Source organism: Rhipicephalus sanguineus, chromosome 8 (genome assembly GCF_013339695.2).
Source record: "Rhipicephalus sanguineus isolate Rsan-2018 chromosome 8, BIME_Rsan_1.4, whole genome shotgun sequence".
NCBI classification, from domain to species: Eukaryota; Metazoa; Arthropoda; class Arachnida; order Ixodida; family Ixodidae; genus Rhipicephalus; species Rhipicephalus sanguineus.
In genome coordinates this window covers 9,912,803-9,973,750 of record NC_051183.1, presented here as the reverse complement: position 1 = coordinate 9,973,750, position 60,948 = coordinate 9,912,803, and the positions used below count along the sequence as shown (strand labels likewise).

General features: G+C 49.7%; 4 protein-coding genes across 6 annotated transcripts in view; 2 read left to right on the top strand and 2 right to left on the bottom strand.

The window, feature by feature from the left end:
* Positions 1–6,694: 6,694 nt before the first annotated feature.
* Positions 6,695–13,005, top strand: LOC119401315 (cyclin-dependent kinase inhibitor 1B). The gene is made up of 2 exons (XM_037668010.2): positions 6,695–7,201; positions 11,656–13,005. Exons 1-2 carry the CDS (start codon positions 6,802–6,804, stop codon positions 11,757–11,759), a joined length of 504 nt encoding a protein of 167 aa, XP_037523938.1. The 5' UTR covers positions 6,695–6,801; the 3' UTR covers positions 11,760–13,005.
* A 1,984-nt stretch (positions 13,006–14,989) lies between these two features.
* Positions 14,990–15,949, top strand: LOC119402539 (uncharacterized). Its single transcript, XM_037669688.1, has one exon. It carries the CDS (start codon positions 14,990–14,992, stop codon positions 15,947–15,949), a length of 960 nt encoding a protein of 319 aa, XP_037525616.1.
* Positions 15,950–21,889: 5,940 nt separating this feature from the next.
* Positions 21,890–32,760, bottom strand: LOC119402595 (uncharacterized). The gene is made up of 3 exons (XM_037669727.2): positions 32,581–32,760; positions 29,866–30,007; positions 21,890–22,350 (listed from the first exon to the last, which is right to left on the bottom strand). Exons 1-3 carry the CDS (start codon positions 32,717–32,719, stop codon positions 22,011–22,013), a joined length of 621 nt encoding a protein of 206 aa, XP_037525655.1. The 5' UTR covers positions 32,720–32,760; the 3' UTR covers positions 21,890–22,010.
* Positions 32,761–51,633: 18,873 nt separating this feature from the next.
* Positions 51,634–60,948, bottom strand: part of LOC119401313 (protein kinase C-binding protein NELL2) — a 104,934-nt gene continuing 95,619 nt past the window's right edge. For 2 of the 3 annotated variants that reach the window (XM_037668008.2, XM_049418740.1), the window contains 3 exons: positions 53,453–54,769; positions 52,792–52,835; positions 51,634–52,686 (listed from right to left, as the gene is read on the bottom strand). In XM_037668008.2, the coding sequence (XP_037523936.1) occupies positions 52,617–52,686; positions 52,792–52,835; positions 53,453–54,769 (1,431 nt within the window). In that variant the 3' untranslated portion in view covers positions 51,634–52,616. The remainder of the gene's footprint in view (positions 52,687–52,791; positions 52,836–53,452; positions 54,770–60,948) is intronic. The other variant, XM_049418739.1, reaches the window with a different exon arrangement.

Below are 60,948 nucleotides of genomic sequence, written 5' to 3'. Positions count from 1 at the left end.
TACTCTTCTGGCCTTTGACGTAGAAGATTAGTAATTTACTTTAAACGCAAGATTATATCACTCCACAGTGCACAGGTTTACTTCTAGCAACGCCACAATACGTGTGATGTATACACAGTGATGTAGCCAGGAGCGACACGCCGGACCCATGCTCCCCCCCCCCTCCGAATTTTTATTTTTCCGCAATGGGTTACAGGGCACAAAATGACACTCGACCACACTTGCCTGCCCGGCCCCCCACTTCAGATCGAGGACGTGCCTTTCCCCCCCCCCCACGAAAGAAATTTCTGCCTACGCCCCTGTGTACACAGTATTGCAAGTTCGTGACTGTGATTGATGCTGCGTCGTCGCTAATAGTGAGGGTTCCGCGCTTGAGGGTTCTGCGGCCTCCACATCTCGATGGCTGATAAATGCGGAAACGCCCATGCACATGGATTCAAGCGCCTCTTAATGAACTCCAGGTGGTCAAAAACTACTTATCGAGGCGAAATAAAGCCTCGTAAAACGCAAAAAAGTCAACACGAGCGATGCAAAAAATCATCATCACGTGATGACGTCACCATTTGACGTCATCCAGGTGTCGTCCAACATCCAATATTTACATCAGCTGAGAAAAGGATGAAGAATATGGCTTTCGCCTTCGAGTCGTCTTACGCGAATGCACATAAGTGTTTATCGCCTACTTAGCAATGTGCGTTTGTTGGATTTACTTTCATTAATCTACTGCGATGAATGCGCATGCGCCCAGGATCTTAATTGTTGTCGAGTCTAGCGTGCGTATGTTTTCAATAACTTTGCAGTACACTGCAGCGCCCGTCCTGTCATGTCTTTCTGTGTCGTTCTTGCAAAAATTAGCGCTGATTAACTTTTATTAAAAAAATAAATGTTTTAATTTGCGAAGAAACAAGAAACTGCTCGAATCCTTCTTCAAGGTCGCGGTCTTGTTATATGTTTATCACTTCGTTCTCCTTTCTTTATCCCGCAAGTGCACGTTAAAGAACCCCAGGTGGGCGAAATTTCCGGAGCCCTCCACTACGGCGTCTCTCATAACCGTGGTTTTGGGACGTTCGACCCCAGATATTATTATTATTTATTTATTTTATCCCGTGTAACGATGGCGTTTTTGTCCAAATTCAGCTCGATAATGAGCTGCTCGTTCGCGCATGGGGCGGCGGGATATTCGTTTTTCTTTTGATGTGTCAGTTAAAAGCATGCTTAGTAGTAATAAAACTGCAGTAACTGAATTAATGTAAATAAATTACGTCTTGCGGTAATGAGTGATGGAATCAATTACTTTTTTTTGGATTTATTAATCTTACGAATCAGTACTTCAACCCCCGTAAAGAGACACGCTAATTTAACTCTCTTGTGGGACCCACGACTCCTCGGCAAAGAGAGTTCACGTGCCTCTATATATAGAGAGAGAACATTATACATGGCAAGCGAGAACTCAAAAAAAAAAAAAAAGAAGAAGTCAAAGGACTTTTCTTTTTTCTCAGAGTGCGCTTGTATTGTCAGTGTCAATGTATATCCGTCTCGTATATGTCTCGCCCTATTTTAACCTTTCAATTTGTGTTGACTGTCGGTCAATGCCGTCGACAGGCGCTCGTATATTTTACGCGGCGTGGGAGATCGGATGAGCTGTCGAAGAACGTGTAGAGACATGCGCGGCAGACGAGGGCGTCACAAGGCCTGGGCGGCGGCCGTTTCCAGGATCTCTCTCCCTCTTTCCACGAATACTTCGGGGTGCTCGGCAAACTCTGCTGCGGCAAGACGAACCGAGCTCGGCAGAATCGTAGCTAAACACACACAGAGATGCACGACCACTCACACCTTCACGAAGCAAAACGCGTTGTACAGCCGGCGTCAAAAGTTTAGGGTGCAATATAGACCTGAGAAAACTGCTTTTCCTAGCAATTTGTGTCTGTATAATCGGTCGAACTGCACAGCACATGTTGCGAGCACGCTTTTAGAACCGGCCGCAAATATAAATTCGCAGCTGCCCGCCGAAGCAGAGAAAATATTCAGCTTTTGCTTGTGTGTCTCGTGGTCTCTCAAATTTTGGCGTCGAGTGTACGTCACTGCTAAAAAAATAAAATAAAATAAAATTACGGGAGCTTACGCGTCAGTACCGCGATACGATCGTAAGACACGTCATAGCTGGGGGGCGTCTGACCACCTTGGGTTCTTTGACGTGCACCTAAATCTAAGTACACGGGTGTTCTTTGCATTTCGCCCCCATCGATGGGAAGCAAACCCCTAGCGGCGCATTCAGTGGCGTAAATCTAGAACGTTCACTACGAGGGGTGCACATCTTGCCATGACGACCACTGTGTCTTTATAAATATAGCATTTTTTTATTATAACATAAAATAAAAATAAAGTACAGAAACGAAATTTAAAAAAAGACGATCATGGGTACACACCTTACGTAATTGAATTGTGCTATTGAGTCTTCTCGGAAGCAGGTCGAACGGCAGACATATCGAACGCAGGCGCACACTACAAAATAAACAGGCGTAACATAATCTCGAATAAAAAAATATTCTTTACAATATGAGTTATGACCACCCAGGAAATGAATGTATTCATTCGACCAGCATAGTCCTCAGCTTTATTGGCTTTCAATATTTTTAGAGAGCCTAAAAATGAAATCGCGGCGCACGCACTGAGAAAATTTTTAATCAGTTTAAACCATCAAATGAAAACTCTATAGCGCTGTTTTTTTGAGTAACGCGTAAAGGTGCGGCTTTTCTTTAACTTCAGCTCTATTTGCATGTTAGAAATAGCCTCCCACGATTTGGCCCTGTAAAGTTTCTTGCAAAAGATTTTGATGTTTACCGGTGATTTTTTTTTTCTTAATAAATCATATTCGAGCGATCGGATATATACTTCATCGTCAATGGCTTCCACGAAATCCACCTAAATAAATCACGGTAGATGACAGGCGATTGCTTATTACCTTGCAATTTCAAAGCTCGACATAGCAAGCATTTGCGGCACGTCGGAAGTATCGCGTGGCATTTGAGAAAGCTCGTGCTACAGTGCGTTTCGAAAGGAGAAGGAGCTCGCACTTTTCAACTTCGTTTCTGCTCTTTAGGAGGGCTTCATATTTCAGAGTTGGTTTGTACAGAATGCGCTGTACTTAGCTGTCAAGCTATTCAAATACGTCGTCTGAAAGATAAATCTCAGGAGGGAGGGGGGGGGGGTGTGTCCGGACCACCTCCCATGATTTCAGAGGTTTTTCTCTTTTCCTTTTACCTTGGAAAGGAGGGACGGGGGGGGGGGGGGGGGGGGGGGCGTGTATGAGTGCTTGTCTGTAAGAGGGGAGAGGGTGGTTTTGTGTGGGATAATTTCTCTAGGGGAGGGGGGGGGGTAATTTTTTGGGGAGAGGTTTTTTTTTTTTTGGAAAGGGTGGGGGGCGGGGGGGTGTATAAATCTCTACATCATTTGCAACAGTGATCGTAGTGCTCGACTGCTGACCCGAAGGTAGCGGTATCGAATGCCGGCCGCGGAGGCCGCACTTTCGATGGAGGCGAAAATGGCCAGTGTACTTATAGTTTAGGTGCACGTTTAAGAGGCCCAGACGGTCGAAATTTCCGGAGGCCCCCACTGTACGGCGTCCCTGGCATCGCGCTTTTGGGATGTTAAGCCCCGTCAGTTACTAGTGATCGCAGTGCCGTCACCCCGAGGTGATCCGCGAATAAAAGCACTGCCCCTGTATCATCTCGAGAGAGGACAGAGCAGGCTTCTCGATACACGAGAACTCGATACTGACTTTTCTTTTACATAAACATACACACCGTCTTCATCGCGGCTCTGTGCGCCCGAAATGCGTAAAATGCGAATGCCTGCATACACTCGCTATGTCGATGCCCGACATTCAACTCAAAAGGTTAAAAGCGTGCAACACGCGAGACGGATATACACAGACGCTGACAATACAAGCGCTCCCCCACAAATGACAAAAAAAAAAAAAATAAATAAAAGGAATCACACGACGAGCATATTTCCGCATGCGCGAAAGAACAGCAGAAGTTTATGCTGAATGTTCATTAAAACAAGATCGTTACACGATATAAAAATAGCAAAGGAAACGGCGATAAACGTGTGACGGGACTGCGACCTTGAAGAATTCATTGACCCTGCCAGCAGCTTGCTTCTTTCGTGCGAGTCTAAAACAAAACATTTCTTTTTAACGTAAAGAGAGCACCCGCCTCATCTTCGCCACCTCAAGGATCTCAAACTCGTGGAATGTATACTGAGCGTTCTCTGTAGTGCGTCATCCTTTTATGTAACACCAATCGTTCCTCCCTCGGGTAGCGTCACGCATGCACCGCCCGCGTCCTGCTATAGTATCGGTGGTTTCCATTTCGGCTTATCTTGTCATACAAACATTTCATCATGTGCAGTTGCATTGAAGCTTCATCTCCCATGGATTCCAACGCGCGTGCTATAGGCGTGCATAATATCTCTTATTTACAGCTGCATGTGCACATAATGAGGGGAAGGGGGGTGCTTGTTCGTGTATAATTCAGCAAGCCAATACTTATTGCTATTCACATGGTTCCGCTGACCACTGAACGTCGATCACAACATCCATGTCCTTTTATTGTAAAGTTGCGGAATTTTGCGTCTTTGTCGTCAACTGCTAATTCTCGCCCCGCCACGGTGGTCAAGTGGTTACGGCGCTCGACTGCTGACCCGAAGGTCGCGGTATCGAATCCCGGCCGCAGCGGCTGCATTTTCGATGGAGGCCAAAATGTTTGAGGCTCGTGTACTTAGATTCAGGTGCACGTTGAAGAACCCCAGGTGGTCGAAATTTCCGGAGCCCTCCAGTACGGCGTCCCTCATAAATCATATTGTGGTTTTGGGGCGTGAACCGCCTCAGATATTATTATTAACTGCTAATTCTCGCGCTTGTAAGTTGCGCTTAATTGCAGCTCATTCTTACGGTACATTTTGTATGCGTTGCTTGTAACTAGTTATGTCTTTAAGTTGTCTTCGGTCAGGCAGTTACAACGCAGTCCTTAACTCGTGCAGCCAAGAACAATATTACACGACATTCGTGTGTATAACGCAGAGTGATGTTTTCATTGAATTTTCACACGAACTTCAACCAGTGCACGCGCACATTGGTTTGTTCGCGTGGTTTGGTTTAAATGGTTTGTGTGTTTTCGTGGTTATCATCTTCTGTATAATTAAGGTGTTGTTTGTCCGGGCAATGAGCACATCCATTTATGCAAGAATGAGCAGTGAGAAGGTTTTTAATTATGTACAGGGCTGTAGTGGGGCGTAGCCATCATGTTATTTCGACGTGCAGAGGGGATCCTACTCCGTTTTATGTACGTTCGCGCGTGCACATATACATGCAAGGCGTAAAAATAATAATAAAATAGTGCATTGAATACCTCGTAAACGAAAGAGAAGAAAGAGACCAGCTATACACTTCCGTGAGCCGAGTTTAGCAGTAGCATGGCGGACAAAAAAAAAAAGCAAAAATGAAAGAACAAAGATGCGAAGGACGGAATTCACGTTGGCGAAGTGCTAACGTTGCAGCTTCCGCATTCAAAGGGAGCGTGTGTTTCAGACAACCCTTGCATGAATAACGACATGTACAAAACCCGGAAGATCTGGTTACGTAGGCTCTCCGCAAAAGAAGACGCGGTTTATTAACCGGCTCTGGCAAGGTTTACCGTACGTGGAACGGATTGGCTGCACCACCGTGTGCAAGACTGGTTGGTTTCGTGAGATATGCATAACTCGCACAGATATCGGTTCAGTATAAGGTTTAAACGTGAAACACAAAACAACCTAATTTTTTACAGGCTCCACTTCAAAACGAGAGTTCTTCACGATACAATATATAGTGGCGGTTCGCAGGGTTCCCCATTAGGGGTGGGGTAAAGTTTCATTTTGCAAAATTTTCAAAGAACTCATTGACAATACATTATACGCTGTGCCTACAGTGTACACAATGTATGCGGAAGCTACGCCTCCAACCAAAGTGGCTATAAATAAACAAAAAGAAACAAAAAAGATGTATGTAAACTGAAATAAACCAATGAAGATATCCCCAAAGTGGTGGTACTTTAATCGCATGAGAACATCCGTTCTCCATATTTCGCAGTCTTTGCGTTTTCTAACCTTTCAAACAAGGAATAAAACAGGTGTCAAATCAATTCGCAGACGCTTCGACGGGTGGAGGTTCTGCGCTGAGTTACATTAGGGGCAATACTTACTTATCTATGGTCTATGAATATGGTAGACGTGGCATGCACGAACACCACCGCTGAATTGCGCAACAACGCAGCCTTGCTCAATGCCATAGGGAATCAAAAACCCGGTGGTGTCGATATAACGCGCACGATATCACCCTCCCTCCCCACTGACTTATTTGTTATGGCACGCCTCTTGGATTAAACGGTGATGCGCACGCGCAGCAATCGCGTTCTCTTCCGACAACCGGAATTCTCTTTGTCGCCGGGATCGTTTCTCGAGTTGTGCTTTAGTTGGAAGTCCTGAACTTGCAAGAACTCGTTGAGAGAGCGCAAAAGCGCCCAAGGCTGTTTCGCAGAGAAACTACTTTTTTTGGAGAGTGGGCAGCTCCTCGCACTGCGACCGTGGCGCCAGAGACGGCAGCGGCGGCCGAGAGAGAAACGAGAGCGCAAAAAGAGAGAGGGGTTCTCCTGTGGCTGCTCTCCGTCAGCGTCGCGCTCCGTCGTTGGTGTTGGAGATATTCGTAGGTAGGCAGTAGTAGGAGACCGAAGGTGCCCGCGCGTTGCGTCACTCCGTTGGACCATGTCAGGCACGGTGGCTGTCAACCTGCGTCAGATGTCCATGTCGCGGACTTTCCTACGTGCGATGCCCGTGTTGCGGTCGGCGGCCACCGCGCGAACGGCCAGGCGATGCCTCTTCGACGAAGTCGACCACGAGCAGCTCCAGCGGGACCTGGAAGAAGAGAAGCGTGCCCGCTTCGCTCGTTTCGCCGAAGCTTACAACTTCGATCTGAGCACGGAGACGCCCCTGCCCGGCCGATTCGAATGGCAGAGCGTCGGAGACCGAGCCGCGGCTGCTGCCAGCCGCGCGTCGGAAGCAGGGGACGCCGTCGTTGCTTCGGAAACAGAGGACGCCGAGCCTGCTGCGATAGCGCAGCGACCCCAGCGACCAGTTTCCAACGCTAGGCAACGCCTCATCTCCGGTGAGTTTGTCGACACCGCGAACGGGGTGGACGCTCGTTGTGAGACAAAAAAATGCGCCCGTTCGACGGCGATCGCGCTGTTGTTGCCGTGTTCGAAGCGGATTTGGCTCTTGGAGTTAGGCTTAGCCGCCCCTACGGCCAGCTTCCACGCATCGCAAATGGCGTAGACGGGACAGCCGAACGTTGGGGCAATCGGCCGCTTTGAGTGGTCTCCGGTGACGTTGTGCTACGTCGCTCGTGATTCAGCTACTGCGCGTGTTGTTGCTCTCGTGCGTAACGTTGCGCCTGTATACCGAATTTATGCGCTTAAATTGCGGTCAAGCCCTCATGAAAAAAAAAGCAATATTACTCTTCCGGAATGGGGCGTGGGTCGGTTGCGAGCTGTTTAAAGCGACAACGGCGTACGAGGGTTGTGTGGAGTGGCGCCGTCTCCCGGAGCTGATTGAAAGCGCCTCGCACAATGTTGCTAGATTGCGCTTCTTGCCTGATCGCGGTCAACTGCGGGGTCTTTGCCCGCGCTCGCGGATGATGCGGCCTAGGAGGCGGCGGTGTCATTTCTTTCGTTTTTCGCTGTTCCGCCGCTCTGTGCGTGGACGCGCGTACACGTTTAATTACTCGAAAGCAATGAATGGTACAGTCGGTAATCAAGTTGACAAAGGATCGTTTGCAGCTTTTCGAACTGACGACTTACTTGTAATCCAATGCGTATTGCTTAGCTATATGGGTGCGTGTTGGGCTTCAAACGACATCGATAACCGCAGTCTTCTAAAAAAAAAAAAAGCTTTACGTTTCGGGTTACGGTAGTTAAAAAAAACGTTTCGGTTTACGGTCGTTAAAAAACCTATTTCCTGCGGTCTTGTGATTTACGGGTAAAGCTCTCCACAATCCGATTTGTGTAAAGATAAGATTTAAGTATTTTCTTACTTTTCACGACATTTGGTGTATTTATTCCCCTTGATAATATCACGCGCCAAATCGGCTTAACAGGCCAGCGCTATATTTACTGGCTAGCATGGCGAGAAAAATAAGTTTGACTTGATTAAGCCACCTCCGTACAATGCTTAAAAGGTGACTCTTACCTTGAGATGGTTAGCCAGAAAAGATGCAAACCGCGACGTTCCCGCCTCATCTCATCGTGGTGTCGTGCATTTTGTCGGCTTATCGGCACGGTGTATTCCAACAGGACTTGCACGCTTACTCAAACCGTGCGCTGCGTTGTGCTTCGAAAGCGGTATTTCCTGCTCGCCGAAAGCACGGATTCGCGACAGTGTCAGACTTGGAAGCTCCGAACGTCAGCAGCTAAACGTTCTGCAGCACCGCTCGTCTTTTCCGCAGTTTTTTGCGACATGATCGGCATCAGAAAGAAACGTCACTCCTGGTCATTCGTCGCGTGCTTCCAATCCTCGTCTTCGTAGTGCCTCCACGACAGCAGTACCGTCGCGTGCGTCCTTTCTGCTCTACGTCATCGCCATCATGTGGCCAACGCTGTGTAAGGAACTTAAGCAAGCGAATTCTTATCGCTAAGAACAGAAACGGTTCACTCCTGAAAACGTGTGTTGATTAGAACATATTTTCACACATGCCCCGCTCAACGCCGCGAGGTAGTAGCGTAATCTTTGAAGTACGGCAAGAGAGGAAAGGTCCCGTAACCGGCTGCCCAATTCGTGGAACTACGGGACCGGAAGAACCGTGCAACACGTGGGCTTCTTGGTTGTGATACATGACGAAACTTGTAGCACACAAAGGACGAATAAAGTGAAGACAGGGCTTCCAAGTAAGCGCCTTCACTTTCTTCCTTCGTGTTCATCTTAGAAGGTTTCACCAAATTGTTCACGACACAGGAGTGGTGGCGTGCGTACATTTTGGAAGATTACAGCACAGGTAAAGAGTTGTGACGGCGCTGAGCGCATGCGCGATCAAGTTTTTTGCGAATCGACGTGAATGATTACAGAGTGGAAGAAGTCGCCCAACACTGTCGATGTTTTTTTTTTTTTTTTTTTCCTGCCTTCAGTGAATCGGCGCTGGCTGTTCTAACCGAAACCAGTGCAGGGACTCGGAAGAAGGGAAGAAAAGTCGATCAAGGGGAGTCCGGGGTGATGCTTCGCCTCGTTGCTGGGTTGTTCGGCAGGGAAACGCCATTTCGTGGAGCTCTGTGGCTCTCGCTTGAAAATCCGGCGGCGTTTGAGGTTGCTCCGATTAGTTGGCATGCACGTGCGACACTCGCAGCACGTCTGCGGAAGTGTGCTACCTTCACAGGCAAACGCAATTTTAAAGTGATCGCCTTTTACTTAGTTGGTGTAAGAGCACCGCGTCGTAGAGTACACAAAGCCTTGGTGAGCCACCATTTGTCTGCTGTCCAGCTCTTATTTTTACCCCGTAGTATAGTTTGAAACATGAAAGGAGATGCGCGAGAATCGCACTGCGAAATGTTCCACGTTGTTGGCGATGAACGCAGTACAGAGAGAGAGGTTAAGTGAAAGGCAGGGAGGTTAACCAGAAGTTTTCGCCGATGCTGAAATTGTAGATTCGATGAATGCGTCTTGTTTAGAGACCCCACATTAAGAAATAACCGGAATGTCACAACCGTGCGTTTTGTGAATCGCCTTTACGGCGTTTTCCTTAAACGGGCGTCGAAGCTTTTGTGTAGTGTCACTGCGACGTTGTGCCGCCTGGCAACCCGCGATTCACGTCAAAAAAATAATTATGACTCGAGGTTATGTTATCTCGGGTGTTGCTTCAATCACTATCAGCATTCTTAAAATCATCTTCCAATTGAATGAATGTTTTTTTTTTTTTCTCTCTTGTTTACGCACAGTAGATTCAGAATATTCAGCATTGGTTTTCACTGTCTTTATCTGAGACACATGTCGGGGGTTTCAAGCATCCTCAGAAGTGATGCCCCTTCAGTCGTGCGAGCACGAAATGAGTGCCAGCTTTAACGCACAGGTTACGCGTCGTTTAGATGTAGGTTATCTTCGTGATGCAGTGGCCACTGTCGCTGAACGTTTAAAGAAGTTCATTATGTTAAGTCCAAGAATGGTTGCAGAAAGCGATAGGAGGAAACGTGTCGTAGGTATGCCGTACATTCATTGCATATCTCACAGGCTAAAGAAGGTGGGAAGTAGCTACGGCGTTAATGTTGTTTTCACGGCTGCCAATAAGCTAGGTAAGATATGTGCCGCTGTGCAGAGGAAGAATGAGCGAGTAAAATACAAGAAGAGGACCGATATTTGTTTCGTAAAACACACCAACAAATTAACTGACTGCCGTACAAATGTGGCGTATAAGATCCCTTTCAGCTGCGGCCGCTTCTACGTAGGACAGAATGGCCGCTGCATTAACCAGAGAGTATTGGAACGATCGCTAACCGGAGGCTCACCTTCTAATCTATTTTTACATTGTCGAGAGTGCAAGTGCACGCCAAAATTCGATGAATGTGCAGTTTTGTGCCGGCATAAGAATGAAGAAACGCTCCTGATGATTGAGGCATGGCATATCGAGAATAGTGGTAGCGCATGCGTGAGCCAACTGTTGATTAACTTGCATAAGGACGAAATCAAATGCCGCAACAGTTATCTTCCACGTAGACCCCACGCGTGCCGGATTGATAGGTTCGCCTGTTGCATGGGCATGCGCAGATAATTGTTCGTGCCTTCTTTCTTTTTCGCCGTCTCTTCAGTTGTTAGTCGGCGTTTGTGGTGTCGTGTGACTTCTTTCTTGTGTCCGTGTTCGCACGCCCTGTCTTTTTAGAAAGCCCCTTTAGTATTAACCGTACATTCGCCGAGCACTGTGCAATATACAACCACGTGATACAACAATATTTATCGTACGTCACCATTTTGCCGCCAATGTCAGTGCTTAGCCTGTGTCAGGGGGGGGGGGTAACCAACGCCGTGCCGCTTCCATTCTTGCTATTTTTCAAGGATCCCTACTAGTAGAACCAGTGACGTCAGCGGCATGCCACTGCGTCAGTGACGTCATACGTGACGTTTCCGTTCGGGTCGCGTGACTGCCGCGTGTGACGGCGACCGGAAGTTCCGCCATGGCGCTCTTGAGGACGTGGAAGCGCGCTGTCAAGCATAGCAGATTTTTGTTCTCGTCCTCGCGTACGTTGTGAAGTTATCGTGAATACCAGATAGAGTTATCTGAAGTTGTGCCGGTGCCACACGGGTACTTTGGATCGCAATCGCGGCCTGTCCGGATCGGATTTCTTGATCGCGATCAGCAGTAGTCGCTTCCACACGGTCCAGACAAACCTGTATCGAGCTTGGCGCTGACGTAAGTCAGATCGCGATGCGCTGATAGCGCTCATCTTGATCCGGATCGAGCCTAATCCATATCAGCAGTTATCGCGATTCGAAGTGCCCGTGTGAGACCGGTATGGCTTGGCTTATTTAAGTGCGCAGGATTGGTGTTTCGCAGCCTCTTATTAGGCGTCCTCTCTCTCTTCGCAGACTATTTCCAGGTGCGCAAGAGACTTCCGCTTGCAGAGAAGAGTGCCCAGCAGCCTCCGGCCAAGATGGCGAGGCTGATGCTGGCGCCAGAGACCGTGCCCTAGCCGAAGGGGGTGCAACCACCGAGCGGCAACATCGCAGCGAACCGCCCGATGAAGAAACCCCGTGCCTTCTTTTTGTGTGTGTGTGTGCCCGCTCGTGGGCGATGATGATGATTATGAATGATCTCAATGGCTGCTGCCCCCCCCCCCTCTTTTTGTTTTAAATCTTCTCCAAGCTCTGAAGGACGTTACACTTTCCAAGGCTGCACCGAAGTCGCGCAAACAGTCGCTTCAGTAGCGCTGTGCCGCGGGTTGCTTTGCCTTTCACAGAAGGAGCACCGCGTGCAACGTCGCCCATTACAAAGAATACCATTGTGACCACTAGAGTTCATCCACACTGGCGACTCGGAGTGTAGCCTCCGCGATTAGCTTCGCGTTGCCGGAGCTCATCGCAGAGGCCACGCTCAGAGAGGTAGCGTCACCAAGGTTGTCGCAGATGTTCTGGCAAACCCAAAGTTACAAAGCGACCGGTCGCGAACAGTCACGAGGAAACGCTTTTGATCGAGAAGTGACTGTTTTTGGCTCTCAATTTTGCCGCGTTGCAACTGCGAAAACGAGCGATTGATTAAAAAAAGATTTGCGACGCTGAGTGCGCTATAACATTGGCGACTAAGTTGGCGACCAAGTCGTCGGTGTGAATGTGCATCCATATGATGACATTCGAGACGAAAAACCGCGCTAGAAGCACAGGCTGACCTGTAAGTTGCCCACCCCTTGATCCCGGTGGGAAGCGGCTCCTAACAGCTCCTTCGAGGTTCGAATATGGCGCACGAAGTGGGCTGACCCGATGCCTCGGAAGTGGCTAGCAGTCGCATCCACGTGTGCGGGCCTTACAGCCACGAATCGCCTGGAAAGGTGTAGCGCCTCCTTCCTTCCTTTCTCCTGGAGTGAACCCCGTACCTGATCAGAGAAACGTCACCGACCACCCGAGTTCCTAACTCCAGCCCAGCCAGTGCAACGTCGTCCTGCCCTTTTCCACGATCTCAGCCACACAGAAAAGGGGAGCGCCGTCTTTCTTTCTTTCCTCCTTTCCTCTTTTTTTTAAACAACAAAAAAAGTATGTAGCATTTTTATTTTGTTTTTACTCGATTTTATTGATGATGCGCCTTTGTTGTTTTTAGAGAGAGATGGTGGCGGCCCACGCACATGTGTGCCTCGGAAGTGTGCAATAGGCGCCGCACTAAGGCGCCCCCACCACGTCGATTGTACAGAGAGCCTCTATTCGCAAATAAAAAAAGAGAGCCGCCTTCACAGCCTTCTTTCTGCCTCACTGACTTGGCCGAGTTGCCACGACTCCGGATGTCTAGTTGGTTGTTCATCACGAGGCGATAATAGCGCACACTTTACGAAGACGGACAGAAGGAGCCTATGTCTTGCGTTCCTTCTGCCTGTCTTCGTAAAAGTGTGCGCTGTTTTTGCCTCACGTCCGGTTGATCCGAGCAGAAACGTCACACCACCGCCGTAAAATTTGCATGAACGGCAAGGCTCTGCGTACGAGTGTCGCTACTTTGCCAGTGTAAACAACGCCGTGCCAATTCACGATGCTCGCCGTTTTGTCAGCATCGCTACTGCCATGGTCGACAGCAACGTACGTCATTGGTGGCGTGAAGTCATGCGTGGCGTTTCAGCTCGGGTCACGTGACCTCTAGCCGTTAGGTACAATAAAGTGGACAGTTGGGCAAGTAGGTATGGATTCAGGATGTTAAACAGCGCAAATAACAAGGGACAGGTTGAAAAGGCTGTCCTGTTCTTGTTAAGCTGCAAATAAATTCTTCCGCTTTAAAATGTCCCCATGACAGTTTTGTAACTTTGCCTTTTCCCGCTCTCCCTCTTCTTCCTCGCTCCGGGCGGTCGCAACACCAAAGCAGTGTTCCGTAGATAACGAAAGTGACATTGGCAGATTGATGACACTGAGGGGCGGCGACTCGCGGGGGAGGAGAGGGAGAGGGGGCTCCCCTTTTGGGGTGCGACTCGTGAGAGTGAGGATTGTACGCGCCAGTTGCAAAAAGAGGACCAAACCGACAGGCTGGGTTTTTCACTTTAACGGTGCCCATCCTTTTTTGTATTCCTCGCGAAGCAGTTTTTAGAGTGCGTTTTGCCTTTGTTACTGTTTATATTAATAAACAGTTTACATTCAACGAAGACGTGCAACGACTGTTTTCATGCGACAGACAGGATATTGGAGAATATGTCAATGTCCCGAATAGTACCTCGTGTATGGACACTGCAGATACAGTCGCGGTATGGGCACCGTGCATACGTTAGGAGCCGCCCCAATCGCGCGCTGCCTCCAGCGCCAAAGCGGCCACGGCAGCAGATTTGGCGGGATATGGGAGCAGACGACGCAGGCAGCTGCGGCAAGCCACTGCGCCGTGCTTTGGTGCTTCGCTTGAGGCGTCTTTCCGTTTTGCTTGCCAGACCTCGTGTGTCCTCAGGCGAACGCGGCAACATAAAATGCATGAGCTGGGGGAAGACAACGGAGGTGATGAGCTCGTTGATCGAAACTGCGCACGCGTAACGCGGGCCGCCTCGCTCACTAAGCAATCACAGCTTATCACGCTCGGCCTAACGCGGCAGCGAACTCAGCGGAAGCTTGAAACTGGCGATACCAGCAATTGCACTGTCACGGCCGCTGAATAAAAAAAAAAAACGCCTTCCATTTGTGTGAACCTGTAGCGCTCAGGAAATATCGATGGATTGTATGCTGGGTGCGCCTCTTGGCATTCCCTACAAAGTGCCTGCTGCATATTCTGTACGGCCCAGGCATCCAATTAGACCCCTCGTTGCTGTAGGGCAATGTAGCATCCATAAATTCTCACTCGCAAAGAAAAAAAATACCCCATCTATTCACAAAGCTCCCTTTGCCGTCGAACGAGTGCGATCCACCGTTCACGCCGATTCCGTTCATATTCTCTGAATGGAAACCTGTAAAAACGCGTGCCCGCAGAATTACTGAAGGTGTTATTGCACCCAACAACGCAACAATTATTCCTGGAGTTTGGCATTCCTTCTGTTGAAAAATAAGCCGGAACAGAGCAACAAGAACGTGCGGCACCCGAGGGAAGAGGAGAAAGCTGAAGTGTGCGAGAGCTCGGGACAAGCGGCGGACCGTTCGCCACGATTGTAGATTAAAGAAGCGTCCCTCTCTTACCGTTCGGGAGCCAGTCATTTCGCAATATTGTTGGTGCCGAAACCCGGGACTGCCCCTCGAGAGACGCCTTCACGTCACGGCCATGGCGAACTCGGAACAGCTGCGTAAGAAGCGTGGTGCACTCAGGGCTGGCGTCACGCCAGCCCTAACACAGTTAACGGACCTGCTACAGCAAACGGATCCCGACCACTCGGAAGTTAGCGTGCAAGTTGACTACCTCAAGGACAGGGAATCAGCGTTATCGACGCTGGACGACGCAATTCTTGCATTAACAGATGAAGAGAACCTTGACCGCGAAGTTGAAACGGCACAGGATTACAGCGACAAGATCAGCTACGCTATAGCGCGCGCCAAGTACTGGCTCCAAGAACGTCAACAGGCTACCAGGACACATGCTCAAGCTTCTGGATCCGGATCAAGCAAATTAGAGCTTCCGAATTCCGTCGACGCTCCGGACCAGGTGAGAGAGCAGCGTCAGCGATCGGTTGTGCTGCCTAGACTACAGATACCTACGTTCGACGGCAACCTGCGTGAATGGCAGCCCTTTTGGGACCATTACGACGCCACGATCCACCAGAATGACGAATTACCGCGCATCGAAAAGTTTAAGTATTTACTCACGTACTTGACCGGCAGCGCGAAGCGGTCCATCGAAGGCATCCGGTTAGCCGAACAGAACTACGACCTCGCAATTAAAACGCTTACGGATCGGTTCGGACGGCGAGATCTTCTGATTAATGAACACGTCGATCATCTTTTGGCGTTAATTCCCGTGAAGAGCTCATCAGATGTTGCCAAACTTCGTACACTCCACGACAACGTGCAGTTCCGAGTGAGCGCATTAGAAGGCCTTGGAGTATCACCGGATCAGTACATCGTGGTGTTGAATCGCGTCATGATGCGCTGCTTGCCAGACGACCTGGCTATTATGCATCGACAAAAGACAAAAGAAGATGACCGCGCAACGAGTGGTACTGAGACCCCGGAAGACCGAATGCGTCGAGCGAAGGACCTTCTAACCTTCCTTCGCATCCAAGTATAAGTGCGGGAGGAAGGTCGCCTGCAGCCACGTCGCTGTTTTCTTGTGGACAGACTCGCTTGTGGCGCTAAACTGGATAAGAAGTACAGCAACCAAATTAGAACCATTTGTAGCACAACGTGTAATCGAAATCCAGCAGCATACCAAACCTTCACAATGGTTTCCTTGCTGTTACAGTGAAACCATTGTGAAGGTTTGGTAACAATTCCAGAGATATGCTCCGTAACGAGTCCACCGCTGGAGAGCAATATCTTGCAGGCGCTCATCGCCAAGGAATATAAGGTGGCTGACGCATGTCAAGCGGATACGTGGCAAGAAGGCGACATAACCGTGCTCATAGGATCTGACGCCTATTGGAAGGTGACAACCGGAAGAATTTATCGCATAAACGAGAGGCTAACAGCGATAGAAACAACATTTGGATGGATGGTACAAGGACCCTTATTGTCTGACATCCAGTTCCCGTCTAGCGCACTGTTCGTCTCGAGCAGCAATTCTTCTGCAACGGACATAGACATATCTTCGATGTGGCGTCTTGATGCCATCGGAATTGATGGAAGCTATTCAGAACCGTTACAGATCGACGTGCACCTCTCCGCATTTGAGCGCTACATAACGAAGCAAGGCAGGCGTTATCAGGTGCCGCTCATGGTCGAAGAGCCAGGGATACCAGCCGGAAACAGTAATCGCCGACTGGCAGAACGTCGACTACAACTTCAGATCAACCGCTTCCGAGAGCAGCCAACGTTACTAGAGAAGTACGACCAGGCCATTACAACATATTTCGATGACGGACATGCTGAAAGGGTACAAGAGGAGCAGCCACTCAGAGATAATGTATATTACATGCCTCATCACGCAGTAGTTCGTCGGGACGCCGTCACAACGAAGCTTCGAGTGGTGTTTGATGCATCATCACATGAAGCAGGTCGTCCTTGCCTTAACGATGTCCTGTCGAAGGGTATAAAAGTTGGTGCCGACGTCATCCCTACTCCTAAAGTTCCGTTGCCACCCCGTAGTTCTCGCTGCTGACATAAAGAAAGCATACCTCCAGCTTTTGATTCGGCCTGAAGACCGCGACTTACTGCGGTTTTTGTGGCTGGAAAGACGGCCAACCAAGGAAGAGCCCATGCCACCAATCACAACTTGGCGGATGACCAGAGTCCCGTTTGGAGCTGCATCAAGCCCATTTCTGTTGGCCGCTACAATTCGTCATCACCTGTTATCCTGTCAGCACCACTATCCAGACACTGTCGCCTTATTGGAACACGCATTCTACGTAGATGATCTTATCGTCGGGCTACCAAGCGCGCAGGCGGCAATGAAAGTATATGAAGAAACAAAGAGAATATTCTACGAGGCAAGCATGGAACTTCGCAAGTGGGCTTCGAATTGTGACGCGTTGAAGGAAAGATTCTTACGTGACAACTGCGCCATCGAAAATGAAGCTGGAGATAATCATATGATGAAGATCTTGGGTGTTCCCTGGGAACGTTCGGGTGATTGCCTTCTCTTGAGCACTCAGCACGCAGCCATCTTCAGTGCCGGAAGGCCGGCTACCAAACGTACCGCACTCAAAACCTTGGCAAGAGTTTACGACCCGCTTGGTTACCTCACTCCATTCACCATAAAGGCGAAGATAGTGTTCCAGAATCTATGGAAGAAAAACCTCGCCTGGGATGCCAGTCTGCCAGAAGACGAACAGGCCGAATGGAATAGGTGGTGTTCCGACTTGTCCGACACGTCTGTCATTATTCCACGGTATATATTCCTACGAGACAACATTGATGCCTTTTCATTTGAGCTGCACGTCTTCGCAGATGCCAGTCCCAGAGCATACGGTGCGTGCGTTTACGTACGAGTGAACTCGCAACCCGACACATTTTTCGCACGACTCCGACTTGCCCCCTTGAAGATGGTATCGCTTCCTCGCCTGGAGATCCTAGCATGCACCATCGCGGTGCGGCTTATACGCTATGTGCAAAGGGTCCCTTTTCTCCAGCACGCCGCTGTTTTCTTGTGGACAGACTCGCTTGTGGCGCTAAACTGGATAAGAAGTACAGCAACCAAATTAGAACCATTTGTAGCACAACGTGTAATCGAAATCCAGCAGCATACCAAACCTTCACAATGGTTTCACTGTAACAGCAAGGAAAATCCCGCCGATGTTATAACTCGAGGACTATCACGCTCTGACCTCACCAAATCATCGAAGTGGTGGAATGGCCCAGCCTGGCTTTCTGACAACACCAGATTTTTCGAAGGTATAGACATCAACCAATCTAACGCAAATATACTGTTAAATGTGCTGGAGCAACCGAAGAATGATCAAAGCTTGTCCACAGGATCTACGTCTGTCTGTTCATCCGCCATTAGTGTTAGCAAAAACGTCGTGCCCCTGGAAAACTACAGCTCTCTAACAAGACTGCTGAGAGTAACTGCATGGATCAAGCGTTTCAGCCGCAACGCAAGACGCTTCCCATCAGCACCTGGACCTCTTAGAGCGGAAGAATTATTTCAAGCTGAACGTTATTGGTTGCTCATATTGCAGGAAGACTCGTTCCCGATTGAAGTTAGTGCGCTCAAGAAAGGCCAGCCGTTGCCTTCAACATCCCCTGTGCTTCGTTTGTGCCCATTTATGGATGAGAACGGCCTAATTCGCGTCGGTGGGCGACTCCAAGAGCTGCATGCTGAACAGGACATTCGTCACCCCATTTTGTTATCAAGCAACCATAAGCTCACCAGCCTGCTTGTTTCAGCAGCACATTTGCGTACGATCCACGGTGGTGCTGAAGCAACTCTCACGGAGCTTCGAGAACGCTTCTGGTTATTAAGAGGGCGCCAAACAGTGAAGAAAATCATTTTTCACTGTAGAATATGCAAACGATGGAAAACGACAGTGGAGACTGCACCAATGGCCCCACTTCCACGCGAGAGAATTACGGAAACCAGCCCCTTCGCGGTCGTTGGACTTGACTACTGTGGGCCGCTGTACGCAAAGTCAACAAGCAGTTCAACAAAGGCTTACATACTTTTGTTTTCGTGTGCCGTTACACGTGCTCTTCACCTGAGCTCACGTCGGACATGACCACCGCCACGACTTTGCTCGCTTTCCGTCGTTTCGTCGCACGCCGCGGAGTTCCCTCAATAGTGTACTCTGACAACGCCCAGACGTTCCGAAGTTGTGCTAAGTCGTTTGGATCTGCGCTACCTGCTCTTCGAGAGTACGCCGCGGAGCTCAAGATACAATGGAGGTTTATCGCAGAACGAGCTCCGTGGTGGGGCGGATGGTGGGAGCGTCTCATTCGTACAACAAAGGGAGCTCTCAAGAAAACGCTTGGACGCTGCAGTCTTAACGTGGAAGCCCTCACAACGATACTGTGCGAGATTGAAGCAGTGATCAACAGCAGACCGCTGACCTACCTCGACAGTGAGCCTAACGAGCTACAGCCCTTAACACCATCGCATTTCTGGATGGGTAAACGCAGCATATCATTACCGCAACAGATCTGCACATCAGAGCCTCATACCTCGGTTGACCTGCAACGAAAGGCTCGTCATCGCCAGCGTGTAACAGCGGAACTTTGGAAGAGATGGAAACGAGCGTACCTGCTATTGCTGCGGTCAGCACACAATCGCCCGACATGCCCGACAACAAAACTGCGAGTTGGTGATGCAGTGCTCTTGCAAGAAGACACTGCACCGGCGACATCATGGAAATTGGGCAGAGTGCTTGAGTTACTGCCAGGGAGAGACAATGTAGTGCGCACTTGCTCTGTTCGTCTCGCCAATGGTTCTGTTGTGAATCGCCCGGTACAAAGGCTCTGCGCGCTCGAAGCCTCTGGTTCACCCTGGCCCGCCATGTTGAAAAATAAGCCGGAACGGAGCAACAAGAACGTGCGGCACCCGAGGGAAGAGGAGAAAGCTGAAGTGTGCGAGAGCTCGGGACAGGATTGAGCGGCGGACCGTTCGCCATGATTGTAGATTAAAGAAGCGTCCCTCTCTTACCGTTCGGGAGCCAGTCATTTCGCAATACCTTCGAACAGCGCAACCGACACAAAACGAACTGCCCGCGAAAATACCTCGCGACGTAACAGCGGGAGCGTGGACGAGCAGGGGTGCAAGCGCGAAGCGATGTTTTATGCTATATAACTCTTTCCTATATAATGCTTATAACGCTATATAACGTTTTATGCTATATAACTCTATAACGATGTTTTATGCTATAACAAGAAAAGTATAGCCATCGTAAAAGGCATAGTTCCTCGATTTCATCCCATTGCGAGCGCGTGAGAGCATCCCGCCAAATCTTCTTGCCGCTAGGGACACCTTCGCTCGGGCAGCGGAGTTACGTCTGCACGAAGCAGGGCATACGAGTGACGTCGACGTACGCGACGTTGTTTTGCGATTAGCATCTTCCGCTGTGCTTGTGGAGATAAACAGACCGAGATAAGGCGCCGCTTTTCACTCTGCTGGCTATGCAGTAAGGGGGCGTGCGCCGGAAGAAGCAGAAAATTCGAACAAAAGCCCTCGGCGAGGTGACGCAACCGAAGCCGGCAGCGAGTTAAGCGGGGTGATAAAATCGACAAATCTGCTGGAGTAGGCTGTAATCGGTTCGCACAAGATATCACTGCGAGGGGCCGTCGTCCCGCAGTGATGCGCCGACGATTAGACAACACCGCTCATGAGACTAAAGAAAAAAAAAAGATGTCAGTGTTTGGCAGGCGCTTGAATACATAAGAGAAAATTTGTTAACAAAGCTCCAACGACATGGTCGTACATGGCCAATCGTGCGAAGTGAGCCGATGACGATGGAACAATGACTCAACGGTGATAAACCAACGTTCCGAGTCCGAGGGAGCTTGAGAGCGGGAACCTCGGGCTCGAGGGGTTGTGGCAATGATGACCGTACCTGACGAGAGGTCGTGGCTTTCTGGCTTCGGGAAGGACTGCGATGCTCGAGTTCCTGGCAGGTGTATAGGCCAAGCGAAGCGGCCTACACCTGCCGGCAGCAATCTACACCGGCTGAGGCAAGCGCAACTCGGGAAACGAGAGCGATCAGGCCAAGTCCGGGTCACCAATTTGTAGAAACAGGCAGACAGACGTCGATGCTGTGAGACCACAAATTTCGTCAGACGTCATTTAGGCAGACGCGCACAAGAACAGGCGCATGCCGTCTCGTGCAATTGGCGCGCCGTCTTCTCCTGGTCGGCTTCTTGTGGCACGCTACTCTACCAAGGGCAGTGTCTCCTCATTCTTCCAGGAATCCCGTGGCCGTGCTCACGTACAGCCGAAGCTGGTCTTCAGGCTCATCGTGGAAGGCTCCCACTGGTCATCTGATGGCTGCTGCACTTTTGGTGTCTTGCCTTAACAATTTTGAATGTCACAGTAATCATTTATAAACGAACATGGTGACTCTCGTAGATCCTACGTGACTTGCTATTGCGAGTACTAAAGTAGGGGATTTGTCCGAGGGGCTCGTTTTTCTGTATTATTCACAACTAATGAAACCGACAGACAATCAATCCAAGGAAAGCATGGGGGACCTTATTTGTGGTTTCTGAACTGTATCGTAATGATTCTCACTTAAATTGAAAGGAATTAAAGTGGGCGAAAAATCACCCTTTCCGTCGGCGGGATCCGAACCCACAACCTTCGAATGTTGTGGGTTCGTATTCGGGGTTCCTTATAATGAGGTTCGGCTGTAAAACCCCGCTGATACGTTCTTTTTCTGCGTTATCTTTTTTTCTTGGCGTTCTAGTTTCGTACGATTTCCCGGCGCCAACATTCACGATGTGGATATCAAGCGAAACTGCGCGATCCTTTAGTGAATTTGGATTGCACGTCTTCTCGGATACTACGTTTCCCCCCCCCCCCTCCAGAAACGTATGAAAGACTCTGTACATGTTCGGATTAGATACTCAGAGCGACACTGTTCTCCACAAAAACTCCATGGTTTACTGCTAAAAACAAGGGAAAGGTGTAAAACAAGAAGAAAGAAGCAAAGTGCATGCATGGGTGATGAGAGAAACGAGAGATGAGAAGAACAGTTCGTCGTCTTCCTTCACGGCTCGCGGTGCGCGTCGCCTCCTTCGGGCTCTCCGAACTCGAGGTCGTGCAGGAGACGCAGCATCTTCATCTTGGCAACGTTTCGCTCCCTGGGCAGCAGCCGCTTGAGCTGCGCCGCCAGGCTGAGGCAGAACAGCTCGTCGGGGTCTCCGGCTCGCTCCTGCAGAGCGGCGCCCTGAGGGTTGTGCGGCAGGATGGCCATCGGCTGCTGATGCTGCTGAGGCGGCGGCACCCAGTTGTTCGCCTCGTCGGCCGCAGAGGCCTCGCAGGGGTCGCCCTCGGGAAGCTCGCTCTTCACGGGTGGCATCGCGGATAGGCGAAGTGCACAGCGCCTTCTAAACGAGGACCACGTGACAGTTTCGCATGGTATGGTAGAGAGAGAGAGAGGGAGAGAGAGAGAAACAGAGTCTTGAAAGGAACACTATAGAGTGAAACGCTATAGGCCATTTTACACCGGTTTCACACGCTCACTTCTGATCGCGATCGGCCCCGATCCCTATCGAAATACACGATCGCGATTGGCTCCCTTACGCAAGCTGCGGAAGGGAGCCAATCACTGTTGAGAAATTCGATCCTGATCTAGCTCGATCGCGATCAGCAGTGCGCTGTGTGACACCGGTATTAGACTGTTAAATTATACTTCGACATCTCTATTGCTGCTAATTCTGCAATCGTGGTTTCATTATTACAAGAGACATTGTGGATCAATGTTTCGTGTCTTTTAATTAATAACTTGAAAAAGGGGTACCAGCGAAAACACTGAAAACACGTACACAAGAAGAAGGCGTTACACACGGACGAACGCTGGACTTTCAACTGTGCTTTGTGTGTGTGTGACGAATTGTACATAGCGGTGCGCGAAGTGATTGAACTCAGTGGAGTTGTTCGCTTTCAGAACCAAGTAGGCATGAGCGTTGGCGCATTTTTTGAAGTGCTGTCCTGTTACTTGGAACGAGTTTAAGGGTAGTGTGTTTTTACAAAAGAAAGGGATATGTATTGGGTCAAGTGTTGCGCCGATTTTATGTAGCATATTCCTGGCCAAAATTGACAACCTCATTCGCGCTTCTTTGGACAACGAACATGTTATCCGTGTGTTTAGGTATGTGGACGACTTGCTGGTTTTTATAAGGCTTTTGCCAGGAGAAAAAGTGGACAGTGTTGCAGAGGGTATTTTATCTGTTTTTAAAGATTGTTCTCGAGGTTTAAGTTTTACCTGCGAACTACCACTCGACAAAGCCATAAGGTTTCTTGACTTACAACTAATGTTTCATGACAATGACCATGTTTGCTGGATCTTTTCGCCCCGAACAAAAAAAAGCACTAATGCCATATGAATCCAACCAGTCGAAGTTGGTCAAGAGGAGCGTCGCGCTTGGTCGCCTCATGGACGCGTTGCAAAAGAGCTGCTCCCATCGCATGGCCTGTAGCCTGAAAGAGCAGGTCGAGAGGTTGATGGGTGCGGGTTTCCCTTTCTCGGTCATTAGGTCTGTTGCGGAAGTTGGGTTGAAAAAAGTGAAGGGGCTTAAAGTTAGGAAGCCTACCGAGAAAATGAAGGATTTTGAAGTGATACCTCACATACATAAGGTTTCTCACAACATAAAGAAAGTGGCTGGAAAGCAAGGAGTCAGCGTGGTTTTTTTCTGCACCATGCAAATTGGCAGGCTTGTGTGCGAGAATAGGCATCGAGGGGAAAAGGAAAGAGGCCTGTCAAGTCAAGCACATGAAACCCTTTGTTGAGTGCAAGACTGGTGTTATTTACTGCATTCCACTAGCATGTGGCAAAGTTTATATTGGGCAAACGGGAAGGTGTATAAATAAGCGGCTGCAAGAACATAATACATCCTTGAACGGGGACTTGGGAAGCAATCTGGCTGTTCATTGCCGCAGTTGCATGAAATGCAAATCCAGTAAGCCGATGTTCGATCGCACGACCATTTTGGGCAGGGGAAAGACAAGATATTCGCGGGAGATTTTAGAAGCATTTCACATTGTGAATCATAAAGATAATTGTGTCAGCGATACGTCCTTGTCTCTGACGTCGAAAGAGCGTGCCTACTTAGCGTAAATAATAAGTTGAAGTGTCACGTGTCGTGAGAAGTGATGGCAATGCGCATGTGTGAGAAGCCTTGTGCGGCAATGCGATTTCCAATAAAGCACAGTTGAAAGTCCAGCGTTCGTCCGTGTGTAACGCCTTCTTCTTGTGTACGTGTTTTCAGTGTTTTCGCTGGTACCCCTTTTTCAAGTTCATAATGCACCAACTGGCCCAACAGCTAGCGCTAATGCTTTTAATTAATAATGTAATTACAATTACTGAGTTTTTACGTCTCAAAACCGCGATACGATTATGAGAAACGCCGTAGTGGTAGAGAAGGACTCCGGTAATTTCGACCACCTGGTGTTCTTTAACCTAAATCTAAGCGCACGGCATTTCGCCGCCATCGCAATGCGGTCGGGATTCGATCTCGCGACCTTCGGGTAAGCACTTTAGACTGATAGGTTATAGTTTGACAAATATACTGCCGTTCATTTCGCAATCGTGGTTTCATTATTAGAAGAGAAATGCGGATCAAAGTTCCGTTTCTTTTCATTGCGCGCCAGAGCGCTAGAACGCGAATGTCTGCAGAGTGGTCAGTTGGACCAGATGGCCAGATTATGGTATACACCAGATTCTTTTGCTCCCGCACCCGCGTTTAGAGCAATGATACATAATCTAATTGAGCCCAGTTATCACCTGTGGCTATAGCATAGGGGCTGCTGGTTTAGTTACGTCACAGCTGTTGGCGAGCGAACACTGGCGGAGAGCATGCGATAGTCGGACGCTGTCGTTGTTCGCTCCACGTGACCAGCCACCCCCCGGCAAATAAAGTTACTGTATATGCTACCCAAAGGTAGCAGTAACTTTACCGGCCAAAGATAATGGCAGAGTTCCTTCATTGAAGGACTCTGGTATGGTTGAACACCCCCCCTTGGGAAAAAATTTTTAAGTGAGGGGACCCGTCACGTTAACTGCACTATATGATATGACGGTGCAACAATTACACGTGCGGCGGCCGAACCGTACGTTACGTGCTCTAAAGTGTCACGGGCTTACCACTAAAGCCTAAAAGAATGAACTCAGAAGGATAGACTGTTGGGCGAGTTGGTAATTCATTCTGGAAACAAATAGCGCGAAAAAACGTGGGACTAGTGGGACTTGTCCCACGTTCATTCTGGAAACAAATAGCGCGAGAAAACGTGGGACTTCTTCTACTAGTCCCACGTTTGTTCGCGCTATTTGTTTCCTAAAAGAATGCTGCGTTCAGACACTGCATTTGTGTAACTAAAGCTTTATCACCATAGTGCAGTTGCACGGCCGCTGGATAGGGCGGCAGTTAGGTGACGTGCCCCCACCACCGTACGAGTGCCTAAGCCGAATGATAATATCTGGGGTTTAACGCCCCAACACCACGCTATGATTTTGAGGGACGCCGTGGTGGAGGGCTCCGGAAATTTCAACCACCTGGGGTTCTTTAACGTGCGCCTATATCTAAGTACACGGGCCTCAAACATTTTCGCCTCCATCGAAAATGCAGCCGCCGCGGCCGGGAAAGTGCCTAAGCCGAACGTCAGTGTGACGTCCTATAATTTAAAGAGGGGTTTTTATTTTTTCGTATTTTGGCCAGACTGTAAGATGCCGCAAAGGCGTATGACGTCATAGCGAGTTGATGTGGAAACTTGAAGGTGGCGCCACGACTTGCATTTTCTTTTTGCACGTTTCCTGGCTCTACCAAGAGTCATCTCGCGTCAAGGGCGGGGCACTTGGTGTTGTGAAAGGGCAGTGTGCTGATACGAGAAAATTCACTTCTCTCTGTTGTGCCCTCTTAACGAGTAGGACCGGGAAGTCCGGACAGAATCTTGCTCGCACTCGACATTCAAAAAGCATTTGACACTATCTCGCACTCCACCATTCTTGAGGGGCTCGAAGACGTCGGGTGTGGAGACAGAATATATAGCTACGTGCAAGACTTCTTGAGCAACCGCAGCGCCTGCGTTGGAATCGGTACGACACGCTCACTCCCGTACGACCTACCGGGACGAGGCACCCCTCAAGGCTCGATACTATCACCGCTACTATTTAATATCGGCCTACGCAAACTAGCACTACAACTGGAGAAACATCATGATCTAGGATGCGCCATATACGCGGATGACATCACGCTCTGGGCCACTCGAGACTCGTACGGCGACCGGCAGGACACCCTCCAAAGGGCCATTGACATTGTCCAGGCCTTTGCGAAAGAAGCAGGCATGAAATGCGCCCCTTCCAAGTCGGCCTACCTACACGTCAGACCCAAGCACACTCAGGTGAATAGAGCACCGGCCCTACAACTATTTCTCGATGGCGAACCCATCAAGAGGACACCAAATATTCGGGTTCTCGGGATGCACGTACAAGAAACGGGCAGCGTCTGCATCGCGCTCTCCAAACTCAAGCGCACGGTACGCAGCATCTCCGCACTCGTCAACAGAATCGCGCGTGGCAAAGAGGGAATGACGGAGGCGGACACCTTGCGATTGGTGCAAGCCTTCGTCATTAGTCGCATAACTTACGCGCTACCCTTTCAAGCCATGCACGCGCCGCACCGAGACTGACCAGGTGGACAAACTGATCCGAATCGCCTGCAAGGCGGCGCTCGGCCTTCCAGAGAGCACCAGCACGGAGCGCCTACTGGAGCTAGGGATGCACAACACCTACGAAGAACTCGCCGCAGCCACGATCATCGCTCAGCGAGAGCGACTCAACGCGACGCCCCAGGGACGTTGTGTGTTGAGACGCCTACACTACCCCCTGGCGCCGCAGTTTTGCGGTTACGAGACTGAAATGCTACCACACGCACTGCGAACACGGCTACATGTAGACCCCATTCCGCGCAACATGCACCCTACATACCACGCAAAAGGAAGACGAGCTAGGGCGACAGCTCTGCTGAGGAGGCACGACGACCCAGACACGTATTTTGCGGACGCAAGTCTGTACCCGCGCACAGCAACACCGAGCCCCGCTTTCGCTGCGGTCGCAACAAATAGGGAGCGCACGGTCGCGGCTGCATCTGCACGCACCTCATCCATTGCAACGGCGGAAGCCGTGGCTGTCGCCCTGGCCATACGAGCCGCCGAAGCCAAGGAACAATCGGCATATATACTTACAGACTCACAGGACGCATGCCGCCTATAGCTGCGGGGAGTCTTGCCAGCCAGTGTCCTACACATCCTGGGACCGACCCTCACACAGGACCACGGAATAACCTGGCGCCCAGCACATGCCGGAGTGGACGGCAACGAACGGGTGGACCGCCTGGCTCGAGGTATGACAGGCCGAGCCGCGGAGCACTCCGCCCCAACGAACGCCCCCACACCCGGCACGCCTCGAGAAATTCTGGAGTTTCAGAGATTCGGACGAAGATCCAAGGCTCCTCCCCATCCCAAGCTCAAACGGGGCCAGGCGAGAGATTGGCGCCGACTACAGACAAACACATTTCCTCACTTGCAAAGACTACACAAGATGTACCGCGACAGACACGAAAATAAATGCCCTTGTTGTGAAGACACCAACACTCCGCCACATCACATACGAATGCCAGATGCGCCCTGCAGGCGCCGTCTCGCCGCTAGTCAAAGACTCACTAACAAACTGGTAGTGGGAGGCGCGACTCTCCGATCTGGACTTGGGAAGCCAGCTGGCAACCTTCGGCCAGGCCCGGCGAGCCGCAGAAGCCAGTGGGGCCCTGGAATAGGGGCTCCACCCATCTGCACCAGGACTACCTGTGCGCATTAATAAAGTTCTTCTTCTTCTTCTTCTTAAGGAGTAGGTTCGCCTGGCGGCACATCCAGCGTGCTATACTCCATCCAGATGGGCATGACGATGAGCGATGTACGTACACAGAGCGCGGACGAAACACCGCCACAAGTCTTAAATAAACTATAATGCATTTCAGTGAGACCAACGCCTCCGGGAAAGTTTTAAAGTGCGTTCATTACGTTAGAAGCGCAGACAGTGATTGTCAATGGACCGGGAACGACTCTAGCTCAATTGAGGGGAGGGGGGGGGGGAAAGTGAGGCTACTCCCCGCCCCCATACCTTTAGATTTCGTACGCGTACGTCATATACGGGGGGTGGGGAGGGGGCTAGGCCATAGGCGTGCGCAGGGTTTTCAGGGGGGGGGGGGGCGAAGGCGAGCGAAGGTTCACCGCAGCGGCCCCCCTCCCTATTAAGTCAATGTATGGGGCAGACTTTGCACCCGCCCTCTTAGGGGACTGGGGGGGGGGGGGGCGTGCGCCTCCTTGGCCCCCCCTTACTCTGCGCACGCCTATGGGCTAGTTCCTCCCCCCTCCCCCCCAAAAAAAAATTTTTTTTTTGATGGAGGGGTTGTTTTACTGAAAAGAAATAATGAAAATAGGTGTTTTTCTTGAATACTGAACGCCTTCAGTAAGTGCCCTCCCCCTTCCCCCCCCCCCCCCCCCCGAAAAAAGTTCCGCGGCTACGGGCCTGTCATACACGCACGCATACAAACACACGCATGACCATATCTAACATGGAGTTAGAACCTCCCCTTGGATGGGCACGCCTCTTCCAGGAAAATGTCGTCTTCAAAACATCATGTACCGGGATATGTCAGAATGGGGAAGCTCAAGGCAGCGCGTGGACATGCATGAATGGCCGCAAAACTCCGTAGTTCTGACTGCCAACGCGTCAGCCGAAAGCCAACTATGTTCGCGTTTCACGCGTTCAAGCGTTGCCGAAAACTGTGATAAGCGCGTCCACCATAGACGCAAGCGACGCGCAGTGCCGCTCTGGAAAGCGTCCCAGAGCGGCCGTGCGAGCTTATGTGGCATTCACACCGGCGACTTACAGAAGTCCGCGACTGGCGACCGAGAGGATACTCACGACGACTGATGTTCACACCGGCGACCGCGACGTGCCCTTCGTCACAAGTGCGACCACGTCTGTGCTTCTGTTTGCGTCTGTTTTGTTGCCAGCGCTATGCATGGCCAGCGCAGCCATTGCCACGTGAAATAACCGTAGCGGTATTGCGACGTCAGGCTCTTGTGCCGCTGATTGGTTTTGTGGCTTTGCGACTCCAGACCACTAATCTCCACTATACTCGCCGACAACTTTTCTTGGCACTGAAGCGAAGGCTACAGAGCCACAATGCACGTATCCTACCGCTAATGAATGTAGTCCCACAATTGCGTCCGTATTTTCTGCGTGAGATATATAAAATGCTCCTTCATTTTCTACCTGTAGCTTTTTGTGACGGAACGCAGCGCACACAAGCGAGATATCTGCATTTCCTTTACTTTACACGTTGTCACTTCGCGTTTTTGCGTGTGTGAAAAAGTCGCGCCTTTTACCCGTACCTTAGACGCTAAGCAGCGTCTGCGTCGAAGTGCAACGCTAGCCATCACACTCCACGGCGTTACGAGACGCGCGCCAAACCGGACTACTTCGCGTAGCAGTACATGTGCAGACGCTCCGCCCTCGTAGCTTTCCCTTCAGTGCCAAGAAAAGTTGTCGGCGAGTATAGGTCAGTGCTCCAGACTCCAGACGCGCAGCTAGTGAGCGACTTCACCGAAACGGTCGCTTTTCTACCAAAGCGACCGTCGCTACCAACTTCGTCGGTCGCCTGTGTGAAAGCGCCCTGCGTTCTTTAATCTGTGTCTGAAAAGTCAAGGAAGCCAACCGTGACGCTTTGCTCAATCGGCTCGGTAGTTCCGCAGCCATCACGAACGCTGTGAGCACGCCATTCCACCGAGAGCGGCTGTGTGAGCCAATGTTGAGATCGCGAATGAGAAAAAGCGTGGACACTCACGTGCGCGGGCGGAGAAACTCGTCGAGGAAGGAGAGCTCCCGGTCTAGCACGTTCCACTGGCCCTTGGCGTCGGAGCGGCGTCGCTTCTTGCGCTTCAGGTACGTGTCACGGATGGTGCGCCAGCGGGTCTGGCATTCCTCCACTGCACAGCGAACAAAACGTCACTTCGTTTGATACCCGAAGCGTGCGACGCTGGACAGCGTCGCGCGCTTGACGCATGCATCTCATGGTCATGTGCTTCTGACGACCGAAGCACTGGGTAACTATATGTTACTTTGCTATGACACTGGCAGCACGAACGACACACGCCGACAAGAGTGGCTTGATATTGGACATAGTGCAAGCAAACACACCAGAGTTGCGAAACACGGTCATATTCGCGATGTGTAGCCAAAGAATGGTAAGCACCGTTTCAGCGCGACTTGCACGAGACCCACCCTCGACGCCGAAGGGGACGCGACTGTGCAAGGAATTCTCACGCCGTATAGATAAAAATATAGGAACCTTAAGGATTCCATAGATGCCTATGTGGCGATTGTATTCTAAAGGCGGCGTTTTCCTGCGTACAAACGCCAAAAGCGGAGAGGCGCTACTACCCAGGCAGCATAACTTCATGAGATGCGCACCGATTATAGTGCAACCAATGCAGAACGCTACGTCTAAAAACGCACTCTGAAGGAACAGACAGTGATGCTATGGGCGTGTTCCAATGCTGGCCAGCATTAAAACTGACAGCTTCAAAGAGTTTTAAGCTCGAGTATAAGAATCCACCTGACGGACACCTGTACGACGTGACGCCAAATCACGTCGACAGAACAAATTTAACGAAAGCACATAAAAGCTTTTGTTTGTGCGTGTGTGTGTGTGTGTGTGTGTTCGAACATGCGAAAAACGCAACGTGGCTTCCACTAAACGCAAAAGAAGACATGGCAAGGTCATTCCATGAGCAGATCGCTTTCATTTTGCTGGCCTTCTGTTCAGCCGCCGTCTTGGACAATAAAGTACGTGGTATCGTTTTTTTTTTTATGTCTGCGCGACGCCGTCCCTTTCGCAGGCTTTGACAGAAAGTTAGCGAAGACGCCCGCTGTCTACCCCCGAACCACAGGCACAAAAAAAACAAAAAAAAAAAAACAGGCGTTGCCTCAACAGTCCTTGCTTGGCCGTCTACGGCAAGTGCTGGAACGCTGTCCTTTAAGTTGGTGTGCTATGCAGCGGCATCTCGTGGAACCAAAAGAAATAAAAGAAACAACCAGATTGCGCGTCATATTTCAATGGCTCATGATTACTTGGCATTTCTTGGCTCTCCTCGTCCGCATTTAACTTTGCGTGGCTGTTATGCGCACACCACCAAAGACTGGAACGCGGTGTGTGTACGGTTCAAGCCAGCTTGCAGGTGCAAACGGACAGTCTGCAAATGATGATGGGCCATTATTTAATGCTTGCTTTGCCAAGCAGAAAACGCCGATGGCCTTTATTACGATTGCTCCGCTACTCCACAATGCGATGGACAAACGCACAGCGCGATCAGCTGTATTACCTACATAAAGTTACATACTAAATTAAGCAAAACTCCGGCGTCGTCCAACAATCGCACAGCCATCAGAGCAAGTCCATCTTAGAAACCCGACTATTCTTTCCAAACGCCGCACTTACATCTTAAAGGAAAAGTGATGGAGGGGGGGGGGGGGGGAACCGTTACATCTTCCTGGTTATGAATGGCGCCACAGTAAACACCTCCCGATTAATTTCGACAACATGGAGTTCTTTAACGCGCATCCAAAGCAAGGCACGCGGGCGGAAATGCACTCCGCCTGTCGGTTGGGAATTGAACCCGCAACCTCATTCTGAGAAGGCCAGTGGCATAGATACTGAACCAACAACGGCTGCTGAAACTCGTAGGAACTGCGAATATATATCGGACAAAAAAGCAATTTCTCTGCACACACAGTCGTCCGCACATGTTGATTCAAGCCTCGTGCGACAACTTTGCCATCGATATGCTTTGTCAGGCGTCTTGGTACGTGCTGATGGCCCGACGATAAGGGAGACGAGGTATTAACTATCAGACGGTAGCAGGCGTGGTGGCACATCGCTATCACGTCTTCGACACATGTTTCAAACAGCTGACCTGACGCTGAAACAAAACTATAGGTACACACGGCGTAGCAGCAGTGGCCCTCCGACGCTGTCGTGGTCCGAACAGCCGAAACGGACACCCGAGCGTGGCGGACTCAAGGTGATACGGAGTTTTCGATTCAAGCCAATGAGATCACGCAGAAATTCGGCTATCGCTGCATAGCAGTTGGGCCAATAACCTCCAGAGAAGCATGGATTCCTGGTTAACGGCATCGCGTTGCTACGAAGAGCAAATTAGCGATTCCAGGACACCGACAGAACACCGACAATAGGGGGTTTTAGAACAGGGTACCCAAAGCTTTGCGTACGCTATCCTTTGCGTTTGCTGCCACAGCGCATGCTAGCGCCACGTTAAGTGACGAAAATAGCGTATCGTGCCCAACGAACGCTATCTCTGCGTGCCTTATATTCTAAAACTGCCTAACGGTGAAGACCTTGGAGGTTCTGCACGTCAAGGAAGCCGGTGCCTTTTCGTCACGCCGTTCCGTGAATCCAGCGGGCACTCGTCCGCGTTCCAAACCGGAGTCCACGCGCAGCCTGCCCGGAGGCCCGCATGTGCGGGAAGAACCTTCGACTCACCGCTGACAGCCAAAGCTGTGGCGATATCCAGCCAGGCGGCCTCCCGGAAGCCGGCCTCCTTGTGAAGTTTCGAGTGCTGGTCCCAGAGCTGCTTGTGCTTCTTGACCTCGTGGACGAGCCGCTCGTTGAAGGACGCCATGCGCAGCTTCGAACGGCGGAGCGGACTGATTGACGTCGTCGTCGTCGTCTCGCCCTTCCCTTTCCCCCGCCCGCGCTCTGGCCCCGTGGCACGCGCCACAGTGCATCTTCTTCTTCTTCTTCTCATGCCGCTATGGAGGACACGGCGCTACCAGCCAGCCGACATGGTAGCTTCCACAGCCGTACGCGATACGCCGCTTGCTTGCGTTCAACTCGCTTGAGATTATTTCTGCCGGAATGCACTGTCTGCGCATAGTGAGCGTCTGCCCTTCTACGGCGTCGGGCCCCACCGTTTTGGCGCGTTTTAGACAACGCGTCGGAAGCGTGAACCGACGTAAAAAGGACGCGCCACAGACTGCAACGTCTTTAATCGGGAACTGTGCGCAGCGTGATGTAGCCTGTCTATAGCCTCTGAGATTGTTGATCCGGTGGCTGTGTACTGGATAGTCTCAAAGCACCGGATCGCAGACCACAGCGTTTCACACTTTGCATTCAACACCGCGTCCTAGACCATCGTGCACGGCCGAATGCTACGGTCCGAATTCTGGTCGAAGGATCCGGCCGTAGCCAGGCCCTAATACTTGGCATCCTACAAAACATGCGCACGGCAGCTGGCAATTCTACAATTGTTAGTTACGGAGGGGAGGTCTGCTTTCGTCCCGTCTTTCAACGCGGTATTTTCAAGATGAGATTGGCCAACATATATGCAATATAACGCGGAAGTGAGAAAGCGCCTTAGCGGCTGCCAAGTCTGGGAACTATAGCTGCAAGCTTGCAAATGAGAGACACATTTGACAGATATTTCTCGGCACTCGCGTTTTGGAAGTGTGCAAGTACTTTGAAACCTTAGTATTTATATGCTACCGTAACTTAGGTGCATCTCCTAAACATTCCTTAGACATTTCGGAGATACTCCTCCAAGACGCCTCCAAGTTTATTGCTGCGACTGTGCCGACTGCGAGTTTCTTACCGGAGCAAAACAACCGTTCTTGCAAGCCTGAAAATGCCCTTTGGTATCGCTTATTCTTGTTCTTTTTGAGACAAGATGTTGTGAATTGAATCTCGGAAGAAATTTCCAAAATAACGAATTACTTTTTGGAATATTTATGCCGCAGCGTACCCCATGAGCCATTACAATTTTTCCGGCACCGAATTCACTCTATATTGTGTTCTGCAAATGCAACACGTTTCCTTGTTTCTTCAAATCTCATATTCCGTCAGCTGGTCAGAGGCCGCGGCCATTTATTGCTCTCGCTAAAGCCAGCTAAGTCTCTTTACGCGATCTCACCCCAAGTCTCCTCTGTGTATCGAGGGATTCGTGATGAAAGCACGGGTGAGACGAGTGACATCGGGAGCCTGCTGACCGACCAGTGGCGTAGCCATACATTTTTTTGGAGAGGGGGGAGGTTCAGCCATACTTTATACATGTTCGTGTGTGCGTTTGTATGAGCGCGTGTGTATGTAAACGTGCGTAACTGAAGAATTTCGGGGTGGTGGGAGGTTTGACACCCCCCCCCCCCCTTCCCCCTGGCTGGCCATGTGACAGACAACATTCAACGGTTGAACGCGGCACCGGAGGCACAGTCCCCCTCCCTAAAGGGCGAGACAGACGGTACGATTTTTCATGCGATTCGACGTCCGACACGGCGGAGGGGAAACCGGAATGGTGACCTTTCATAGCATCGTACAGCCACTATTCCCTCTCCCCCACCGCTGCGTCGGCCGTCGGATCGCATGGAAAATCGGACCGTCTGTCCCCCGCTTAACACCGATGATACAAAAGTAGTCAAGCCTGCATATACTGAATCCGCAAAACAGAAATTAAAAAAAAAGAAACGGGAATTAGTTTGATATATTGTATAATTCGATATGAAACTTTTAACGAATTTACCGCATTTTCGATGCGCAAGTTGACTTCACGGCAATGCTTAACAATAATTCATGGAAGGAACGGCAAAGCGCGGGGATCTTTTTTTTTTGTAGTTGTTTTTGCGCAGATTGTAGTGTAGGGTGCGGCCTATATGCAGGGGCGGATTATACACGAGAAAATACGGTATCGACATAAACAGCGTCTCAACATTTTCATACGCAAGCCACTATAATTGCGCAGCTGTGCAATAACGTCGGTCTTCTTCTTCATTGTCGTGCTCGGCATGCATCTTGGGATGAGGCGATGCCAGACTTCTTTGCACCACACTCGACTGCTGTGCGCAGGTTACTACGTTTCACAGCAGCGTTGACAAGGGGAGCGGAGAATAGCGGACGATGAGGAATCTTGGCAGGAGAAAACACGTGATGGGCTGCTTGCTCCGCCTTTCTAGTCACGCGGCTTGCTCTGCAAAATTCGTGCGGGAAAGCCCGCTTTCGCCAGTAAAACTTGTGTGGAAAAGCTAACTTCTTAGGGCGTTTCGCGCTGCCTGATGTTCGATGTATCAAGTGTTCCGGTTATTTTTGTTCGATGTCACCATATATATTCCTATGCATTGACGTTAACGCATTGTCGGGTTCGAAAATAGTTGGAAAATTACTTTAGAGCAGGAGACTGCCACAGAACGAATAGTTAGGATGTGTTCAAACCAACGTGGCTTTTGCCGATATTTCCACAAGTGGCGGAGCATCGCATCAAGTTATACAGGCTTCCTTGCGGTATATTTGGCGCATGCTGTCGACGCTCGGCGAATCACTCACCTTGGGTCGCACAAGAATTGGCGTTGAAATACCGTGTGATCTTACAATCCAACTTCAATCAAAGGCGTATGCACCCAAACCTGCACCAACGAGCACGGTCGGTAACCTTGCCGTTGAAGAACACTGCAGCCCAGCAAGCGTCTGGCGCTGGCCCAGCACATGCATGAGCGGGACTACTTATTTAGGGGCGGAGCCGCGGAGGCAATCCGCGCTTCGTTCGTCCGTGACGTGACGTGACGCGCGGAGATTTCGCGGAGAACTTAAAAACGAAGCTTTGACGTTGATTTTTTTTTATTCCGTTGATAGGACCTATGATGGTGAAATCAACGACATTAGAGTTCCCAGAGTACAAATTATCAATCTAAACCGCGTTTCACTCCAGTGCCCCTTTACTAAGCACGAGCCACAGAGCTCCGTGAAATGACGGTTCCCTGCCGCACAACCTAGCAACGAGGCGAAGCATCGCGCCGCGTACGCCGGGCTCTCCTTTATTTATTAAGGCGAAAGCCTTAGATGCCTCATCAAACGCGCAAATTGACCGTCGGCGTCCCGCGACGTCGGGCACAGCACGAGTGATGCAAAAAGTCATCACGTGATGACGTCACAAATCGGTGAAATTTGTAACGTCATCATGACGTCACATATTATGGAGTGACGTCACGTGACGCAGCTTTACATGATGCCGTCATCACATATCGTAGCTCGGTCAAAGGAGTCTAGTCAAAGGTGTGCCGATCACGGACTCAATGCAACCAGGTGAGGTGCCTCCGGTCTTGGAGGCAGTGCAAAACCACGCTAGGTGCACAAAGCTTTCGGAGGGTGGCGGCGCAGGATCAATACATCGACTGAGAAGAAAAAGAAGTTGGCTTTCGCCTTCGAGTCGTCTTAGGCGAGGGCATAAGGGGCCCTGTGAGTTTTGCATTTTTTTTTTCGTCTAACTGAGCCGTCCACGTCTCGAGGCTTCCATGCACAAATGGCTACGTACTGAGCGCGATAAACTGAACGCCCTTATTAGAAAGGTCGTTAAAAGAGCCCTCGGCCTCCCTATGAGCACTTCCACGGAGAAACTCCTCGAGCTCGGCGTGCACAACACGCTTGAAGAGATCGCCGAGGCTCAGGAACGGGCGCAGTTGCTCCGACTCAGGACCACCAAGGCGGGCCGCCATATTCTGCACGAGCTTGGCTTCTCCTCGACGGCCGGGGACCCCCCAGAGTGGACGCCGGTTCCCCGTGAAATCCGAGATCTCATCACGATCAATCCCATTCCGCGAAATGTACACCCCGACTACAACAGAGGCAGGCGCCTTGCGCGGGCGACCGCCTTTCTCAAGCGCATAGACGTGAAAGCGGACGACGTCTCGTTCGTGGACGCCGCTGCCTATCGCAACAACCGAGCCTTCGCCGCGGTCGCGGTTTCATCCACGCAGCGGATCCTAAACTCCGCCACTATCCTCACCCGAGACCCCGAAGTAGCTGAGCAAGTAGCCATAGCCTTAAGTGTGCTCGACAGCAAACGAGAAGTCATCTACAGCGACTCTAGAGCGGCCATGAAAGCCTTCGAACGTGGCGTCGTCTCCGATCAGGCGTTACGCATCCTCCGCAGCGTGGATCCGAGTACTCTCAAGCATCACACCGTCATCTGGTTCCCTGCCCATCTCGGCCGGGTGCCGGGCGTCCCGTCCAACCTCAACGAGATCGCCCACGACGCAGCGCGCGCGCTTACCGACCGCGCCGTCACAGGAAAACCTCATCTCGCCGAGTTAGAAGCCAACCGGGACGCACCCATTACGTATAACGACATCACAAAACACTTTTACCTTGGACGCCGCATTTTTCCGCCCCCGCATCCGAAACTTAACAGGCCGCAGGCGCTAACCCTACGCTTACTGCAAACGCACACATATCCAAACCTCGCCAAGCTTCATGTTTTCTATCCCGACGCGTACCCCAGCGACACGTGCCCCTCGTGCGGACACACGGCGACACTCACACACATGCTCTGGGAGTGTAGAAACGCTCATCCCGGCTCTACCTCACACAAGTGGGAGACGTCCCTCAGAAGCTCGCTTCTCGCCGACCAGCAATGGGCTGTCCAGCAGGCCCACGAGGCGGCCGCCAGGTATTCTCTGTCGGTCCCTACGTGGGAGACGCCCGCTACGCGCTGAGCGCGTTCTGCAGGACGTAAATAAAGTTTTTCCAATCCAATCTAACTGAGCCTCTGGCCGGCATCCCGGTTTCGAGTAGGATAACCAGCAACGATTTACTGACAGGAAAAAATAAAAAATATATATCGACAGTGTTCGGCGATTCATTCGGCTCCGAAATGACTCACGGTGACAGCGGCAGGCTATTAAAAAAAAAAAAAAAAAACTTCCTCGCGCGTGCGTCTAGCGCCGTCACAACTGTTCACCCGTGCTGTGGCCTTCCAAAATGTGTGCGCGCCACCACTCTGAGAGTCCGGCTCCCAAGTTACGCACGGCCGTGATTTGGACAGCCGGTTACGGGATCGTTCATTCGCTCTCTCTCGCCGTACTTGAAAGATCACGCTACAGCCTCGCGCCGTTAAAGGGCCGCTAAGTAACCTATGGCAATACAATAGAGCGAGCGCTTTATCCTATTCCGGCGTTTCCCGTCCCTTTGGCGCAATTCGTGACGCCAGCAGAACGAATGTTCACGTGTCGGTCGTGATGAAATAAACTCTCTATCGGTCGATATTGCCACGCGTGTTTTATTTTGACGTATTCGGATTTCACCCGCAAAGACTGTTAGTAATCGCTCGGCGCAGACCGCGCTACAATGTTTGAGAAGCTTCGCGATATTTTGAGATCATTCTGTTAACATTACGCGCAGGACGCGAATAGTCAGGTTTATTCGACAGCTTACGCGGCCACCAGCGGTAACGCTGGAATCTTCGATTGCACATGTATTAAATACAACGCGTTCCACCGATCAGATTACTCGACGGCCGAAGACAGTTCTCGCCGCTACCAGTGCACAACGTGAATTGCTTGCACCCTGACTTTTCATTTTTGAGCACAAAGGGAGGAGGGGGAACTGCACCCCCCCCCCCCCTCGCTTCCCCGGGCGCACGCCGATGTTTGCATCTGACTAGTTTGATTTATTTATTTTATTTATGACATACTGCAGGCCCAGGTAAGGGCCCAAGCAGGAGGGGCATGGTAAATACAAATAATGATAACAAGAGGGAAACAACATTGTAAGTATGGAACGAAGAAAAAAAGGAAACAATAGAAAAGTTGGCATATAAACTAAGCATATACAAAGCATATACAAGGCATGTACAAAAAGGCATATACAATGCATATACAAAGCATATATATATATAAAAAAAAAGAAAACTTAACAACCTAACTGTGCAATAGCGTCAATATTGGACAGCTGTTCACAAGGCAAGTTGTTCCAGTCTGTTATTGTACGCGGAAAAAAATGAATACTTAAATAGGTTGGTTTTAGTGTTATAAGGCGTTAGGGATTCAGCATGGCGATGCCTTGTCCGGCGTGCTTCGAGCGGAGTTATGAAAGGCTGCGGGTTAAGGGATAAACGGTTATTTTTCAGCAAAAACATGAATTTTAGTCTGAGAATTTTACGCCGTAGTTGCAATGTTGGAATACTATTAGTTAGCATTAGGGTTGATGGGGAATCAGTTGAACGGTATTTGGAGAAAATGAATCTTACTGCTTTGCGTTGTATCATTTCTAATGCGTCAGTGTTACGTTTGGTGTAAGGGTCCCACACAGTGCATGCATATTCTAATTTTGGACGGATTAGCGAGTAATAAGCTGTTAGACGAGTGTTGTGGGGAGCCTGTTTTAATTTATGCCTTAAAAAGCAGAGCTTACGGAAAGACGACTTGCAGATGTTAGAGACATGCGTATTCCAGGATAAATTGTTAGTAATAGTAACACCTAGGTACTTATATTGATTAACTTCAATCAGGGGTTTGGAAGCGATATTATAGAGAAAGGATAACTTTTTAACCTTTTTGGTAATTTTCATATAGACAGACTTTTCTGCATTTAATTCCATATTCCATTTACCACACCAGGATACGATGTTTTGAAGGTTAGAATTAAGTGCAACTTGGTCGTCACTGCAAGTTATTTCATTGAACACCACACAATCATCGGCGAACAATCTGATTTGAACGGGCTCTGTAATTGTGTTAGTGATGTCATTAATGTAAATTAAAAATAACAAAGGTCCTAAAATACTGCCCTGTGGGACTCCTGAAGTTACCGAAAGTTCACCCGAAAAGTTATCATCGATAACAACAAATTGCTTACGGTTAGTCAGGTAGGCAGAAATCCAATTAATTAAATATGCTGGCAAGTTAATTATTTCGAGTTTTTTTATAAGGTTACAGTGCGATACAAGGTCAAACGCTTTCCTAAAATCTAAAAAAACTACATCAATTTGCCCAGATTTGTCAAGGACAGACGCAAAATTGTGAACGATGGAAGTCAGTTGGGTAACCGTAGAAAAGCCTTTACGAAAGCCATGGTGGTAGTTAGAGAGAATATTTCTATCAGAAAGGAATTTGTTAATCTCGTTTGCTATAATATGTTCAAGCAGCTCGCACGAAGACGATGTTAGTGAAATCGGACGATAGTTAGTTAAAAGTGTTGCATCTCCTTTCTTAGGCACAGGTATGACCAGTGGCGGATCCAGGGGGGGGGAGGGCGATTGGGCGATCGCCCCCCCCCCCCCCCAAAGCTATAAGCCAACCCAACCCCCCCCCCCGCTTTTCACCTCACCGAAGGCCATTTTTCACAACGTAGAATTTTTTCAGGTGGTCGCTGTGTCCATCCCAATCCGAGACTAGGGAAGCACCCCTCACACAGCCCAGCGCTTTTGTTAAGAGCGAAACAGGCTTTCTAGAAAAGATTTCTTCTGCGTCCTGCATCTTTCAAATAGGCACCGACGAGCACAAGCCTCAACTATTTTGCTAAAGCAACTGCTGCCTTTATGGAAGCGAGCTAAAGTTTCCTCCCCACTCCCAGGGCCATCAGCTCTTCAGCAAAGCGAGGGGTCTTCAAATTCTCCCATCTTTTTCTCAGAGACAGGAGTCTGTTCTGTGTCATTCAAACTGGCATCTTTCGTCCCACCACGGCCGGGCTAGACTGCACGTGCGCGCTTGAGCGCGCACGTGCAGTCTAGCCCGGCCGTGGTCCCACAAAGCGTGCAGAACAAGTTACCTTTTAGTCAACCTTCAGCGGCTGGTCCAAAAAAAAAAAAAAAAGAAGGAAGGCAGGCAGTGGTGCTGTGAATTATATTCGCCGAAGTACCGAGCAAGCCTCCGAGAGCACGTGCGCGGGGTATAATCGAGCGCGACTCCGAAAGCTCCGTTTGACCGTCCTTAGGCTGCGGAGATAGAAAGGGCATTTTCTGGCAACACGACCGGCCAGAAAAAAGGCAATGGGGAGGAGGGGGCGGGGTAACAAAGGGAGGCTTACTCCGAAACTACGTTCAAGGAATACTAGAGCTCGCCGTTGTGGGAATACTCATTTATCGAGCAGGTGGCCTGCCCTTCCCTCTTTCACCCTCCTCTTACCAACAACACTGATACGTGTTCCCCAATGTTTAGCGGAAATATGCGAAATTTTAGATAATGAAATGGCACTGAGCAATGCAACTGAGAACAAAAATAATGAGCATTTGGTTACTAACGTGAAGTTTTAAAGTTGGGCAACGCCCCCCCCCCCCCCCCCCCCCCCCCCCCAACAACCAACCGCCCCCCCCCCCAAAGCAAGCGCCTGGATCCGCCCCTGGGTATGACCCGTGCCCTCAACCAATCGCTAGGAAGAACTGCAGAAGATAAAGATGCATGAAAAATGACAACTAGAAAATGGGACAACTTTTCTGCATATCTGCGCAGAAAAGCATTTGGTAAGGCATCCGGACCAGGTGATGACTTAGTTTTCAGATTGAGCAGCATAGAAACTACCCCTGGTTGCGATACTATATCGGGTGGAACAATGTGAGGCATATGTTTTATTAACGGCAGATCACAAGAACGGGAAAAAACACTATGAAAATATTCGTTAAAATGATCAGCAATGCTTTGCTTCTCGACGACCAGGGATCCCTCGTGTACAATTTGGTCAACTGACCTTGTTTTTTCTTTTAAGTACCTCCAAAACATTTCCGGAGCAGCCTTCAACGCCTTGATTCGTTGGCGATTCATGAGAAGCCCATGACTTGCTGCGAAAGCCACCCCCCCCCCCCCTTTTTTTTTCTTTTTTGCCTAGCTCCTCGTGTAAATACACGCATACACTATAAGAAAAAAAAAGTACGTGTTACGGTGAGCCCTAATTTGACACGTACATGACTCCATCTGAAGAGACACGTTTCTCTCTTCTGGGTCCCACGACTCTCCGACGAGAGTATAATGACCTCCGAAGAGAGTTCACGTGTCTCTTTAATATACGTGGCAAGTGGGGTCTCGCAAAAAAGGTCAAAGGACTCCTTTTTCTTCTCCCTCCGATTGTACTAATTTGACCAGGAAGGGTGAAGTGTTTCCACGAGAGATTTCTCAGGCGCGACATAAATGAATGCGCTCGACGAAAACAGGTGTAGAAACGTCAAGTACCAGAACACTTCACAGGCGCTCAAAATTTTTCGTTTGATGAGAATCACTTGACTAATAGCTTGAACGATGCGCCAGACAGATCGCTAGGTAAATTTCTGTCGAGCATACTTTCGTATCTGTAGTTATGGTGGGGTTAAGAGAAAAAAATGGCTAAAACCAACGTACATATACGATTTCTAAGCACGCCCTGTAGGGGGACTCCAGTTGACCACGTAGTTCATTAGCGCACACCTAAATCCATGCACACGGGCGCTTTTTGCGTTCGCGCTTCTATCAAAATGCGGCCGCTGTGGCGGCGAATCCAACTCTCGTCCTCGTGCACACGGCTACCACGGCGGACTTCGGCCATGGGCCCACCACTAATTACGAACACGTTCATTTTATCTGTCTGGTTGCCACACTCGCTCATGTGCCATGGCTGCTTAGCATGACGATTCAAGTCCCGGCCGTGGCGACGAAATGCAAAAACACACGTGCACTTTGATAAGGTTGTGCGCTCCCCCGATTGGTCAACATTATTATTTCGGAGCCCCCAGCTACGGCGTGCACCACACACACCTTAACACGTAACTCCGGAATTTAATTTTCTTTTCTTGCACATCGTAACATCGATTGCCACCTTGCGTAGAATTTTAGAACGAGTTTATTCATCCGTTTGGGTACAACCGACGACGCCAATATCGTGATCGCCGTACATCGCAATTACCAGGTACACCATCGGTGGATTCAGTGGTCTACCACGTTACGCTTATTTTCCATAAGGCCGACGCCTTCAAGAATTTCCTTTATGAAAGTCAGTGCTTTGAGACGCTTGGCGTACGCAAGACGTTGGGGCAGCGGTACTGCGCATGTGCGCAACCCCAAGCACTTGCGTCCTTGGGTCGTTGGGACCATGCGTGCGGGCAGCAAGAACGTCGCTGCCCTTAACAGGTCACGTTACCTCTGACGTCAGCCACGTCGCTCTCGTGGTTATGACGGCGATCATAATTTCAACAGTGAACCTGTTTAAGCCGGAGGTTGGCCGTGGATCGTACGCAGAAAAACCTCGCCGAGCGATGACGTCACCATGCGTCGCCCAGCAACGCATTGCCAGGTACGCCGGGAATGAGGTAGGCGAGCGTTAACCGCAAACTCTCGAAGTGTAGAAGAGGAAGGAGAGGAGGTACGTGGAGGAAGAAATAAATGATACGAAATAAAATTTATTGGCGAGGCGGGATTCGATCCCGGCTACCCACGGTCCGAAGGCGAGCGTCTAACCACTCTGCTATCCAGGCACGCTAGCGCAAGCATTTATGGGAACCATACAGTGGCGTAAAGCATGGGGGGGGGGGGGGGGACGCTTAGAAACTAACTTCGTCATGCAAAGTGAGTTTACACTATTGGCTGCTCAGTGCTGTTTTCTAGGGATGGGCGAATAGATAATTTGAGGTTCGAAGCGAATCCGAAGCGAATAGTGATTTGGTCAAACAATTTCAAATCTGATTAGTTCGAATAGTACTTACCGCATATTAAGAAAAATGAGCGTTTTTGTCACGACCCTTGCACAATATTTTTAAGGATTGGAACTAGGACTAGGTATGAGATAATGTCACGTTTTTGGTTTGAAATGAAGCAGCCTTGAATAGTATCGAAGTTTGAATGGCAGTAGGGTTATAAGTGGACGTTACAATTTAAAAATTACTACACTTAGCGCATATAAGCCCATATAACACGCTTTTAAACTTTAAAAAATATGTACATTTAACCTTGAAGTGTGGCTTCGCGGCAGTGCAGATTTCCCCTGGATGGGTCGTTTCACGGCACAGCAAACAGACGCTGCAGTGAAACCACCTTTAGAGGGGCCAGCAGGACTTCCGGGCGCATTCGTCTACGGGGATGGCAATGCACGTAGACTCAAACGAGCAGTCTTCCAAGCCAGTGCATGGCACAGAGGTGTACACTGCCGTACGAAAAAAGATGCTACGCTCGTGGAAACAATGGAAGCCATCGAGACTGCGACGGACGTCTGGGATTCAACAGAGGCCATCGTGGTACTGCACGCCGGTCTCAGCGACATCAAAGACGACACATCTCCACACGATTCAACTGAGAGGTTCAAGTCCCAAATAACTTCCTGGAAGGCAAGAGCCAAAGGCCACTTCTTCGTGGTGTACGGCGTCCCAGAAGTAGGACCCAAAAACGATACCATGCGGATCAAGTGCGAGTTGTGGAATCAAAACCTACGTCAAATTTGCTCAGACATTGGAACACGCGTGGAGTTCGTCAGTGTCACAAAGGCTCTCCAGGATAAGATGAATGGAACTTCCTACAGTGAATACGTCGCCGAGCAACTAGGGCAACGATTGGGACGCAGACTATGTGCTTTTTTAGGGCTTCGCCCGTCAGGCAACCACAAGCACAGGGCATGGAGTGTGAAACCAACAACCTCCGTGATGACTGCCTGGGACAGGCAATCCTACAAATGGCCAATCCACAGAGGTGGCAGAAGCGCTCCTGGCACAGGACGTAAAGAAAAAGACGGCCCGCCGTCGCCGCAGCCGCAAAAAGAGCAAATACATACATGTAGGCTTCCTTAACCTACATGGTGCTCGAACGGTGAGCAAATGGGAAGAACTGTACCAGATGATGGGTGAAGAAGACATAGAGATATATGCCGTGGCTGAAACACACCTTCGAGTCATGGAAGAGCCACCAGTACATAAAAGTTGGCAGTGGGCTGGCTTGAACCGTTCAGGTGAATCGAGGAAAGGGGGGGGGGAATCGGTTTCCTGTGGAAAACTAGGTCAGCTTGGAAGAAGCTGGACAGTCCGTGTGTTGAGCACATGTGGGCCGAGGGCTACCTGCAGGGGCTGCCAGTCCTGGTAGGGGTGGTCTACTTTGCCGTATCTGCTGGAGCCGATGCTGGAAACTCAAGTATGGCGCAGTGCATCAGGGAAGACGTGGCAAGATGGACAAGCCATCGAGAGGTTCTCATTATGGGCGATTTCAATGGGCACCTCCAAGCTCTGGATGGGTTCCAAGATACCAATGGGGAATTACTGCTGACACTGGCGCGTACACTTGCCTTAGAGGTGCTAAATCTTCGTCCAGAACGTGAAGGACAGTACACCTGGAGCGCCAGGAACAGTCGCAGCTGTATTGATTACGTGCTTGCGACACCTGCTTTAGCACGACGTCTCACCCACATGAACATCGATGAAAATGGTGAATTCAGCATAGGAAGCGACCACAACCGAATCAAGTTAAGCTTTTCTCGATCCTCCTGGCGAACCATTGCGAAGGAACATCGCAACCCTGCTGAGAGGCACCTCCCGCAGTCGGAGTATGCGGCAGTCGCGGAAGCATTCGAGCAGAACTTTCAACCGACGGAACCACCAACATATGATCAATTTGTGCTCGAACTGAGACGTATCATGAAGAAGCACGAAATTCGCGTAAATTCCCGCGGCGGCCTACGGCGCAAAGGCTGGTGGGACGAAGAGGTACAAAGGGCCCTTACTGCAAGACGAACGGCGAATCGCCTACACAGAGCGGCTGTTAGGACATCACCCGGAGAGGAGTGCATGAGTACCTGGGAGGAATACCTCCGCCTCAAAAGAGAAATGCGGGTCCTTGTACAAAGCAAAATAGCTCAGCATAATAACAAACAATTGCGAGCTATCACAGAGGCAGGGCGTAACGGTGCAAACAAGTTTTGGAAATATGTGTCTTCATTGGATCGCCAAACTCCGGCACCTAAATTCGACACCACTCCAGCAACCTACCGGTCACCGACCTCGCAGAGCACCTCACGACCCACATGAAAGAGCTCTTCAATCCCACACATGACGAATCGACCTCAGCAGTAAACGGCGACCCAGATGAGCCTCACCAACCAAGTGAAGAGGACCATTGGCAGATAACTAGGATCGCTCTTGAGCGTGCACTCCCGCGTATCAGTGCAAGTACTGCTACCGGACTGGACGGCATACCGGCGGGCCTTGTGAAATGCCTGGTGAAGTCTGCTCGTGAACACCTCGCGGGAATCTTCAATACCATCCTCAAGAACGGCCCAATCCCATCCGACTGGCAATGCGGCAGAGTAAGCCTCGTGTGCAAGAGAGGAGGCGACGCTGGACTGCTGGGCGACTATAGACCAATCACGGTGACGAGCGTCCTATATAGACTCTTCGCTCAAGTCTTGAAGGGCTGGATGAGCGGCTGGGCGGAGAAGAGGGGCATACTGTCTGAACTCCAGAATGGCTTCCGACGGAACCGACGCCTGGAAGACAATCTTTTCGTGCTCACCCAGACCATCGAGGTGGCACGGAGAGAAACCAGAAATCTGCTTGGATGCTTTCTGGACGTCGCCAAGGCTTATGATAGTGTGCCACACGAGGAGTTTTTCCACCAGTTAGACCAACGACAAATGCCGAGCGTGTGGACAGACTTTCTCCGGCGGCTCTATGCAGATAGCTCGGTGGTAGCATGCTTCAGAGGCACCAGAACACAGCCTGTGAGGGTGACAAGAGGACTCAGGCAGGGCTGCCCTTTGTCTCCGCTGCTATACATGCTATATGTGGCGGGACTCGAGCAGGCACTCGTGGAATCGGGAGTTGGCTTCGCGTTCCGACTCAGGATTGGTGGAGTGGCGCAGACATGGACGCTGCCCGGCTTGGTGTTCGCTGATGATCTAGTACTACTGGCTGAGCGCAGCAGTGACCTTCAGAGGTTGGTAACACTGGCAGCCGACCACCTGAAGAGTCTGGGCCTTCACTTCAATGCCAAAAAATCGGCCATATTGCAGTTTTCAGGCGTGGAGACCATTGATGTGCAGCTTCCCGACGGAGGAAGCATTCCGGTATCAGACAAGTACCGGTATCTCGGTGTCAACCTTTGCACCTCCGCAGATCTCTATGACAAGCAAGAGGAGCACGTTCGACAGGCTTCTGTGAGGGCCGCCAACGTGTTGCGACGGCGGAGCCTGTGGGGGTGCAACCGGTTTGTACTAAAGTCCCTGTAGTTTGTACTGGTGCGCGAACTGTGGAAAGCAGTACATGTGCCAGTGCTGACATTCGCCAACGCCGTCATCTGCCTGTCCGCAGCAACACGCCAGTGGTTGGAAAGAGGCCAGCGTGAGGTTGGGCGACTGGCGCTGGCGTGTCATGGACGTGTAGCGGTCGAAGCTGTGCAAGGTGACCTCGGATGGTCAAGTTACGAGGCACGAGAGGCAAGGAGCAAGGCGGCCTACGAAGGCCGTCTTCGCCTCATGAACGACCAGCGGTGGGCCCGTCGTGTATTTAGATACACAGCTATCAAGGGCATGAACACACCATGGCGCAGGCGTCTCCACACTCTGTGCCGCAAGTACTCCCTTTTTACTGACCCCGTCCAGGAGGACAGTGAGAGAAAATGGGCAGTAAGAGCTAGTACGGAATAGAGTGCAGGAAGCTGAGACGTCGGTGTGGCAGGCGGCTATGGAGCAGAAACCTAGCCTAGCCCTATACAGAGCCCACAAGACCACCATCTCCGCCGAACGCTTATACGACAATAGTGCCGGCAGTGCACTTCTGTTTGAGGCCCGTGCTGGAGCGCTCCGCACTCGGGTGTATCGGCGTCACTTCGACTCGTCGTTGGCTGACGGCACTGTGCAGTGCAGGACATGCGGGAAAGACGAGGAGAGCATTGAACACCTGGTGCTTCACTGCGAACGCCTGTGGCCTCGTCAGACAGATGGCGCCACACTACCGGAGGCACTCGGCTTTGTGAATGACTGTGGCGCATCGGGTGAAAGCGGCAGCCGCGATACCAACGTGCACCCCCTGGCAGCGACAGCAATAACAAAAGCAAGGGTTCTGCAGTGGTGGTCAGGGAGACAGTGAACAATTGTGATGTTCATGGACCTGGTGTGATTTTTCTTTGTTTCTCTCTTTTTTTTTAATCTATTTGTTTTTCGTTCCGGTCAGGACACTAAAAGGTGCCCCCCCCGGTATAAAGGGGAAGACCACAGACATCATCATCATCATCATCATGTCAAATATATACACATGGTCGTTCATTACGAATACTTCGAAATTTCGAATAATCTAAATTCGCATCGAAGCAAATTCGAATACTGTAGTATTCATACTGAAAATTGGCAGCGCAAACAAACGGGACACAGAAGAGGAACACAGACTGCGCCTGTTTGTGTTCCTCTTCTGTGTACCGTTTGTTTGCGCTGCCAATTTTCAGTATGAACCTATACCAACTTGCCCGCCTTTCAACACTGTAGTATTCGTTCGAATATTCGGAACGCCCAAATATTCGCCCATCCCTACTTTTTTTTGCCTGACCCGGCACTGACGCTCATTTTAAAAATTTATTTGAAAACATACTTTTTCTACGATTAAGGGGAGATGCTACTCGAAGACACTTTTTCTTTAATATTCACCCTAGAGCAATGAAACTTGAGCTACTTTTAGAACTTTTTATGCTGATTTCAAATATATAATTAGTTTTCTTGCAAGTTGCATACTTTTAGTTCTGCAACATGACAAAGTGAAAAACTTAAGCCTTTTGCCCCCCCTCTTTTCAGACCTAAACTTCAATAATTTTTTACAATTGATAGTTCATAATGTTTCAAATAAAGTGTGGAATGCAAGTAACTAATTAGGAAGTCCATACAAAATATGTACTAGACGAGAAAAATTTTAACGTGGGAAGTTCATATTTCTCCTACCCTAGTAAAAGTTTACATAACTTTTTTTTTATTATATAATAAGAATATTGAAACTTAAACAAGATAATTGCATTTCTCGTACTTTGGAAAAAATTTGGGAAAAATTTCATGCAGATCTGAGCACCAGAAGTACCCGCAAAAGGAGGGGCACATTGACAAAAATGGCAAAATTTGCGTTTTGAGAAAAACGAGTTTTAAAGTCAAAATTGCATGTTTATTTATCAAAGATGTCATTGAATGCGACTAAATTTGTACACAAGAAAGAGCAATCCTCCTTGTAGTGGCCACTGCCATTAAAATGCGCCAGCACCATAGGTTTGGCCCTCACAGCTCTTTCGAGCTGACTCCTCGACAAGAGATTTTTTTCTTCAGCGAACGCCGACGAGCCCTTGCTTCTCCTGTTAGTTTTTGAGACATTTTTTTCTGGCGTGTGCTGTCCCATGATGTGCCAAGAGCAACCAGATCATGAGGCGGGAGCGCGCTAGGCTCTTCCAGAACACGTTCAAAACTGGAGTGCCCTCGATTAAACCAACATGTTCAGTGCTGTCATATCAGCAATCAACGAAGACTCGTCGTCCTGTGATTTTTTTTCGTCTTCGAAGAGTCCGATCTTTTTCTGGGAGGCAGTCACATATTCGAATACCGCGGCAAACTCGTCGGACGCATCGGCATCACTGCCACTACGCCTTGCGGCAGCAGACGCTCTTTTCGTGGTTTGAGTGTTCGGCTTTGATTTGCGCCGGCGTCCTCGAAATTTGTACGCCGCGTGAAACTTCACAGGCCGGTGACCGCGCTTCCTATGGCTTTCTTCATCCATAACGGATAAGCACTCGAGAAAAGCGTTGTTCAGCTGCGCTGCTCAACGAGACACGGATCCTGCAAGTAGGCTTCACAGCACACACAGGCGCGCAGCGGCCAATGGCGGCTCCCGATCCGTACCACGTGATTTAAAGCCAGTCGCGGCGCTCGAAAAAGGCGGCAAAAGCGTGAGTCTCTATTATTTCTTGCGCTGCAGCAGCGCGGGAAACCGTCATTATTTGAACAGTGAGGCTCGGCTCTTCGCCTAATGCGGTCGACAATGGCGAGCGGCGGCGCATTATCGGCGGCAAGGTGCTCGAAGACGACACACTTTCGGCCTTTTGACAGCCACCTTGTGCTCTTTAGACGCAATTTTAAAGAGGTTCCAGTTGAGTCTCGGCATTGATTTTTTTTTTTTTTTCAGAACAGTAGAGGTACTAATCTTAACAAAACAGGTGAAAACAAAAAATCGATAATTTTTTAGAAAACTCGCGTTTTTCGACCCGCATCTCCCCTTAAAGATAACTTATTTATGGAAACAAGATGGCCGCCACTGCAAGATGTGACCCCCATAGGCGTGCGCACAGGGGGGGGGGGGGGCAAAATCTGTCTCGTACATTGACTTACAAAGGGGGGGGGGGCGCTGCGATGAACCTGCGCCCCCCCCCCCTGGTGAGGAACCCTGCACACGCCTATGGTGACCCCCCTTGTGATTTTTGTGTATTTAAGCCACCGGAACCATTGAATGCGTTGCTATGGGCGAGAGAACGAGAAAAAGAGAGAAAGAAAACAGAGAAAGACGGAAGGAAAGAGAGCATAACAGCTATGCATGGTATAATGTAGGGTGGTGGGAAAGGGAAGTGGGGAGGGAAGAGGGTTACAAAGCATAGCATAGCCATGTATACTACAGCATAGCACGGGGGTGGGAAAGGCAAGGAAGGGAGAGGAGGAGCGATGCTCCACTGTTTCCCGGTCTTCGCACCAGTAGTGGCGCAGCTGCCCCAATTTAAAAAAAAACGACACCGAGACTGGCCAGGTCAAGCAGCTCAAGCACAAAGGTGCCAAAGAACGGTAGACGGGAAAAAGACAACACTGACCACAATGCCACAAATTAGGTTGTTTTAACTTGTCCGTAGACTTGTACACTAAAGCCGTTGCAGAGACTGCAATATAATATTAATTGTTGTGGTTTAACATCCCAAAATCACGACATCATTACGAGGGACCCCATAGTGGAGGGCTCCGGAAATTTCGACCACCTGAGGTGCTTTAACGCACACCTAAATCTAAGTACACGGGCCTCAAGCACAGTGACTGATATTGCAGAGCTGGTAGCAACATCCTGCAGCGTTTTGTAGAACTACAACACCTTTGAACATTTTTTAGTCACGTCAGTCTTGTCACTGAAAGAAAATTACGAAAGTACTGAGAGTTAATTATCTCACTGCAAGTGCTTTACACTGGCAGTCAAATAGAGCATGTAAGTGGCAACACTATTAGCTTTGTGTGTATCTGGTTAGGCTCTACATCAGATGTCTCAACCAGCATTTCGGTAACGTGTTCTGTACGTGTCACAACTTTGCATGTGCAAATATTTCTTTTCCTCCTGTCGATACACAGCTTTGTCATATTAATTGGGTATAGTCATAGAAAACAATTCATTTGATATCACCCTCTATGCTTGGTTTAATATTCTAAAATATAAAAACGCAAACCAATTGTCAAAACGTGACAAGATGTTACGATCCTACGAGTACGTGCGACCCTTGTGCAGCTTGCATTTGGGGATGCGCACCTGTAACACTGTCAGCTTGGGTACGCAACCTCACGTGTACCAAAGACGTTGGAGCCCCAAGCACTTGGGTACCCGGCACTAACGCTGGTATGAGCGATCACACTTAAAGAAACACTTCAAGTTTGGATCGTCACACAATTTGTGTCAAACACACGCATCTCCAACGTGCTTAAACCTATACGCATCGAGTGACGAAGGTCCACAGCTGGTTTCTGCAGCAATGTTCCCCCCCCCCCCCCCTAGCATCGGAAAATGGCATATGTAGCCAGAAATCACGAGCGATATGCAATTCCAAGCTCAGCAGTGGACACAAACCATCAGAGTGGCATTCAACCAGGGTTTTATTTAAATAAAAAGGAAGGGACGGGGTGAGGCGAGAAAAAAAAAAACGACTAGGAAAAAAAAACTAACGAAACAGGGCGTTGGTATGTGTGTGTGTTACAGCCTGCTGTGTTGGGTTCTGCATACCCAGATTGGGGCTGCTGGAGGAGTGTGTGTGTGCCAGCAAACAGACGCTATTGCAGATCCCCTTGATATCGGGTGCCACCTAATATTAATTTAAAAAAAATAAACAGAGGACAGGGCAGAGCAGGCGCCTATACATGTATAGTATGTATATTATAAAAACGAAGTTTGTGTGTACAAAAAGCACCTAGAGGGGGGCAGGAAGTGTGTGGATGGGCGAGGAATTTCTTCCGCATCGTCGGCTCTGAGGTATTTGCTGGCAGGTCTCTCTCGTCCGAGGGGAGGGTTGTGTCGTGTCGCTGTCGACGGCAAGACTAGAAAACCTATTTACACACACGCATACATGCACACGCACACACAAACGAAAACACACGCAACGTGCCTGCGGTCACGCTAAGGCCTCGCTTAACTCTCGCGGGGTTGAAAACCCGGAGGAGTAGAATGTACATTGCATCGCACATTATTATTATATGCGCTCTGTTATCTCTCTCTCTCACAGTCACACACGTCGAGTGTGTGCACGTACCTTTCATAATAGTATATATATATTTATATATATATTTATAATATATATATTCTTATATATAATATGTATAATATAATAGACCTATCTCTTGCGCGTCGTTTCAACAGTTCTTTGGCTTCGTTGCTAACAATGCCAGGCGCGCGTGAGGAATGTCGCTGAGATCCGGTGGAATGTGTGCGCCTCCCGGGCATAGAGTGTTTTGTGGTTGTGTGAGTTCTCTTTAAAGGGATCAATAAGTTACACGCTCAAGGAGAAGTTAATAAATTAACGCTGTACATCAGGGAACGTGGTGCGTCGGTGGGCGGCCGGGCAGCCTCAGCTGGGAAACGCTGGGGCCATCGCGACCAAGGCAGTCAGCAGAGTACAGGCAGCAGAGGTGGCCATCCTGCGTGTTGAGAATCGAGGTGGGCGTGGTTAAATGCCATTGCTTGGGTGCCCCGCGCTGCGGTTAGTAACAGCATGCAACAGAGAGAGTGGGGAGGGTTATTACCGGAGCGAACTAAAGCCCGCATTGCTCACCAAGAGCTCGGGAACCTGCGAGGGGAGAAGGGGTTAGATGAGGCGGCAAACACCAGCGGCATGCAAGGTTAAGCGAGACACTGCGGTCACGCAGCAGAAGCGCACCCTGGGCCTGGAATGCTCGGAGCCGTGATGTCAGACCAGGGAAGTCTCAAGTCATCGAGAGTTTAGAGATTATTATCTCCTTAATAGGTACCACAAAACAGTGGTGACTCGGACAACTGGAGTGAGAAACGGCTCCCATGCTTCCAGGAATCTCAGTACCCAGAAGTTGCACATATCCTTTGCGGCGAGCCAAACCAGGGCGGAGGGGGGCACACTGAAATTCTGCCAGCATAGTCAACGCGCTACGAAAGTGTTAGAGAAAAAGCTAACTACAGAGGCGGGCAGTTTTTAGCATGTCGGCAAGGTTTCCTTAGGGGTTGCCTACAATAGTGCTGCATGGCTTCCACCATAATGTCCTGTAAGCACATAATGTTACACCAGCAGGAGGAACTGTAAACATGCGCATTAGCTTGTAGGCCTATAAAGGCCTGGCAGCAATCGGCATGCCCATAGGATCCTGTCATGCGGCAGTCCTCCGCCCCAGACGACCCGCCGGTGACAGAGCAGCCCTGAGCAAGGGGGCTCACCGCGCACTTGCAGCTGGCGCAGGGGTCAAGCGGCACGATCTCGCCGGCACGATACGTGCGGCCCATGTGCATGCAGCCTCGGTGTCCACTCGAGTTGGCAGCCCCGGCGCACTCCTCGTGGTTGTCGTCCTCGTGGTCGCAACGTGGGCAGCACTCTCCCGGCCGTAGTGAGTGGGCGGCACAACGCAGCGGTGGACACTCTACAGGCCAGCAGTCCAGCTCGCCGCGCAGGCACTCGCACTGCTGGCAGTTGTGCAGCCAACGCTCGCCACTGGCAAGCCGTACGCCGGGCTCGTCTGGGTGCTCACACGAGCCGGCCCGGTCGCACTCGGGGCAGCAGCGAAGGTCCACACGGGGGGAATCGCATCGGCAGGGCATCCGGTCGCAGCGCGCCACACCCGCACGACACACGCAGCGCGTGCATGGTTCTGGCCCCGGCCAGCGCTCACCATCAGTGCGCTCGACGCCACGGTGGTCGCACTTGAGCGAGCAGCTAGAATTGTCAGCACACACACACGAGAAGGAGCCACGCTCGTTGACACACGTGGCCGTGCTATGGCACGTGTGCGTGGCCAGAGCACACTCATCAACGTCCTCACACGACCCGTCGGCGGCCGTGGGTGCGTAGCCCTTACGACACTCGCAGTAGAACCACCCAGGCATGTTCACGCACCGAGAGCGCTCCTCGTCGCACCCGTGCACGCCCTCGGCACACTCGTCCAAATCCCGCTCGCAGCGGGCGCCCACAAAACCACGCCGGCACGCGCATGTCTCTGGAGCCGCGCAGCGGCCCCCATTCAGGCAGCCACGCGAGCACACTGGTTCGCACAGTCGCCGTCCGTCACCCCGGTAACCTGCGGGGCAGCGGCACTCGTAGCTGCCTGGCGTGTTGACACACCGCGCCAGCCGATGGCAGTTGTGCTGTCCCGCAGCGCACTCGTCCACCTCGACGCAGCTAAAGGCATCCAGCCGAGAAAAGCCGGGCAGGCAGTCGCAGCGGTAGCTGCCTGGGGTGTTGGCGCAGCGGGTGCTGGACGCCTGGCAGTGGTGACCGTCAAAGCCGCCTTCCTTGAGGCACTCGTCAACGTCCTCGCAGACGTGGCCACTGCCGGCGTAGCCCGGCCGGCACTGGCACGCATACCTGGTCTGCAGGTTGACACACGAGGCGTGCGGGTCGCAGTCGTGGCCCCGGGCACAGTAGTCGACGCCCGGGCAGAACATGCAACACTCGCCAGGCACGCTGAAACGTTGAGACTCTGGGCACGTGAGTGTCGGGCATGTCTTCTGGTCGATGCGCCGGCACGTCATCTGGCCGTCCTGCACAAGTGGAAACAGAGCATTATTATGCCACACTATGATGGTGCCATAAAATAAACTACATATCCACTTGGTTGAACATTGTAGCAAGTGACTGTACCGCTGCATTTGATCAGCCACGGTTTGTTACATGCATAACAACGTATATTCTTCATTAACAAGATGTACTTAAAGGGACACTAAAGAGAAACAATGAATTGGCTTAGATTGATAAAGTGTGCTCGGAGAAGTGTTGTGTAGTTTATTTCACCACCATAGGTTTATTATTAGCGGAGAAAACCAAGTTCAAAGTTTCATATTTAAATTTCGCGCCGAACTTTGTAATTCGTGACGTAAAAGATTTCAAAGAGCATTTAACGTATTTTGGCGCCACTGGCTCGACAAAATTTTCACAAACTCATTTTGTCAAGTCTCTGGCCCCCTCAGAGGACAATGTACTTCGATTTAACCGAATAGGAACTACGTCCCAAGCAACGCTGGCCGACTGCCGACGTTTGGCTGATCACTGGCAAATAGCCGGCAGCCGACTTCACTGGCCACCAGACATCCGAAAAGGGTCGGCCGGAGGTGCGCTGCCAGCTACGTCGGCACTAGATCGGCTGCACGATTCGCGCCACCGTCGGTGGCCGAGTGAACGCCGAGCGCGCCAAACGCTTGTCGGCACTTGGTCGGCTGCACGATTCGCACCACCGTTGGTGGCCGAGTGAACGCCGAGCGCGCCAAACGCTTGTCGGGGCGACAAGTCGGCAACACGTCGTGCCGGCCTTGGTTGCCGGCAGAGGATTCGAACAGCGTGTATTATTTTAGGGTAGCATAAAATACACTGCAGGAAGTGTAAACAACTCCTACAGTGTGATTTTTTAAACATTACAAAAATCACCTGTGACACACAACATACTTGTGGTCCTTGAGCTGATTACACCAAGTGGTAGAGATTATCTGTGCGAACAATCCAAATACATTATTGACTAAACAAAAATAATAGCGAGCCATTACATTCGTGCATGGTTTCTCCAGGCGTGCATATCTAGAAGACACTGAGATTGCCGATGATATCGGTGCAATTTCTGTTAAGTTTTTTAACTAAGGCCTTGCTTGCGCATATACTCTTGGCACGTGTTAGCACGTTTGGACCCTTCCCTGCGATAGCATGTATCTCTTTTTGTACGATTGTTATTTTTATGTTGTCTATGTTTTCTCCCTTTCCCTTCTGGTGGCGACACCTATATATTTGGTGTGCCGCCCATTAAAACCTTAGTTGAAAGTAGCGCTTGTCCCGTGTGCTTCGTTTGTGTAACGTGTCCTTCGCGCTTATAGAAAATGTGCATATCTACTTTTAAAGATTTTTTCGAGACCATCATTCGCCAAGTGTGCGACAGTATTTATATACATGGGCGTTAAACTAGGCTTTTGTCGTTGTTCGATGCTTAAAACTGATTCTTACAAAAATAAACGTGACTGAAGCAACAGTGAACTTCTGCCTAAATTTTGATGGCATAAATATTAAATCGTAAGATTTCATTCCAATTATTGCAAACTCAGTGGCTACAGTTAGTCAGTTGCAGTAGGTAAGTCAGTGTAATTTTAAGGTCATTAATGAACTTTATTTAGATAGGCGATTATTTATTTTGCTTTTTCATGCAAGTAATTTCACCCGCTTGCATTAAACCGAGCTCACATAATACATTTATGTCATTTCTGAACTAAAACGGCCATTAAAAACCATTCTGTATAATCTAAAAGAAGCATCGTCTGTATACAGACAACATGAAGCATGAAAATTTTTGCGTGCTGCCCGAGCAGCGCTGCACACCCAAACAGTCTGTGGATAGAGAGACGCAGTGTTTAGTTCTAACAGCTAGTCCTTTATTATGTAATTTGCGCAATGTAATGAGTAAAAGTTCTTATCTTTCGCTGACGGATAAGTCAGGCAAGCGGAAATACCATATATGCTATGTGAAAAAAACTCATCAAAAGGCGTGGCCACAATGTAAGATTTTAGTACCAATACAGGAACAAGAAATATTCTTTCAAGTTTGTTAGAACGAACACATAGCAATGGCAATCCACTGAAGACTCGTGCTGTGAAAAATAAAACGCAGGAGGCGGAAAAGTGCGGGAAAGAAGAGGGTCAGAAGGGACCGCGCTGCTCTACAGTATAGAGCGTGGAGTGAAAAGCACATTTAAAAAAAGAAGCAAAAAAACATGCGCTACGGCGGCCTGCGCCCCGGCAGGTCCCGGTGGGGAGAGGGAAACTTCTTTTTTTCCGCTGTTCTGCGGTTTTCTTTCTCAGCGTGGAGCCGCCTCCTCTTTCGAAGAAGCCGCACATCTGCAGGCCCGCCGTCAGTGCCCAGCAGTGCTTTTTGCCGCCAAGATAAGAAAATGGGACACGTCCGAAACAGCACCGCTAAAGACTTGCGTTTGTCAAAATTTACGCGTGTACGTCTAGGTAGCAACAAATTTTCAATTAAGTTAAAGCGAATTTATCTTTTTTTTTTTATTGTGCAATGTAGTTACACCTTTACCTCCCACAGATAATAAGCTCTGGCTGAAACCAGGGAACTATACAGTTACGATGGGTATACTCCCCGATATGCCTATTTGAAAAGTCTCTGTTATCCCATCACTTTGTCAGAGGTCGCCTTGTATATGTTTGTGACATTCATCTTTTTAGCACAGCATTTCAAATAAAAATGAACCCTTGTTTTTAATAAAAGACAAAGCAGGTACACCGTAACCTACATTATAAAGAAGTTAAAATACTGCACAATTAGGATATCACTGCCTCAAGATATGAAACAATGCCAGTCAGAAGTCGCATTGTGGTCGTTTTATACGTCTTGAAAATACTAAACAAAAAGATAAGCGAGCGAATATGATGCATGGAAATGCATGAGGAACATTCCGCTGATTTGTCTAATCTTCTTACTCATACGTATAAAAGAATCGCATATAATGGAGCATTTGCGGCGGGTAACGCGCAACGCACACTGCTGTTCTGTTGGATCAATGTTAATAAAATGTTCGCTAGTTCCGTTATTTCACAGAATAATAATTATCCATAGGAGCAACACGTGCTTAAAACTGGACGCTGTAGCTTTATTTCTATGATTCTATGGACGCTGTAGCTTTATATTTCAAGACGCATTAGACAAATGTATAGCTAGTGCCTCGCGGTAATCTGCCGTCGACGGTGCCTCGCATGAAAAACGAAAAAAAAGTAATAAAATTACATTGCTAATAGTAGACGCTTCACGTGCCGTTGACGATGTGTGTGGCTGACTGTCTGCGCAACGTGAGCGTACAGTACGTTTCTACACATATGAGAGCTTAATTATCAAGTCCCTTGCCGACGCACCACATGGGACCAGGTGCACTGCTCGACACCGTTAGATTGATTTATATATTTGTCCAGCCTTACACCGGCTGTATAGAGTCATGAGGATTTGTCAGCAGACCTCATCAATCTAACGCCGTTGTTATCGAAAGCAGAGCAAAATAACGCGACGTGGTGAAAAGTATTCGTCGCTGATCGAGTGACAAGTTGAACACCGGTCAATTTTACTTTGAAATTCAACATTTAGGTTTCGAGCTAACAAGCGCGAGCGCGTTCGGGCAGTATGTTGAGGAATAAGTCATGTAGTGCAGCTACAAACGCGATGACGTCCTTTGGTCAAACAAGGAAAACAGCAATGACCGTCGTATAAGGGAAACTTCCGGCTAAGGAATAACATCGAGTTTTGCTCTGAACTGACTGAAGTTAAGCTATTATTCGGATGCTGACTAGACATGCGATGGCCATAATGATGAGCGCATGCGTTGACTCAATAGGGAAGTTGGAATTCGTCGGCGTTGTGAAGAATTATTCGTTTGGAGACATATTGTTAAAATATTTTTATAACCTTGAGAAATCGCAAGATTTGAACACTCTGGAGATCAATGTATTTGCCACCAGGAAGTACATAACGGATAAGAAAGTGCAATCACACGAATTTATCTTTAATGTGGCTTTACAATGGTCCATTGGGCTGCGGTATAGAATTGACTGAAATAGTTCGCAAATGGCACGTTGATTGTAACCGACCACGTATATCACACCATCTATTAGTAATAAAGGTTATTGAAAATGAATTAATTCAATCTTTCTCCCATCGGAAAGGTTTTGGCTGCTTTATAGCGAGCCCCCCAAAATATTAATTTCGTCACACGAAACGTGCGAAATAGACATCTCGCGGACTATACAACCTTGCTGGAAAACTTCAGCTGCGTGTTTCAGGGGCGCGAAAGCTCTAACTGATTATATGAAAAGCTGAATTGCCAAGTGATCTTAAAATCTGGCGTTCTTGCAGCTTATTAAATGTCCATCTGTCTAAGAATGATGTCGCATTTGCAGTCCTGCTCCAATCAATAACCCCAGCACTAAAGTTATGTTTGCTGTGCCTCAGCATTCCCGAATCCAGCCGAATATTTCTGATGTGCACGTTAAGTATTTGACTAGGAAAAGGTACAATTACGGAGTTGGTTAGGGGCGGAATTTAAATGTCGAAGTTTTTCGCCTGTTTCGCAAGAAACTTCGCAACCTTTAGCGATCGGGCCGCCGAGAATCCTCCGCCGCATTGTCATGAGTACCGATCAAGCCCTACCTCTTATGATGAAGCACTTATATGCTCAATGTACAGTGGTACGACATGAGTGCTTTTCAAGTGTACTGAGCGTTTACGGTTTCTGCTTGAAGCTCAAGAAAACGTACCGCCTTTGCATGCATTAGATGCAAAGCACTTGAGTTGAACAACAGCAATAAATGGGAACAAATGCGAGTGCCGAGCAGAAATTTAATTTTGATCGTGATACTATAGCGCGCTAGGCTCTATTAAAATATCTACGATTTTGAACTGTCCACCGAAAATTATCATCCCCGCCTCCGCCTTGTCTATGAGCTCAAGTGGAACAGTTCGGCACTTCTGGAACGCTAGCACGGTGCTCACGCTTTAGCACTGTCGTGAATATAAATATATGATTGATCTGATCGAGCCGCATGACAAAGGGAGGACATCAGATATAATGGTTACATATAGAAGTGTGCGAAGATTGAACATTTGGAATATCGAATCGAATATCGTCATACTTGATTCGGTCTTCGGGAATAGCCCATATGCGTTAATACGAATATTTCAAAATATCATCTATGCCCAAATAAACACGAAATTAGCGTAAAAATACGATAATTTCTACGGTCATAAGCTATACGTCGCTTGCAGAGCCAGAATTCGATACTCCGCACACACTGAAGAGTTTTAAAATTTCTAATGGGCGTCCGGAGGGGGTGCAAGGGGGGGCAGCTGCCCCCCTTGGAATTTTGGATAATAATTTTCTGTGCAGTAGCAGTAAGCTACACAGCTTGATTAGCACACTCCAGTCCCGCATATCCGCGTGAAACATCATTCAGGATTACCAGCCAACTTTGCACGTTACGTACTACTATGGACTAATCTTGCCGGTCATGTCACGGCAATGAAACAAAAGCTACCTATGCTGTATGCCCCCTCCTCCTCCCCCACCCTCTGCTGATGCACCCCCCCTGGAAAAAGTTCTGCGGACACCCTTACTACTTGATGCTCAGTTTATGGTTTTCATGTTAATTTGTTTTAATGTTAGAGTACCAACGATATTTTGTGTTAACAGCGAAAACGGTTCAATTCAAATTCGATCCGCTTCTTGCACGCATTAGCGCTGCCCTAAAATGTTCAGGCATGTGCTTCAGTTGAAATTTCCCGCTCCTTTTTTTTCTCACCCGAAAGAGCTGATATAAGCAACACGTGCGTTCTTCCGAAAAAAAAAAAAGTGGTGAGATCTCTCTCCCAGAAAGAATGACAAGGCCTGAAAGGAGGAACGGTATGTGCCGGTCTCCGTCGTGTTAAGAGGGAGGCGGGGCGTGCAGCGGGGCTACCATAGCGGGGCGCCGGACCCCGCACCTCTCGCGTTTTCTTTTTTTTCTTTGTCACAGCGCTGGGGGGGGGGGGGGGGGGGAGCAAGCTCCATGCGTCAGTTCCCGCCAAATTGTAGCTCTTTCGAGCGAGGAGGTGCTGAAACACTGCACAGAGACGGGCAAGCACTCAGAGGCATTTCGTTTGCCTTGATCCTGGAGGCGGCCTTCTCCCATTGCCGAGGATTTGAAGCGA

What these genes read in the sequence shown, in the direction of transcription:
- LOC119401315 (XM_037668010.2), top strand. Translation starts at nt 6,802, where the DNA reads ATGTCAGGCACGGTGGCTGTCAACCTGCGTCAGATGTCCATGTCGCGG. An exon ending in TAGGCAACGCCTCATCTCCG is followed by an intron (nt 7,202 to 11,655) that starts GTGAGTTTGTCG and finishes CTCTCTTCGCAG; the next exon opens with ACTATTTCCAGGTGCGCAAG.
- LOC119402539 (XM_037669688.1), top strand. Translation starts at nt 14,990, where the DNA reads ATGGCGAACTCGGAACAGCTGCGTAAGAAGCGTGGTGCACTCAGGGCT.
- LOC119402595 (XM_037669727.2), bottom strand. Translation starts at nt 32,719, where the DNA reads ATGGCGTCCTTCAACGAGCGGCTCGTCCACGAGGTCAAGAAGCACAAG. An exon ending in CACAGCTTTGGCTGTCAGCG is followed by an intron (nt 30,008 to 32,580) that starts GTGAGTCGAAGG and finishes TTCGCTGTGCAG; the next exon opens with TGGAGGAATGCCAGACCCGC. An exon ending in GAGTTTCTCCGCCCGCGCAC is followed by an intron (nt 22,351 to 29,865) that starts GTGAGTGTCCAC and finishes GTCCTCGTTTAG; the next exon opens with AAGGCGCTGTGCACTTCGCC.